We start from the raw sequence: 72089 nt of genomic DNA on the forward strand, positions 1-72089 counted from the left end.
TAAAATCTGACAGATGGATGTGTTCCACTTTGCAGAATTTGGCAAATTAAAATCTGTATACCACACCATTGACACTTATTCAAGTTTTCAGTGGGCAACTGCTTTAAGCTCAGAAAAGGCTGATTCAATAATCACACATCTATTAGAAGTTATGGCCATCATGGGTATACCTGCACAAATAAAAACAGATAATGGTCCAGCTTATGTCTCTAAGAAAATGAAATGGTTTTTTTGCCTATTATAATATTAAACAGGTATACCACACAATCCTACAGGTCAAGTAGTTATAGAAAGATCGAATAAAACTATAAAGGATACGTTAAACAAACAGAAAGGGGTAAAAAATGCCCCCAGAAGTAGATTTCATAATGCTTTATTAACCTTGAATTTTCTTAACACTAATGAGAAAGGGACACGGACATCAGAAAGACATTGGATAATAAAATAGTCTGCTGAATTAAATCAACTGGTTTATTTCAAGATGTGCAGACATAGCAATGGAAGCCAGGAGATGTGCTGTTTTGGGGAAAGGGTTTTGCTTTTGTTTCCGCAGAAGAAGAAAAATTGTGGATGCAATCAAAATTAATAAAGGTTCGGTTTAAAGAGGAGGAACCTCTTGGAAAGGAGAAATAATAGCTCATCCTCAATGATGATTATCATACAGGTTGTAAGAAAACCATATAGGATGGGGGAAATGTTCTGTTCTTATCTCTGCAGAAAAACACTCATTTTCAAAAAATTCAAGGGACCCTGGATATTTAAATACTAACAGATGGAAACAATTTACAACCCAAGGATAAGGTTCAACAAGAAAATCAAATAGGTTCCATAAGTAAAAATATTCAACATATATATATATATATATATATATATATATATATATAGAGAGAGAGAGAGAGAGAGAGAGAGAGAGAGAGAGAGAGAGAGCTGGTTTTGTAGTTGGACTCTGGCTCAGTCCCTCTCTAATTCCAAGCCTGTTGTTTAGAGAAAACCCAGAGTTTCTGTCTCATGTCAAGAGCCATGATATGGGACAACAGAAAAAATTATTTATAAAACTTCTTTGCCTTTCTTCATATCTATTTTTGTCTTTATCATACCTTTCATTGAATATATATGTCTCTCTATATATAATGCTTAAGTTTTCCATAATGAATGATAAATTTCCCTGCAGTAATCTTTGAAGTTTCCAGAAAGAAAATGAGGCCCCACGACAACAACTCCACCTGGTTAACATGACGTCATGATACTGACAGTGTTACTACAAGATCTGTTTGGGTATCAGCTACACAAGATGGTTCTAACTTGGTTAGCTAAAATGGTGCACATCTTTTACAACATTCTGGCCAGACCTCTACAAAATACTCAGAGACTTTTTGCGATTTTACCAGACATAAATCTTGAAATTTAACCATCATTTACTTTCACAGGATCCCCTAGAAAGAATGTCGCCCCCATGACAGCTCAAGCAATTTTAGAGGATGATGTCCCATCTCCCAGCAAAGTTTGCCCTCAGGCTTAGGGACATCATTTAGGGGTTGATTATAATTGGAATACAGTTGAGGGATGGGGGAGAAATTTTATAGGCTCAGGGATTTTTTTAAAAAGAAGGATAATTAGATGATGGGATAATAGATTGGTATTTGTGAGTTATTGTTTTGAGACAATTATATTGGTATAGATTCTTGTATATTGATACAAAGTTAAATTTATTGACTATTGTATGCATGTATGCTTCTACCTTTCTTTAAAACATTGTTTATGTGTTGATATATATTTACCATATTGCAGTGTACATTACTACCTTTGATCAAGATACTTATACATTGTTTACATTTGAAGTTCATTGTCCTCATTTATTGCACAGTTGTTTATTGTCTTAGTGTTTAAGTTAGATAGGTATTGAGAATTATAGACCAATAATCATCTATGTTTGTCATATTTATAATTAGACTAATCAGGTTCTATAGATACATAGAGATTATATTCAGTATAGATAGATAATCTTCAACCTCTTCAAAGAGCTGTACAAAATGGCATTTAATCTAACAGAGTTCTGTGGTAGTGAGACAAAATTGCTCCCGGCTACACCGATCTATTCCCAAGAGAATGTTGAACACCAAACTCACTCCACCTGCAGCTTTTCTTGTTGACAGAACTGGCCTTTGGGCAAAGAAATGCCCATTCCTCAACTACTGACAGAGATACATAGTATCCATAAATGGATAAAACAGGGCTGTCTTATCCTGCCAAGACAGGGTAAGATAGTTTTGAATAGTTTCTTGCCTTTGAAAAATGGTATGTCAGTTACATTAGGCCTTAGCCAAAGTTGGTTGCTTCAACATTGCAAATGAGACTTTGGGTGATTGCCCAGGTAGCCAGTTGTCTCTGTCATTTGTTGCACATTTTGGAAGTTTCTTGATTGTACTTTCTGTTCACTCAAGTAATTTTGTTTTCCTTCTCACATCTTTGATGGAGTTAAAGATTAGATAATTGTAGTTACCTTCCTCATGATTTAGCCAAGCTTAATTTCAATGCAATAGTTAGAGTCCTTAAAATAAAATGTTTAGTAAAACTTTTGTTATGCGTTTCTTGCTTAATATTGTTTATTGTTTGTAATTTTATGTTTTGTATCTGTTCCTATTGTATATAGTTGTATTGGGTTTGCATCGATCTTGTTTAGACAAAAGTAGGAGGTGATGGGGAAACTCTATCAACCAATCACATATAGTTAAGGTGTGGCTACCTGGGGCCCAGGTAGAAAAACTGGGAGGACCCAGGTGCGTGCTCTCTCTGCACGGATCCCTCTGAATGGATAGAAAGTCAGACCTCCCATTCTTGTAGCGTGAGTTTCCAGTTATAACCATTAAAATATAATTGTTATTCTTGAGCTGGCCTGGTTATTTATTGTACCTACCTAATTCGCAACACAAATACAATAACTTAATCAAGAGCAAAAATATAAATATAATAAAATTGATCTTAAATTTATATCAATAAACTAAGATCCATATCAATGTAAAGTATTTCTATAGCATAATACTCCTTTAAAAGAAAACAAATATTTATACACAATATTTGGAATTTTTGGCTTAATTCTTGGTGTGGGACAATTGCATTCTGTCAATTATGTTTTAAATAAACACTGATTGGCTAATATCCATGTAGGAAGTATATGCGGAACAACCAGACAGAAAGTAGAGGCAGGACAATGAGAACAGGAGTATTCTGGGAAGAAGGAAGCTCCCTCTGCAGTCCTGTCCAGACACCGAAGAAGGAGGATGTGACCTGTTCCGTTGAAAAAGGTCCGGAATCATGTGGATAACATAGATAAGAATAATGAGCTATACAAGTTGTAAGAGTTAATAAGAAGCCTGAGCTAATGGGCCAATCAGTTTATCATTAGTATAGACTCTGTGTGATTTTCTTTGAAACCTAATGGTTGCATGAAGTCGGCAGCACAGAAAACTCAACAAGTAGGCCCTCATGTTCCAAATTCTCTTCAAACTCCTCCCTGCTTTTTGTTGAGCTAAGTATTTTGGGTGGTTCATGGATACCTTTGGGGGCATATTGGTCCATCAAATAACATTAGTCTAAAAGAAATCCACAAGTTCCCATATCTATGAAAACAAAAGCAGAAACTCTTTTCAAAGCAACATATCCTTAGACCCAAATTTTCAAATCAAGATACTTTTAAAATACTTTTAGTTTAGCAGCCCCCAGAATCAAATATTTCTCTGTACTTACCTCATTTACAGTAAAAAAATTCAAAGAAAACACAATACTATATATAATCAAGACTGTCTGCATATTTTCCATCTTATTGTGGATTATTTTTCTTTATTCCTTTAATCTATGACACTCTGTACTCTGTCTCTTTAAAGACTTTACTTTTTAAATAACTGCCTATATTCTTTTTCCTCTCTCTCCCAAACCTACATACATCTATTTAACATTGTGACACATTTAGAAGTTTGTTTTATATCTGAATCTGTTTTTATTGTGTACATTTCTGAAATTATTTTCTGATGAGGAGTGCCTTATCTTTTAATGCTAAGTGGACATGGCTAGGACCAACTCTGAGGTCCTGCCTGCTTGTTCTGTCCAGTCCAACATGGCAAAGGTATGTTCACTGCGTCTGAGAGCCATGCACACCACCCCACCTTTAGGATCACAGTCGGTCTATGTCACCATTAAGCAATTTGATATATTCTGCTAACAGACCACATTTGAATGTTCAGTTCAGTCTCCTGGAAAAAAATCAGAGCTGTTCATGCAATTAGCACAAACCAGGAAGTCCTTCCTTAAAGAAACCCAGCAATCTTCATTATCAATGCTGAGACAGAAAGACCTCTCTTAAAGGAGCCTCTGTGGTCCTGATCGCCAACAGCAAACAGATTTTATCCTAAAAAAAAAAAAAAAAAAAAAAAAAAAAAAAAATGCAGCTACTAAGAAGCAGCACTTGATTCTTTTTTTCTGTATATAGAATTTCTTTTTTTTTTTTTTGGTTTTTCGAGGCAGGGTTTCTCTGTAGCTTTGGTGCCTGTCCCAGAACTAGCTCTTGTAGACCAGGCTGGCCTCTTTTAAAGCTCTCTTAGGTTTTATGTGGACGTAGTTGGCTGACATTGGTGTTATTTTGTAGGATGGAGGCTACTTGCTTGGTCCCAGCCACCCAGACCCAAAATAACTATATTAGTTCCAACACTGCTTGACCAATAGCTTAGGCTTCTTATTAACTGACACTTACATATTAAATTAACCCATTTCTACTATTCTATGCATTCCTATAAGGCTCATGGTCTACCAGTAAGTTTTCAGCATCTGTGTCCTTTGGCAGCTACGTGGCATTTTCCTGACTCTGCCTTCTTTTCTCCTCATCTCTGCTTGGAATTCTCTCCTTGCTCTATTCTGAGTTGCCATAGGCCCAAAGGCCCACAGCAGATTTTTTTATTAACCAATGGTAATAAAACGTATTTACAACATACAGAAAGGAATCCTACATCAGTCTGTCTCACTGGAACTAGTTTGAGAATAGGATAACTCAAAATCCCACCTTTATAATTACACACTTCTTCCAACAGGTCCACACATACTCCTACGAAGCCGCAACTCTTAATAGTGCCACTCCTTTGGTTCCATTTTCTTTCAAACCGTCATAAGTACTGTACCAAATCTATCTCAATGAATGAACTCAAATATTTGAAAAATCATAAAATATTTAATTGGAAACATTTTTGTTTCTCTGTATTTCAGATAACAATTAAATCTACTATGGTGTACATCGGAAGTCATAGAAATACAAAAGGCAGTTCTAAAGATAGCCTGAGTTTCTAAAATTATCTTATACAAATTGTTAAATGTTTCTGTTTCTTACAAATGAATTGTTGATGAAACCAACAGCATAAAATTATTATGAATAATTTTCTTCATGTTTTCATTAATTGACAAATTATGATTAGCTTGGATAGCCAGTTTCAGAAAGTCGGATAGCTCAAAGATCTATGGTAGAACCAACAGGACTAACAATGAATAAATAAATAGATAAATAGATAAATAAATAAATAATAAAAGTCAAAGATGATTCCTGATGATATTCTACTATACTCATAGATCAATGCCTAGGCCAAATACCATCAGAGAGGTTTCCTCCATCAGTTGGAGCAAAGGCAGATACAGTAGTTGGAGTTCAGGAAACCCTGAAGAAAAAGTAGTGGAATGATTTTAGCAGTCAAGGGTTTGAGGACACTAGAAGTACCTAGTCCACAGAATCAAGTAAGCAGGTGTTTGATTCACAGAGACTCACAGAGACTGAATCCTGGAGGCTTCATGTGTTTGTGCTAGATGCTCTGCATTCATGCTGTGGATGTTTAGTTTGGAATTTTTGTTGGACTCCTAAAAGTGGGATATCTCTGAATTTTTTTGTCTCCTCTTGTAATTCTCTCTTCCTTCCATGTTACCCCATCCAATCTTTGAAGTTTTGTCTTATTACATCTCTTTATGCTGTGTTAGGCTGATATCCCTGGGAGGTCTGCTCTTTTATAAAGGGAAACAGATAAGCAATGGATCTGGGTAAGACAGGTGGGAGAACAAGAGAGAAGGAGAGGGAGGGGAAGCTGCTGTAGGAATATGAGAAAAGAATTTAAAGAAGAATTAACTCATGTAATTTGAAGTGATTACATTCTGAATTCAGACAAATTGTGAAAAATGTCAAAGATTAATTCTATTTCTCAGTTCTTTAGGATCTATTTATGCATAGTCAGTAAATCAAAATCATGTTTATTTGTCTTCCTAATTGATTTTAACAGCCTAGATAAGTTGTTTGACTGGTTATCCACAAAATCATCAATGTGCAAATATTTGAGTACAGTGTGTTCTATTTGAAATGTTCTTTGCTGCAGAAAAATTAGTAATCCAAGACATTTATTTATCTCTCAATCAGTGGTGCACTCACTTGTAAGTTTGCCATATCAAAAACTACTTTATATACTTAACGCTTGTGATAATGTAAGCCCAATAAACTCATCCAGATAATTACCAGCTTTGTCACACATGTCAGTTCTACAATTATCTTTAATTAACTGAAACTTTGATGCAATTACCAGAAGTAATCAGCAGTAATCATTCTGAACTATTCTCCTTTGACTTTCTACAGCCCAGGCTATTGGAATATTATTTGATTTTAAGCAAGGGGCAATGATATATAAATATGAAGAAATGTTCTTTTAAAATTTAATTTTCAAATAATTTACCAGGATTGCTCTCACTAAAATTTACTGGAATTTATGGTATTTGGCTCTGTGAAATGCAAGGAAGATACAGAAATATATTGACTAACCATCTTGGATTTATGTAAATTAAGATAACTAGCAACAGAAATAGAAAATGCCAAAATCTTTAAAGGAAAGTGCAAAGTTTTAAATGTACGTATGTTTAAATATTACCTTTGTCAGCCAAATTTTGGAGAGTAAATCACAACAAGCTCTATTTAAACTAACCAAGTTAGTTAGAAAAAGAAAGGGAGGAGAGGAGAGGAGGAGGAGGAGGAGGAGGAGGAGGAGAAGGAGGGGAGAGAGAGAGAGAGCGAGAGAGAGAGAGGAAATATTGAAGAGACAGAAAGGAAGAAATAGGCCAGGTGTCGTGGCACACTCTTAAATCCCATAATTTGAGAGGCAGATGTAAGGGGATCTATGTGAGTTCAAAGTCAACCTAGTCGACATGGAAATTCCAGGACATCCAGGACTACATGTTTACATGATTTGCTACAGAGAGCCTGTAAAATGTTCTATAAATTCGGGGCTTTGTTACAATATATACTCTCTTATACTGCTAGATACCAGAAATTGTTAAATGAATGCTCTTGAGCTAAAATCAAGGGGTAGCCATGACTGGTTATTTCTGGGAACATTAGAAGATCATGCTTGTCTTTTCCAAAATTGAAATTATGCTATTATCCTGAAGGAGGAATTATTCAGATTGTCACACCTGGTATACCAGCTATTAGGTAACATATTTATCATTTAATTGTTATGCATCCAGGTACATCATCAAGAATGAAGAAGGGTGAGACTAAAGCATGGATTTTATCAAAATCTGTGCCTGGTAACTTTTACTTCTACTTCATCTACCAAAACAATGTTACACGGACATCTGTAATGAAAATTGATTTGAGGTGATCTGCTGGACCTGCTCTGCCTGCGCCCTACTTCCATTAGTCCCTGGCTCATTGGGGCATCCAGGAGTTCCTGTGTAGGTGCCGAGAAGTTTCATCGGGACGGGTGAGTGTGTGCTATCCTGGGGCGGACTGTCCAGGTAGAGAGCACAAACACCCCTCCCCCAGCTCCTGCTGCAGGGCTTGCTCTCCTACACACCCGCCCCCACCCCCACCCCCAAACCTGCCTTGTCTGCAAGGTCCTTAGCTGTGGAACAGTTTCCTGCCATTTCACTAAGGCTACCAACCCAGAGCAGTGAGTCCCTGACCAGAGGGCAGGCCTCAAGGTCCCCGCCAGGGAAAGCGGGCCCCTGCTGCTGGGGCTGCAGTCTCTGCTGTGATCTGCTGGACCTGCTCTGCCTGCGCCCTACTTCCATTAGTCCCTGGCTCATTGGGGCATCCAGGAGTTCCTGTGTAGGTGCCAAGAAGTTTCATCGGGACGGGTGAGTGTGTACTATCCTGGGGTGGACGGTCCCGGTAGAGAGCACAAACGCCCCTACACTAAGGCTACCCAACCAGAGCAGTGAGTGCCTGCCTAGCGGGCAGGCCTCAGCAACCCCCGAAAGGGAGCGCAGGCACCTCCAGCTTGTACTGCAGTGTCGCCTGTGTTCTACTGGACCCCGCCCGACCCCTTGCATTCGGCCTTCTTTACGCGGGTCATTGGAATACCACGCATCCATGTTTTGGTGTTGAGGAGTTCACCTGGAAGGGAACGGTTCCTGCCCCTACACTGAGGAGATACACCTAGAGAGTTAGTCACAGCAAAGACTGGTCCAAGACATCAGGCCTCTCCTGGCTCCATTTGAAGGAAAAGATGGGCAGGCGCCAATGCAAGAATTCCCCCAACAACTTGAAAGGCAACGTGACATCACCAGGATCCAGGAATCCTGAAATGAGAAGTCTAAACCCTAATACAGAAGAATTAGAAGAATTCGACTCAAAAGTGAATTTTATGAAAATAATAGAGGACCTTAAACAGGAGGTGAAAAACTGCCACAACCAATTAGAGATTACAAACAAAAAGGTAGAGGAAATGAATAAATATCTCAAAGATACCCAAGAAAACCAAGAGAAACAAGAAAAAGTAATCAAACAGGTAAGGGAAACGGTTCAAGACTTGAAGAACGAAGTGGAAGTAATAAAGAAAACACAAACCGAGGGAAGGATGGAGATGGAAAATTTGAATAAACGAACAGGAACTACAGAGACAAGTACCACCAACAGATTACAAGAGATAGAAGAAAGAATCTCAGACACTGAAGATACCATAGAGAAAACAAACACTCTCATCAAAGAAAACAGCATAACCAACAAATTCTCATCACAAAACATTCAGGAAATCTGGGACACAATAAAAAGACCAAACCTAAGAATAATAGGGATAGAAGAAGGAGAAGAAGTACAGCTCAGTGGTCCAGAAAATATATTTAATAAAATTATAGAAGAAAACTTTCCCAACCTTAAGAAAGATATTCCTTTGAAGGTCCAAGAAGCATACAGAACACCAAATCGACTGGATCAAAAAAAAACATCTCCTCGTCATATAATAATCAAAACACAAAACATACAGAATAAAGAAAGAATATTAAGAGCTGCAAAGGAAAAAGGTCAAGTTACCTATAAAGGTAAACCTATCAGACTTACACCTGATTTCTCTATGGAAACCATGAAAGCCAGAAGGTCCTGGATAGATATACTGCAGAAACTACGAGACCATGGATGCAAGCCCAGACTACTATACCCAGCCAAGCTTTCGTTCACTATAAATGGAGAAAACAAAGTTTTCCAGGATAAAAACAAATTTAAACAATACGTAGCCACAAATCCAGCCCTTCAGAAAGTAATTGAAGGAAAATCACAAACCAAGGAGTCCAACAATGCCCACAATAACTCAGACATCTAAAGACCCTTCACCAGCACAACTTGAAGAAGGGAAACACACAAACTCTACTACCAAAGAAAAGAAAGAAAGAAAGGAAAAATGACCGGAGTTAACAACCACTGGTCATTAATATCACTTAATATCAATGGACTCAACTCACCTATAAAGAGGCACAGGCTAAGAGATTGGATACGAAAACAGGATCCAACATTCTGCTGCTTACAAGAAACACACCTCAACCACAAAGACAGACATCTACTCAGAGTAAAGGGCTGGGAAAAGGTTTATCAAGCAAACGGACCTAAGAAACAAGCAGGTGTGGCCATACTAATTTCTATCAAAGTTGACTTCAAACTAAAATCAATCAAAAGAGATGGAGATGGACATTTTTTACTCATAACAGGAACAATTCACCAGGATGAAATCTCAATCCTGAATATATATGCCCCTAATATAAAAGCACCCACTTATGTAAAAGAAACGTTACTAAAACTCAAGGCAGTCATCAAACCACACACACTAATAGTAGGAGATTTCAACACTCCTCTCTCACCAATGGACAGGTCAATCAAACAGAAACCTAACAGAGAAATAAGAGGATTAAGGGAGGTAATGAATCAAATGGACTTAACAGACATCTATAGAACATTCCACCCAAATAGGAAAGAATATACCTTCTTCTCTGCAGCTCATGGAACCTTCTCGAAAATAGACCACATACTCGGTAACAAAGCAAACTTACACAGTTACAAAAAAATATCGGTAACCACCTGTGTCTTATCAGATCACCATGGATTAAAGTTAGAATTCAACAACGATGCTATCCCCAGAAAGCCTACGAACTCATGGAAACTGGACAGTCAACTACTGAACCTCACCTGGATCAAGGAAGAAATAAAGAAAGAAATTAAAGTCTTTCTTGAATTCAATGAAAACGAAGACTCAACATACTCAAACCTATGGGACACTATGAAAGCAGTGCTAAGAGGAAAATTCATAGCATTAAGTGCCCACTTAAAGAAAACGGAGAAAGCACACATTGGAGACTTAATAGCCCACCTGAAAGCTTTAGAAAAAAAAGAAGCAGACTCACCTAGGAGAAGTAGAAGACTGGAAATAATCAAACGGAGGGCTGAAATCAACAAAATAGAAACACAGAAAACAATCCAAAGAATCAATGAAACAAAAAGCTGGTTCATGGAGAAAATCAATAAGATTGATAAACCCCTATCCAAACTAATCAAACGGCGGAGAGAGAATACGCAAATTAACAAAATCAGAAACGAAAAGGGAGACATAACCACAGACTCAGAGGAAATTCAGAGAATCATTAGATCTTACTACAAAAATCTGTATGCCACAAAATTGGAAAATGTTATAGAAATGGACACTTTTTTAGATAAGTACCATATACCAAAGTTAAACCAGGACCAGGTGAACAATCTAAATAGACCTGTTAGTTGCGAAGAATTAGAAGTTGTTATAAAAAACCTCCCCACCAAAAAAAGCCCAGGTCCAGATGGCTTCAATGCAGAATTCTACCAGAACTTCCAAGAAGACCTAATACCTATACTCCTTAATGTATTTCACAATATTGAAACAGAGAAGTCATTGCCAAATTCCTTTTATGAAGCTGAAGTTACTCTGATACCAAAACCACACAAAGACACAACCAAGAAAGAGAACTACAGGCCAATCTCACTCATGAACATCGACGCAAAAATACTCAGTAAAATACTGGCAAACCGAATCCAAGAACACATCAGAAAAATTATCCATTATGATCAAGTAGGCTTCATCCCAGAGATGCAGGGCTGGATCAACATACGAAAATCTATCAATGTAATCCATCATATAAATAAACTGAAAGAAAAAAACCATATGATCATTTCATTAGATGCTGAAAAAGCATTTGACAAAATTCAACATCCCTTTATGATAAAGGTCTTAGAGAGATTAGGAATACAAGGGTCGTTCCTAACTATAATAAAAGCTATTTATAGCAAGCCGTCAGCTAACATCAAATTAAATGGAGAGAAACTCAAAGCTATTCCACTAAAATCAGGAACACGACAAGGTTGTCCACTCTCTCCATACCTCTTTAATATAGTGCTTGAAATTCTAGCAATAGCAATAAGACAACATAAGGGGATCAAAGGGATTCAAATCGGAAAGGAAGAAGTTAAACTTTCATTATTTGCAGACGATATGATAGTGTACATAAGCGACCCCAAAAACTCCAGCAAAGAACTCCTTCAGCTGATAAACACCTTTAGTAGCGTTGCAGGATACAAGATCAATTCCAAAAAATCAGTTGCCCTCCTATACACAAAGGATAAGGAAGCAGAGATGGAAATCAGAGAAGCATCACCCTTCACGATAGCCACAAATAGCATAAAATATCTTGGGGTAACCCTAACCAAGGAAGTAAAGGATCTATTTGACAAGAACTTTAAGTCAATGAAGAAAGAAATTGAGGAGGATACCAGAAAATGGAAGGATCTCCCTTGCTCTTGGATAGGGAGGATCAACATAGTAAAAATGGCAATTCTACCAAGGGCAATTTATAGATTCAATGCAATCCCCATCAAAATCCCATCAAAATTCTTCACAGATCTTGAGAGGACAATAATCAACTTTATATGGAGAAACAAAAAACCCAGGATAGCCAAAACAATCTTATATAATAAAGGATCGTCTGGAGGCATTACCATCCCTGACCTCAAACTCTATTACAGAGCCTCAGTATTGAAAACAGTTTGGTATTGGCATAAAAACAGAGAAGTCGACCAATGGAACCGAGTAGAAGACCCTGATTTTAACCCACAAACTTATGAACACCTAATTTTTGATAAAGGAGCTAAAAGTATTCAATGGAACAAAGAGAGCATCTTCAACAAATGGTGCTGGCAGAACTGGTTGTCAACGTGTAGAAGAATGAAAATAGATCCATATCTATCACCATGCACAAAACTCAAGTCCAAATGGATTAAAGACCTCAATATTAGTCTGAACACACTGAACCTGATAGAAGAAAAAGTTGGAAGTACTCTACAACATATGGGTACAGGAGATCACTTCCTACGTTTATCCCCAGCAGCACAGACATTAAGGGCAACATTGAATAAATGGGACCTCCTGAAACTGAGTAGCTTCTGTAAAGCAAAGGACACTGTCACTAAGACAAAAAGGCAACCCACTGACTGGGAGAAGATCTTCACCAACCCTGCAACAGACAAAGGTCTGATCACCAAAATATATAAAGAACTCAAGAAACTAAACTTTAAAATGCTAATGAACCCAATAAAAAAATGGGGCACTGATCTGAACAGAGAATTCTCAACAGAAGAAATTCAAATGGCCAAAAGACACCTAAGGTCATGCTCAACCTCCTTAGCGATAAGGGAAATGCAAATTAAAACAACTTTGAGATACCATCTTACACCTGTCAGAATGGCTAAAATCAAGAACACCAATGATAGCCTTTGCTGGAGAGGTTGTGGAGAAAGAGGCACACTCATTCATTGCTGGTGGGAATGCAAACTTGTGCAACCACTTTGGAAATCAGTGTGGCGATTTCTCAGGAAATTTGGGATCAACCTACCCCAAGATCCAGTAATACCACTATTGGGAATATACCCAAGAGATGCCACATCAAATGACAAAAGTATCTGTTCAACTGTGTTCATAGCAGCATTGTTTGTAATAGCCAAAACCTGGAAACAACCTAGATGCCCTTCAATGGAGGAATGGATGAAGAAAGTGTGGAATATATACATATTAGAGTACTACTCAGCAGTAAAAAACAATGACTTCTCGAATTTTGCGTGCACATGGATGGAAATAGAAAACACTATCCTGAGTGAGGTATCCCAGACCCAAAAAGAGGAACATGGGATGTACTCACTCATAATCGGTTTCTAGCCATAAAATAAAAGACATTAAGCATATAATGTGTGATCCTATAGAAGCTAAATAAGAAAGTGAACCCAAAGAAAATCATATAGTCATCCGCATGGAGAGGGGGAAGTAGACAAGATTCCAGGGCAAAAACTGGGAACTTGCGGGTGAGGTGGCATGGGGCAAAGGGGAAATGGGATGAGAAATATGAGAAGGGGAGGATGGGAGGAGCTCGGAGGATTGGGATGGTTGGGATATAGGAAGGATGGATACGGGAGCAGCGAAGTATATATCCTATCTAAGGGAGCCATCTTAGGGTTGGCAAGAGACTTGACTCTTGAGGGGTTCGCAGGTGTCCAGGAATATGTCCCCAGCTTGTACCTTGGGCAACTAAGGAGAGGGAACCTGAAATGACCCTATCCTATACTGATGAATATCTTGCATATCACCTTAGAACCTTCATCTGGCGATGCATCGAGGTAGAGACAGAGTCTCAATTTGGAGCAACGGTCTGAGCTCTTAAGGCCCAAATGAGGAGCAGAAGGAGGGAGAACATGAGCAAAAAATCAGGACCACGAGGGATGCACCCACCCACTGTGACAGTGGAACTGATTTATTGGGAGCCCACCAAGGCCAGCTGGTCTGGGACTGAATAAGCATGGGTTGATTCCGGACTCTCTGAGCATGGCGGTCAATGAAGACTGATGAGAAGCCAAGGACAATGGCACTAGGTTTCGATCCTAATACATGAACTGGCTTTGTGGGAGCTTAGCCTGTTTGGACGGTCACCTTTCTGGACGTAGATAGAAGGACCTTGGTCTTCCCGCAGGGCAGGGAATTTGGACTGCTCTTCAGTATCGAGAGGGAGGGGGAATGGAGTGGGGGGAGGAGAAGAGGAGTGGGGATAGGGGGAGGGAAGTGGGGGGAGGGCAATATTTGGGAGGAGGGGAGGGAAATGGGAAATGGGGAGCAGGTGGAAATTTTAATTAAAAAAGAATAAAAATAAATAAATAAGTAAAAAAAAAAAAAAGAAAAAAAGAAAATTGATTTGAAAAGGGCATCCTATTTTATTCCTGTCTTCATTGAAGATGGAATCAAGAAAAAAAAAAAAGGTTCCTGTAATGTGTGTTAACCAAATCTAATTAGAGACTCCAAGTTAATATGCATGTTTGGGTATATGAACATAGAGAATTCATACAACTTTCTTAAATGAAAATGTTTCTTTTATTATTTTCTTAGGTAAATGAATGTGATAAATTATTATCAAATTATACTAAAGTCTTTCTGATGTTTATTCTTTTGAAACAATTGTATCATTCTCAAAGAACATACAACAGAACCCGTAACTACATCAATATCTAATACCTTAATTTCCAGTATTTCAAAATATTTGAGAGAAATCTAAGTGGAGTTCTTCAGAAAAATACTTGAAGTTTCAAAGAATGCATTTTTCTTCACATTTTTTAAAAAAACCTGAGTCTAGAAAAAAAACTGCTTTGGATAAGCAACAAGAGATAAACATATTTGTTGAAAAATCATTATGCAAATTAAAAGATATTTCCTAATTTAGATTATAAATGCTTCTTCTTTATATGTGTTCTTCTCAACTCTGGACATATGCAAGAATAAAAAGAATAAATAGCAATATTTCTCTGGAATTTAGACCCAAAAGTTTGGATACAGGTAATAGTTGATTATAAAACATCTATTTCTAAATATTAGGCTTTGAGATCAATAGATAGATAGATAGATAGATAGAGATTATGCCTTAACAAATATTTGTGTTACATCCTTATGTTAATTCTGAAATTCTAGTTAAAAAAACAAAACATTTGCTTTTCTCAAAATAGCTCAGAATATATTTTGTGAAAAGCAGGTATCTGGTTTTTGCTTTTTACTTCTGATGGTCTTCCTAAATAGTGGTTAAATACAAAGAAATCCTGCAACAATTACAAATTATGAATGACTAATTTTGAAGTGATGAGCTAAATACTTAAAATGCATTGCTTTCATGAGTTTACATTAAAATGTTTTTTTATGAATCCATTGTTAATTGATTATTTTTTAAGTTTTTTAAAACAATTTTTTTTTATTTTACATACCAATCCCAGTCCCCCCCCCATGCTCCACCCACCTTCTCCTTACCCATCCACCATCCACTCCTCAGAGAGGGTGAGGCCTCAACAGAGCTTGTCACATCACATTCAGGCAAGATCCCACCACCCAATGCCCACTCCTCACCACCGCATCCAGGCTGAACAATGTATTCCTCCATAGGGAATGGGCTCCAAAAAGCCAGTTTAAGAATGTGGATAAATCCTGATCCCATTGCAAGTGGCCCTAAAGAACACATTTATTTCCTGAACTTTTAAGTGAAAGGTTATAATTTTATCATGTGTTTTGGGAGCACTGTTTGAATATTAAGTGTGGAATTTTATGCATCATTATAACACCACTCTTCGTTTATTCCTCTGTAATGTAATATATCAATTACATTATATGAAGGAAGACTGCTTATAATAGTTGTCAAATGGCAATTGTCTGATATTAGGTAGAACACGTAGTTATGAATCTTTCTTTTCAGCCCATAAATGAAAGGTGACCTTATATTAATAATCTACAAAATATTTCCTTGCTTTTAAAGAAATAATCTAGCTTCAGAATTCAATTAAAATGCCTAATTTTGTGGCCACACTGGGAATTCTTGCATCTTTTCCACTTGTGACAGTTTTCTAAGACATTGTCAAAAGATGCTAACTATATAAGCTAACCATTAGCTAATGGTCATAAAATGATATTTTAAGACACTTCTTTCATATACATATAATTTTACTATTTTTGATGACAAAAATTGCATACTAACAGGGTTGGTGTTTATTTTAACATAAAGAACATCTTTCCAGAATATTTTTGATGCTATGGGACATAGATATTCAGTATTTTTCAAAACAGATCTATATATTGATCTGATAACTATCAAAACTGGGAAAACTGCTTCACATTAACTCATTGTACAAAATAGAAGAAGTAGGCTCAGAAATATTTCAAAAATTCTGTTTCAAAATTTCACAACAAATTTATTTCATATATTTTATTAAAGATTTTTCAAATTTTAATAAAAAAGCCAAAATTTATTTCATTTGCTTTTATTAAGGTCAGCATCTCAAACAGCAATTTTGAAAGTTAAATATTTTATCACAGTATATTAAAATGGTATACCAGTTTTATACATACACATTTGTTACATCACAAAGCCAACGAACAACTAAGATGGCAGTAGTACATATGTCAATAGGGTAGAATGACTAGTTTATCAGGGGCAGATGGCCATGAGGAAAACAGAAACCTAATTCCCAGGATTTTTTAGAAACCCTGTGACTCAGGGACCTTGATTACAAGTAACTGCAGTCCCTTTGTTTTCTTCCTAAATGGCCATTCTCCACAGACAAAAAGACATCTGCTACCCATAAACTTACATGATTGTGACAGGCACAGACCTCCTACCAACTGGCACACCCTGAGGACCCTGTTTCTATTTAAGACAGGGGAAATCTCCCAAAAGGAAGGAATATGCCCATAAGCCTTCAGAAACCCTTTAAAATCTACTTGCTTCTCTCTAGCTGGGCTTCTGCTCTCTTCTCTTCTCAGGCAGTCCAGCAATTTGTCCCCCAGTAAACTGTTTTTCTACCTGTGCAGTGACCCTCTTTTTAGTTTTGCTGTCCTCCCTCACAACAATGAGGAATGATGATAGGAAAATAAAACTTTTCTTCCTCTAAGTATGCCATACATTTCCTCAGGAATACAAAACTTGGCACTTATATGGACACTGCAGTTTGTATCATACATTAGTTCCTGATCTGAGTCTATGTGTTTCAGTAGCATATGTTGTTGTAATGGCATGCACACTGCAAAGTATGTTTGTGGCACTTTCAGAACCAAAGCTGCAAAGAAATGAAGTAATGCAATACAACATGGGCAAGCACTGCCAGACACGTCCTGAATTTATTGCAAATTTGTCAGTTATACTTGTTTGTTGCATGTTCAGTGACATTTTACCACTGGATTTTTTTTTTTAAAAAATAATATCCACATTTAGTCAGGTGATGTGACATGGAGCTGTGAGTCACAGTTTCAGAGACCATACTCTGTTCTACAATGTCCTTAAAAAAATATTTCTTAGAAAATTATCTTTCAGTACAATTGTTTTTCATATAGTTCTGATCTCAATTTGGTATAATAAATTACACTATATTACATTATTTGATCAAATTATCAATACCCTTAGTACTGAATTGTAACCTCGGGACTATACAGCATTCTGTAGTCTTTAAGCAATTGCCTCCCATTGTTTTGCTGAACTGTGGCTGAATTCTCAAGTCAGATAAGAGACTGCCTGATTTCGTCTCCATGGACTCCCATGCTGGGAATATCTGGTTCACTTAGTGTCCTTCTATTAAATTCACCAATGAAGTAGAAGCTGTAAATATGAAAAACAATAGTGATTGAACAACTACCTCCAGTTCTATTTACAGAGTCAATTAGGCTCTTTAAAAGCTCAATGACTTCTTTCAAGCTACCGATGCAGTAACTCAGTTAATGGTACCCCAGAGATAGGGAAGAGTTCACATAGTTTCCAAAAATGTCCAATTTTATCGTAGGGAGTAGTTTACTCACTATAAAATTCTAACTCAATCAATCTGGGCCAAAGACTCCATTTATAAAGCATTAAGTGACTCTGAAACTCTGGTAGATAATGAAATAGACGTATCTATGCCATACAGATAAATACTAAAACCAAAGGCAACCAAACTAGAAATATAATCATAATGCTAGTGTAGGAAGTGGGTCATAAACGTATTTATATGGGACATAAACATAAACTTGCGTGCTTTTTTGAAATTTATATTGTAGGAGAATTTCATGAGAACAGATTAAAACAATATACTATCATCAGGCTTAAAAATGGAAAGACAATCTTCACTAGAACTTAGAGAAGCTGTTTAAAATACCTTTTCTGCTACATTAAATAAATTAGTAAAAATATCTTAGGAAACATTTTAGAATAAATAATACCATAAGTATAACAAACACTATTATCTCACTTCATGTGTTATTCCTCTGAGTATCTTTTAATTAATAGAGAATTAAAATAATGTTTATAAAAGTATCGATAACACAGACATTCAGTGCATGTAAAATGCACCTCTTCGTCTTAATGTGCTGAATTACACCATAGCAAAAATATTCATTTGGGTATTCTCTGTGGTCATTTTAAAGGATTTATTAAATTTTTATAAATTATATCATGGACAGAAATTTAAACTATTATTTATTAGAAAATTTATTTTCAACTTGCTATGAGCTTATAAGTTCCATTAATTTAATAGGGACTTAGTTGTAATAAAGATAGGAAGGCATATTTCTGAAAGTTCATTTATAATATATCTATGTAATGATCACATTTTTAATTTATTTAAATCGCAAGTGAATATTCTTTCTTCATTTTTTAGTTAAGCATATTTTTGTCACTTGTGTGAACAGATTCTTTTGTTTATACTGATATTACTAATTTTCAACATTTTGCTATTTCTGGTAAATTTCTCTTATAAAATTAAAGGAAATAGGAATATGTTAGTGTTAGATAATAAAACTCTACTGCATTTAAATAAAATGAAAATATCAGAAATTTGAAAATAATGCTGAGTAATTTAGAATTCTCACACAGGTAGCTTGCCAAATAAGGAATAAATTATGAGCACTGCACTAAATTTTTATTATTGCTTACCAAACAACAAACATTTAATATTTAAGCAAAAATAGTGCATCAATAAAACACTTTATCAGAGTGTGATATATATGTCCCATATAGATCTGAACACTTTATAGCTTTTGTTACTTGTGTGTTGACTAGTTGTGTACTCTTCATTAATCACCATCTTCTACAAAAAGAAGCTTCTCTGATGTCAGGGAATACATTCCTTTGAGACTGAAAATTATTGCTCTTTCTAAAGCAACTGGATGAGTAAAACTATGTCTTCTTAAAATACATTTCTCCAAATTCCTCTTTAAATTAAAAAAGTGTTTTAGTGTAAGTGTTTATATGTTTTACTTGCATGCAGGTCCTTGTAACATTTGCATTTGTGGTGCCCATAAGGATCAGAAGAGGGTATCAGATGCACAGAAATGGAACTGAAGATGGTATTGAACCACCCTATGGTTTCTAGGAACTAAATCTGCATCCTCTTCAAGAACAGGAAGTGATTTTACAGCTTATCCATCTTTCCATCCCCACAATTAAATTTTCTAAAGTTGTTTATACTAGAGAATTTCAATGTGTTACTGTCAGACTAACTACCTAGCAATACCAGATGAAAATTATTGTATAATTCACAGACAAATGTAACTATAATGGGGAAAAACAACTATCAAAACACAGAACAAATTTGCATCGCTTTTTAATAGTTAAATAAGACTTGGTTGCCCATAAAAAAAAATGGAAGTCATGTACCTGTATTATTCCACTGAGTCTATGCCGCTGGTGCAGTTTCTTTATATGGATTGTTGGTGAATTCTTTTTGACGATTTTGTGCCTCTTTTTCTTTGTTTAATGGTCTATTGATTCTTTTACTTTGAGCTGGTTAATTAAGGATCCTAATTTGGTAGGTACCTCCTTCGATTGGCTTTCAGTGTATTTGTTTTATAGTATCTGTAAGGGTTGGCTCCTCCAACTCAGCTCAGAGCACACTCAGATACCAAAGATACAGCATGAAGATTTATTACTCTGGATGGGCAAGTTGGGATGGAGGCTGTCTCTGTAATGAACAAAGGCAGACAGAATGCAGCAGCTGTTTGTTCTTTGGTTTTGGGTTTTTATTTTTTTCTGTTTTTTTTTTTTTTTGGAGAAATATGTAAATCTATGCTAGGGGTGAACTTGAAAGTTCTGATTGAATGGACAGGTTAGCCAGTATAGCCAAATAATGAATTTTGATTGTTGGATCTTGGTATTTTGATAGCTGGACCTTGGTGGTCATATTGAGGAATGAGTCAGTGGCCAATTAAGGGAATATGACTTAGGGGCTAGCTTTTGGAATGTAAACTAGGAGTTTAGCAAGGGAGAGGTAAGGGGGAAGGGCAAAACCTGCATACAATGCTTGGGCCTGCTAAAGCGCATTTCAGTACCTTGTTGATTATTTGTTTTGAGACATTTTCATCTAACTATTTTGTTTGTTTGTTGGGTTTGTTGCTTTTTTTGTATGTTTTTATTTTCTTGATTTTTATTTGCTTGTTTTCAGATCTCTAAAGGCATTTGTAATTATGATTTTGCTCACTTTTGGAGCTACAGAGAGATTTTGCTTGCTGTTTTGTCTTGGCTTTCTTTGTTGGTGAATATTTTTATTAATTTTCTTTTGGTCTTTGTCTCTTGATACTCCTCCACAAATGCTTAATTCTGTTTTATTTTGTTTTCTGCTGTTTTGCATGTGATCTAGACAAACCTTTACCTTAGGAATTTTATGAGTACCCAATGATAAAGGCACAAAAAATAAAAGCCACTAGTTTCCTCAGTTTCAAAAGAATAGAAGTATCAAGAGGAATCCCCAAGAATGTGCTATGGCCTCATATGATAACCAAAAGAACACACTCCTATAAAGTCAAAAGGAATTATTTTGTCTCTAAAATGGACACACATGTTAGGGTTTTGTGATTGACCCAGTGTCTTGAGCACCTTCATTTTGTGTAAACCTACAGAATGACCACAAGACTCAGTGGGAAAAGAGAGTTGGTAAAGGCTATGAAAGTGTATTCCCCAAACAGCAAGTAAAACAAACACAAAACATTTATCTTCTACCTAGCATAGATAGGGAAATTTTTAGGTAAAAAATGCCAAACAAAGTTTCCAAAAAAGTAGAAGTATTTGGAGATAAACATGTCATCTGCTACTGAACCTAGTTTTATGTCTGAAAATCCTGACTATCTTATAAGTATTTGGGAAAGTGGGGAGATGGAATTAAAGATAATGTAAACATTTACTACCTTCAAATGGTTTATCTTGAGCTCTTGAGGAAGTCCTGTGCAATAAAACTTTTTAAAATATCACAATTTTCTCTAATTAAAATGTAAATAAACTAATGAAATTAGTATTCATAATAAATAAGAGCTCTAAAAATTACCATGTGGATTAAGTTAAATGAGATACTAAAAATTATTTTAAAAATATTTTTAGAATTTAAGTCAAAATTAAAGATAAATTCTAAAAGAACTCTTTTCTCTTTCTCTGCCTTGATTCTTTATGTCATTCCTATCTTATACTTTTCCTCTTAATTCTCATTTCTATAGTAAATGCCTTCATTATACATGTTTGATTGATAGTGAGACCCCCAGTCCTCTAACGCCCCTATAGCCAAGGAGTCTGGAATGATGGGAAACATCACCCAAGTCCTTGGCATCTATCCTTGTGGTGCCAATGGAGCACCAATGGAGAACACTTCATCTCAAGCCCCCTTCTCTTGGGAGTTGCCTTGGTCCACAACCCACCTCTGGGAAAGCCTCCTAAGCCCTGACCCTCTTCCCAGGGAGGGTCAGGACCATTCCCACAGGCTATTTAGGCTTTCACTGGGAAAAGGTACAGGTGTTCTCCGGGTTTTGTGTGTTCTCTTCCTCTCTGTCTTCCCTCCTGATATGTTCCTGGCCACCAAAGAACGCTGCATTCATTAAATGTGAGCATCTTTGATTTGGTCTAATCTGGTCTAATTTGAGTAAAGACAGCTCAAATATATGCCAGTAGAAGATTGATTAGGTAAATGCTACATACTCAACAATTTAGGTATGTATAATGATTTTAGGCTAATAAAAGTCACAGTTATAAAATAAAGAAAAAATATATTTATATAAGGAACTATTACAAGAAATTATTGATGATAAAAATTCACATTCAGAGAGTTACATATTTTGTTTCATTAAAAAAACTCTCTTTACTTTTTCTTATAAAAATGGTATAATGTATAGCTCAATTTGTAAATCATTTCTTACTTTTTGCCAAATCATACACGAGATCAGTCATCAAAAGTTTTATCATGGAATGAAAGAGGCATGAGATTTTATAGTCAGGAAAGTTCTTTTCAATAAGTCTCCTACTTGTTTGCATTCTCAGCAGCAGTGTTTAAGAGCCATTAATTTTGTACCAATAAGACAATTATTTTTTATGTTTTATATGTTTCTCAATCAAATAGCCATAAATTTATAGTTTATATTTATCTAAATAAGGGTAAGGTTCAATTTGTTGTTACTTCTTATTCTTTTCTAGTAAATGTCCATTAACATATTTTCCTTTACAATTTTTAATATTTTTTTTGTTTTCCATGCTTAAAAACCCGATACTAGTGTGATTACCATACATTATCAGTTTTAATAGACTGATCATGAAAAATGTCGTCTCATTTTAGTTTACCTGATAAATTGGGTTCAATTAAGGATACTGGGATGAGCTAAAGTGAGGCTAAAATTTGAGGGTAAAGATCTGAGGTAAAGATTTGAGGGTAAAGATCAGAGGTAAAGATCTACACAGAACAGGAATCATCTGTCCATATTTCTTTCTTCTTTCTTTTTCTCATGTCTATCAATTCTCCCTTGTTCTTTTTTGCCTTACTGATTACAGACATTTTCAGTCATATACACCCTTAAAACCAGCAATTCCTCAACCCTAGCAGGTTCTAGGGCCAGAATTCTTTTGCCCCATAGAAAACCATATAAGAGTTTTTACACCGACACATGCACACACACACGTTCGTGCATGTCTGGTGAAATCCTTAATGAAGAAAGTCAGGTAAGAAAGGAATTACATCATCAGAAAATTCTAGAGGGGAAGGTTAATGCACTATGATAAATTTTATGTGGTTAATAAAGGGCTAAAAGGTTTATTTTCAGTAATATTATAGATAGGGCACAGATTGTTTATATCAGCATGCCACTTCTTTTCTCCCATCTTTCATGGAAGATATTAGGTATCTAGGCCACCTATGTAAACAGTAAGGGAGAAGCTGTTGGCTATTGATCAGATAGCACATACACCAGACACTGCACTTTCTATGGGCCTAGTTTTAGAGTTAGACTTACTGTTTTAAGGGAAGAGACCCAGGCCTCTGAATTTCAAATAGGGATTAAAAGTAAACAAAACTATTATTTAAAACTTGAACATGTTACATACAGGTACGATCAGAAACGACACATTTGGCTCTTGTTTTGGCTACACTCTTAAATTTAGAAAGTTATCAATATCTCACAAAATGAAATTAGGGCATTATTTAGCTTCATTTGATTATCATTAACATAATTTAAAAATAATTAAAAATAAAAGTGGGTAATCTCTTAATGTCACAAATATGCTGTGGACAAAGATACAAAATGTGATATTGCAAAAGATTAGAACTCTGAGAAGGATCCCAGACTTAAATCTTCTGCACATGTTGAAGCTTTCGTACTAATAAACTTATTGAATCTATAGTTAACTGTAAAAGACATACAAGATGGGGTTTGTTAACATCTCATTATGGAAGAGGGAGGGGACTATGAGACCACTACTTTTCTTTGAATAACTAATGGTAGTTCATGGTTGTTACAAAAGGTGTCATTTTCTTCAATGCTATAGCTACTGTTAAATTGCCCTTATTCCAATAAATTACCTTTCTCCTGTGCTTTGGTAAAAAAAACTCTAAATCCAGTGAATCATTCACAAAAAGAAGATATAAAAATAGGTGAGTGATTTGCAAAATGAAGGGTATAAGTGAAAGGAGTGGGATAAGAGATGGAAATAGTGGTAGAAAATCACTAAAATTATACACATTTATGATACTGTCATTTTTTAAATTAAAAATTCTGAAAATTAAATTACAGGAAAGAAAGGTTAACTCATGTAGTGTGAAATATTTAAGAGCACCCAATTGTCCCTCTTTACATATGGATACCTTTCTATACTTTTTGGTTAGCTACTGGTTGCATTATTAAATGGGAAACTCCACAGATAAGAAAAATCATAGATTTTAAATTGTTTGCCATTCTGAGTAATGACACAGAGTCTTGTATATGTCAACTCTATGATACCCATGATACTAATCATATTTTTGTCCAATGGTCATTTTTGTAAATGCTATCTATTCCTGGATCGGTTAGTAGCCAAGTCACTGATCAGACTGTCTGTTACGTTATTATAGTGCTGGTATCTAATGTTTTTACTATCCAGTGTTTCAAATTTTCCCTTGACATTATAGAATATCAGGATTGATCTGTGGCAAGGTATTATAATCACTACACTATGCTTTCACCTTTTGCTTTTCTCTTTACAATATTTAACACCTCAAAATTAAAAATATTTTACATTCTTAGTAAGTTTAATCAAAATACCTTAAGCTGAATGTTTATAAATGACAGAACAAAATTGCTAATAGTGCCAGTTCTATATAAAAGTTCTATATAAAAGACCAATCCTTAAACAAGCATTTTTTGTTGTTGTTATAAAGAGGTTTCCCTTAGTTTTGTAGACAATGATTTCATGTGGCATTCTTTTTTATTAATTATTTCTACAGCCTGAGCAGTTTCCCCTCCCTTTCTCCTCTCTTCCTTGTCCCTCCTGTAACCTCACTTCTTATCTCTCTCCCATCCACTCTCTCTCTTCAGAAAAGAGAAAGCCTCCCATGAATATCAGCCAGCTATGGGAATAAGTTTCAGTAAAACAAATCACCTCCTCCCCTATTGAGATGGACTGGGATATTCAGGAGTGAAGGGTCTCAAAAGCAAGTAACAGAGTCAGAGACAGTTCCTGCTCCCGATGTTAGAAGTCTCCCAAGAAGACCAAGTTAAACAACAGTGTAGAGAGGCTATATCAATCCCATGCAGGCTCCCTAGTTTTCACTTCAGTATTCATGAGCACCTATGAGCCCAGGTTAATTGATTTTGTGGGTTTTCTTGTGGTGTCCTTGACCCAACTCACTCCCACAATTCTTTCTCTTCCCTCCACAGGATTCCACAAGGTCCTTTTTGTTTTAGCTGTAAGTGTGTGTATTTGTTTCCATCGGTTCCTGGATTAAGCCTCACTGATGTCAACTCGGTTATGCAAGAACCTATGACAGTCAGAATGCCTAACATCAAAAACACGAATGACAACTCATGCTAGAGAAATTGTGGCACCTCACAGTTGTCTTGATTTCCATTTCCCTGATGGCTAATAATATTGAACATTTCTTCAAGTGCTTCTTGTCCAATTAAGATTCCTCTATTGAGAATTCTCTATTTAATCTATACCCTCTTTTAAATTATACCCCCCTTTAAATTAGATTATTTTATTTGTTGATGTCTAGTTTCTTGGGTTTTCTTATATTTTGGGAAAAAAGCCCTCTTGTCAGTAGTGGGGTTGGTGAAGAACTTTTCCCATTCTTTAGGCTGCTGTTGTGTTCATTGACTGTGTCTTTTACCATCGAGAAGCTTTTTGATTTTATGAGGCACCATTTATTAATGAGTAATCTTAGTTCCTGCTCAATTGAGGGTCTCTTTAGGTAGTTATTTCATGTGGCAATACATTTAGAACTATATCCTAGCTTCTCTTTTATCAGGTTCAGTGTACCTGGTTTTATGTTGAAGTCTTTGATCCATTTGGAGTTGAGTTTTGTTCAGGGTGATAGATATTGATCTATGTGCATTCTTCTTCATGTATTGGTACATGGTACATTCATTTTCATTATATTCTAGGGAGACGTCAATATCTTTGCACCACTTTCATTATGTCCCATAAGTTTAGATTTGTTGTACATTCATTTTCATTATATTCTAGAAAGACCTCTATATCTTTCTTATTTCTTCCTTGACACAATATTCATCCAGTAAAGAGTTGTTCACTTTCCATGACTGGTCTATTAGTTATTTCTATTGCTGTTGAAATCCAGCATTAATCCATGGTGGTCTGATAATACACATGTGGTTATTTGAAAAGTTTTTACACCCTGATAAGCCTCTCCACCAATGCAGTAATCCAAATCAGACCAAATCAAATTAAATTAGACAAAGCCCAGGTTTAATGGATGCCAGCACTCCTGGGTGGCTTTCCAGGCCCCCAGGGATGGAGAAAGGAAGAAAGACTGGGGAAACCACATACTCATTCTCTGGTGGACAGTTTAAATAGCCTATGGGAGTGGTCTTGTCTCTCTCTGGGGAGGGGTTATCATTTTGTGAGCTGTCTCAGAGGTGGAGTCTGGACTGTGGTAACTACCAGGGAAGGGGTCTTGCGGTGGAACTTTCTACTCAAACATTTCAGACTCCTTGAATATATGGATGCCAGGGCTAGGCTGAAGCCTTAACCCAAACATTTCTTTGTTTATAGGGGTGCCAAGAGACTAGGATGATGTTTCCAACCAAATATCCTAGACTCTTTGAGTATAGGGGGTGACAGAAAAATTCTGGCTACTTCCTCTGGGCATGGAGAAACTTAAGAGAGGGGAGAGTTGGGAGTTGGTGGGCCCACGTTCAGCAGGAAATGTTGCTGAAGAAGCATCCCACTAACTTAGCCATCTGTTTCTTGACGGAGATGAGATGGCAGGTGGCTAGGAAAAAATAGATTGTTACGATTCGCTCTATGAATAGTGCTAGCCATGGGAAGGGTTATTAATTGCCAAAACAAATGGGAAAGAGAAGTTCCTTGGCTGTACATCAGTGGCACAGGTGAATAAGTGAGACACAAGAGCAGATATGTCCTTTAAAACTATATTTTAGTTGATAGGTTACCATTGAGCCAGAAGAGGTGGAACCAATTGTGAATGAAGTTTAAGGAGCTGGTGCAGGTATTGGTGTTGTCTAGAATGCCCTCTGTAAGTTACTCTTGGTCTAGGCACCATGATTGACCTGTAAAATATGCTTGAAAATGAGTGGGGGTTAAAATAGGCTCTGGAGACTGATAGCTTTTACCAGACCTGATTTTTGATACAGCAGAACTTTTTTTTTTCTCCCCAGGAACCTGCATGTATCTGTAAGACAACGAGAACAGATTTACATCTTGGTGTCATAGAAAAAGGCTATAGTTTTAGGTTAAAAGGAATGAACATTTTAGAAGACAAAGGGAATTGGGAACTCTGGATCTCTGAAGATACATCTGAAACCTGTTAATACTGAACTATGAAGCCTGTGAAAGAGGTACACCTGTTTGTATTTTTAGCAGGAAACAACAAATGAAGTGAGTAAAGAGCTACCAGTACCCTAGGTTATTAAATGTCATTAGACAGATTTGGGAGGGATAAATGAGCAGACACTAGACAGCTTTTTTAGTTATGCAGGCAACCCCAAGTCTTTTTTTTTTTTTTTTGGTTTTTCGAGACAGGGTTTCTCTGTGGCTTTGGAGCCTGTCCTGGAACTAGCTCTGTAGACCAGGCTGGTCTCGAACTCACAGAGATCCACCTGCCTCTTCCTCCCAAGTGCTGGGATTAAAGGCGTGCGCCACCACCGCCCGGCAACCCCAAGTCTTTTTGTGGTATTTGGCAAGCACCAGTTTAAGAAGCAGTACTTGCCTTTAGCTGATGAGTCCAGGAGGCCTAAAGATTTTCTTGAGGGGGGAGGATTTAGTCTACCTGTCTTGGCAAGATGAGATGATCGATCCCATGTATAATGTCTAGGAAGCTGATGATGTAGAAAACTGCATTTGCTGTGTGGTTAGCATTGCCATACCAAAAGGCAAGTCTCCAGGTGGAAGATCTTATGTAACCATGCATCTTCTTGGAGGAGTTATAGTATTCTGTAGGAGCTGGAAAGTCTCTGTCATAAGAAGCTCTTTTGTTAAATGCCCTACTCTCGGATCTGTAAAGGCACTTGAGAACTAGGGTATCATTACCTGTTTGGTATACCCAAATTAGACATAAGTTAAATTTAGGCATACCGTTTTCCCAATCAGTTACAGCTTACCAATGCTAGTAGAGGCAAGAATATTAGAAGGAATATTTTAGTTAAGTCTAAGAATATTGTAGGTGGAATATCACCTTGGTAGGTCTAGTACACCTGGGTACTCTTACCAAAGATGGCACTGAGGTCAAAATGGCAGCTACTCAAGTGTTTGCATTTTTCCAGAGCTGTTGTAAACTAGAGATACAGGTTTTACAGATTTTAAAACATGCATGTATACATGCACAGACATAATGCAAGCATGTTGTGGCCACATTATTTTTACATATAAATAAATAGACAGATACTCAAAACTTTTTTAGAAACTTGTGGTCAACTTAAAAATCCTGATGTAGGCTGATGAAGTGCAGGAAGCACACAGGTCTTCCCATTAAGGATTAGATTGGCAGATGTTGTTGGGAAGAACAGAAACATAATGATGGAACACCTATGCAGTTTTAGAGTGGAAGAACAGGGGGTAATGGATCCATTGTAGAGAATCCCAGCATGACCAGATTAATGCCAGGAATGAAGACAAACAATAAACAGCTAGAGAAAGAGGGAGGAGGGTTGAGGAGAGGGAATGGGTAATATGTGAAACAATCCCACACCAGTTTGGATTTAAAGGGGCATTTATTTTAGGGGTAAAACTTACAAAACACCAACAGTCAGGAAAGTAGTTTTGTCGCTGGAGCAAGAGCCGGAACCAAGATCCAGAACCAAGAGCCAGAACCAAGAGAGCAAGCCAAGGCCTGCCGATCTCTTTTAAAGAGAAATACACGCCCTAATGGGCTGGTATTTCAGCAGCTATTGGCTGAAGGAGTAGAAGGTGCTCCCGCAGCAAATGGAAGCAAGGACATAGCACCTAGAAACCATGAGCATATGGGGGGCTTGTTCATTTTACACTGGCAAAAATTTTAGGTGTTAAGAGATGTAAGGTGTCAGATAGCCCTAATTTTAAAAGATTATTTTTTGTAAGATACATCCCAAGGGCACTAGAGGATGTGGCTTCGAATTGTAGGTGCCCATCTAGCAAATTTATGATGAGACTTGGGACTCAAAGCCAAGCAAAATATATCCATTGTGATAGACTCTCAAGTCAAAAACAGAGATGTGTGGGCAATTCCTTGGAAGAATATCTCCTACTGAAGAAACCCCATGGGGCCAAGGCAGGCCCGTGTTTTTCCACCCAGAGCATGGCAGGTTCTTGTCTGGGCTGGTTGTGGTAACTGTCATAACTTCAACAGATAGTCCAATAAATGTATGAAGCCCTGGACCCTAGGGGCAATGATTTGGAAAGGGGAACATACACAGATGAAGCTGATTTTAGCCTGGCAGAGAGCAGGTGCTGCTGAGAAGGGTGCCTTCTTACCATCTCTGGACCAGTGGACAAAACAGCCCCCTCAGTGAGACCTGCATATGAAAATTTTTTATGTCTCAATAAACCTCTCTGCCAACACAATAATCCAAATCAGATCATATCAAACTGAATTAGAAAAAAACCCAGGTTTAACAGATTCCAGCACTCTCGGGCATTCTAGGCCCCCAGAGAGGAGATGGGGAAGAAAGACCAGAAAAATAATGGAGAAAGGAAAGGAATACTGGAAAGACCATGGAGAAGGGAAAGGAAGATCAGGAAGAACACATGTTTGTTCTCTGGGGGGCAGTTTAAATAGACTGTGGGAGTGGTCTTGACCCTCTCTGGAAAGGGGTTCCTGTTGGGAGCAGTGAACCCCCAGATCCTGAACTTCTTGTAAACAACTTGTTTTCTTCTGCTCTGAGACAGCCTGCTACTCTGAGCATGAGACCTTCAGGAGTTCCTGATGGTAGAAGAGTGGTTTCTGGTGGGTTTGGCTGGGGTGTGGATATCAGTTAAGGGTCCCTATATAAGCAGCTCAGGTACACAATAAATAGGGCATTCTTGGGGCATTCCTGTTTCAAGGATGACCTGTGTCTCTGTCTGTGTGTCTTTGTGTATTTAAATCTCCAGGCCTTTGCCTGTCTTATGAATGGTTCCTGTCATGCAGGCACGGCAGGTCCCCATTTGGCAGGCTTTTTCAGAGGTTGAGTCTGGCCTGCCACAACTCCCAGGGGAGGGGGCTAGGGGTGGAACTTTCCACTCAAGCAGTTATTTCCAATTTTTTGTATCTGTTTAGACTTGCTTTGTTATAAAATGTATGGTTAATTTTGGATAATGTTTGTAAAGTGCTAAAAAGACAGTATATGCATTTGTATTTGAGTGAAATGTTAGATAGACATCTATTAGGTACACTGAATTTATAACATCTGCAAGCTGCATTATTTCTCTGTTTAATTTTTGTCTGAATGTTCTCTAATTGTTGAGAGTGGGGTATTAAAATCTCTCACAATTAGTGGGTGATAGGTGTTATGTAAATTAATCTTTAGTAATGTTTCATTTACAAATGTAGCTACCCTTGAGTTTGGGGCATAGGTGTTAAGAATTGCAATGTCTACTTGGTGTATTTTCCCTTTGATAAAATGTCCTTCTCCCTCTCTTTTGATTAATTTTCTTTTGAAGTCTATTTTGTTAGATATTAGTATAGCTACACATGGTTGTTTCTTAGGTCAATTTGCTTGGAAAATTGATGGGGACTCTGGTTGTAGGATTTCCTAGAGCAGGAAATCTCTTTCCAACTCTTTACTATGGGGCAATTTCTGTCTTTGGTGTTGATCTATGTTTCTTTAATGCAGCATAATAGTGGACCTTGTTTTTGTATCTGTACTTGATGTTTCATGTGTCAACATGAGACTAGCAAGAGTCATCAGAGGAAGGAGCCTCAGCTGAGGAAATATCTCCTTGAAATATAGCTGTAAGGCATTTTTTCTCATTTATTTATAAGTGTGGGAGGGCTCAGGCCATGGTTGGATGTGCCATTCTTGGGCTGGTCTTGATTTCTATAAGAAAGTTGGCTGAGCAAGCCAGTGGAAGCAAGCCAGTAAGCAGAAATTTTCTAGGGCCTCTTCGTCAGCTCATGCCTCTGGGATGTTGGCCTGTTGAGTTCCTGTCCAGACTTCCTTCAGTGATGAACAGCAATGAACCCTTTCCTCCGTAACTTGCCTTTTGGTCATGATGCTTCAGCACAGCAATAGATACCCAAACTAATACATTATCCATACTGTTAGACTGTCTTTTTATTGGGAAATTGAGTCCACAGATATTGAGAGATAATAATTAGCAAAGATTGGTAATTCCTGTTACTATGTTATTGGTGGTTCTGGTGGTAATTTGTATGTGTATTTGCATTACCTGGACTTTTTTGATGTGAGATTATTTATTTCTTGTACATTTGTGGGTGTTGTTCAACTCTGAGGATTGGAGTTTTCCTCCTAGTACCTTCTGTAAGACTGAATTTGTGGGTAGATGTTGTTTGAAATTGCCTTTGTCATGAAATAACTTGTTTTCTTCATCTATGGTAATTAAAGTTTTGCTGATTAAATAGTCTGGGCTCACATCCATGCTCTCTTAGAGTCTTCAAGACATCTGTCCTGGCATTTATCCCTTTTAGAGTCTCCACTGAAAAGTTGGGTGTATAGCTAATAGGTCTACCTTTATATATGTTACTTGGGCTTTTTCCCTTACAGCTTTTAATACTCTTTCTTTGTTTTGTATGTTTAGTGTTTTGATTAGTATGTGGCATGGGAACTTTTTTCTGTTTGGTGTTTAGTAAGCTTTGTGTACCTTTAAAGGAATATCCTTCTTTAGGTTTGGAAATTTTTTTGTCGTTTTCTCTTTATTTTTTTTAAACAGGGGTTTCCTATGGAGCCCCAGCTGTCCTGAAACTCACTCTGTAGACCATGCTGACTGGCCTCAAACTCATAGATATTCATCTGTCTCCGCCTCCTGAGTACTGGGATTAAATGTATGTGCCATCACTGCTTGTCAGAAATTTTTCTAATATGGTTTTGTTTAATATGATTTCTTGGTTCTTGATCTAGTATTCTTCTCTTTCTTCTATTCCTATTATTCTTAGGTTTGATCTTTTCATAGCTTCTCAAATTTCCTGGATGAATTGTGTTCAGAGTTTTTTTTTTTTTTTTTTTTTTTTTTTGATTTGACATTTTCTTTGACCAGTGAATCTACATCTTCTATGATATCTTCAATGAGTGAGAGTCTCTCTTCTGTCTCTTAAATTCTGCTATTAATGCTTGCATCTGCAGTTTCTGTTTGCTTACCCAGATTTTCCATTTTTAGAATTCATCCAGTTTGTGTTTTCTTTACTGCTTCTATATCAGTTTTAAGACCCGAATAATTTCTTTTGCCTGTTTGTATTTTACTTCGCTTCTCGGCATTCTTTAAAGGATTTATTGATTTCCTCCAAATTTTGGTTGTCTTTCCTTGACTTATGTGAGACATTTTTACATTTCCTCTGTAAGGACCTCTATAATCTTTATAACATTATTTTAAAGGTCATTTTATTGTACTTCAACTGCCCTGAACTTTATGCTATCATAGCATACCTTGGCTCCGGTTGTTCCATGTTTCCCTTACTGTTGTTGACTGTATTCCTATACTGACATTTAGGCTTCTGGGTTTGGAATGATGAAAGATCTATGTGTTTATTCCTGAGTTTGCCTTTGTTGGATGGGCATTTTGTTCTTTTGTTTCTGTTTTCTCTTTGGTCTTTTGGTCTAAGTGGCTAGGGATTCTGGTGACTAATAAGTCTTCAAGTCAATCAGGGTGTCCCTGCTGAGATTTTTTTTTGGTATGCAAGTCCTCTGGGATTTTGGATGCCCACTTTTAGTTTGTGGTTCCATGTATCTGTGTGACCCTTGGGGTTCTGAGTACTAACTGGGTCTCTGGGATTCCTAGTACAACATTGCCTCCAGGAAAACAAAAGGTTTATGACAAAGCTGTTGGCTAGGATATAGAACTCAGAGGATGGGCTAGAGTTGGGTGCTGCTGGGACAGCATTAGGTAGTGTTAACTGGCAATGGACAGTATGTTCCTTTGGATATTTAGAACAAGTTAGGTATCTGGTAAAGCAGAATTATTCTGGCAACAATGTAGTCCAGAATATATAGTCCGGTGCAAGGGGTTCTTTCTAGGGTTGTTGGTGGGCTTTAAAGATTGTTAAAGGATGGTTGTCTTACCCAGAGTTCCTAGAACCAGCCTGACATCTTGTAAAGTGCCCAGAATTATGGGTTAGAATATGGAGTCCAGGGAGGAGGTACATGGTACATTCTTTATATCACTCCACCATAAGGAACTACTTTAGGACATATAAATTAACAAAAGGTGGCATGACAAACCACTTTTTAAATTCTGTTTTGCTGTATTTCATGTGTATATGTCTCTACGTTTAAGTTTTTGCTGAGTTCAGTTTTGGGGGACAAGTTCTCCCAATATTGCTACAATTTCCTGGAATAGTCATGTAACCCAGATTAGTTTTACAAGCACCACTATGTTTAAGGGTTTGAATGATGTCTGTGAATCACCATACCCAGTACAATCCAGTTTTGTAAGGATACCAATTTCATTTATGAAGATAAAGCCCAAATGATTTGTTCAACTCTCTATGATATCATTTATCTCACTCTTTTTTTCCATTTATCTTCTGACATTTTTAGCTTTTAGGTTAGCAGATAAAATTAATACTGGACTTCATTATGATAACTTCAAATACTCCATATTGTTTCACAGGAAGTGGCACTACTCAGAGCTGTATTCTTAATGGGGTAGGTGTGGCTTTGTTGTAGGAATTGTGTCTCATTAACGTGGATCCAGATGTAGAACACTCAGCTACCTCTCAAGAAAAATATCTGCCTACATGCTTCCATATTTCCCACCATGATATGTTGGTAATAGACAAAGCTTCTCAACTGTAAGCCACCCCAAATAAATGTTTTCCTTTATAGGCACTGTCATGATCATGGTGTTTCTTCACAACAATAGAAATTCTAAGTAATATAGAATTTAGTACAAGGAGTAGGGTATTGCTGTGATAGGCCTAACCACGCTTTTGTTTGGAGGAATGTAGACTTTTGGACTTTCGGTTTAGAAAGCATTGGAATGATTTAAGTGCTGATTAATGGACCATACTAGTAGCAACATAGAAGAAAACAGTGGTGCTTAGGGTGATCTGAAGTGTGGTAGTTTGGCTTGTATCTCTCAGAACAGAAGAATATTAGTATGTGGCCTTGAGACTGTTTTTGTGATATTTTGGTGAAGACTGGTTGTTTTTGGCCTTGTCTGAAACTCTTTCTGATGTTAAATTGAAGAGTTTTGTATTAATAACTTTAGCATAGGAAATTGCAAAGCAGCCTAGTATTGACTCTGTTGTGTGGTTATTATTGTTAATTTTTTGAAGATTTATAATGAAAAGATAAAATTTGAGCAAGGTAAAACTCAAAATGTACAGTTCAAAAAGAAAACAAAATGGGCACGAAGAATTTAAATGGAACTAAATCCTATGTTCAAAAGACAAACAGATTAAGAAAAGCTTGGTGATAAAAGGAGTAAAGGAAATGATGACATCAGGGAAAGATCCCATCCAGCTGAGCTTCCAAGTTAAGAAAAGGAATTAAAGAAAAGCTAAGAAATGTGTGTGGGGGTATATGCCTTTAATCCCAGCATTCCAGAGGTTGGGGTAGGTGGATCTTTGAGTTTGAGGTTTGTCTGGTCTACAAAGAATGGTCCAGGAGAGCCAAGCATAGGTAGTAAAGGAAATAATCTAAATCAGAAAACTAATAAAGATGTAATTGAATGAGGGGTCCATACTTCAGTCCCGGCTAACAGCAGTACTTAGCAGTTTTGGACATATTGTTCTGGTTTTAAAAGCTAAGATAGGAGAAAAGGGTTATAAAATCTCCCTGTACATCTAAGGAAAGACATTGAGGCCAGTCATGTTTCAGAGCTGTCCCTGCATGGAGCCCCAGAGAGGCTTTTGTATAAAACTGTGAAGATGAATTGCCTTGGAGATACCATAATGTTGAAGATGACAGAGCCATGGGACACCTGCCAAAGAGAGACACTAACAAGGAGTAGACAGAGCCAAAGAGAGAGAGAGAGATGTGTTGCAGTTGGTAAATATGAAAGGAGTTGGAGATCTGAAGAACACCTTTACATCAGGCATGGAGATGAAGAGTTTGGAGAGTGCCCAGGTGGTTTTCAGTCTTAGTTTGGCCCAGTATTTCTTCACTATGCTCCATTTTACAATAAGAATGTATATCATGTGCCATTGTACGTTGGAAGTATGCTATCTGCTTTATCATTTCGATTTTGCAGTATATTACTGTTAAGAGATTGATTACATCTCATGGGAGAAATTAAACTTTAGTCTTTTAAACAAGTTTGAGACTGTTATAGACTAAAGAGACTTTTGAAATTGAACTAAATGCATTTTTACATTATGATAGGAACACAAGTCTATGGGGACAAGGGATTAGAAGGTGGTACTTTGAAAGAAAATAGCCCCTTTTGACTCATAGGGAGTGACAATATTAGGAGGTATAGTCTTGCAGGAATAGATATGGCTTTGTTGGAGGAAGTATGTCTCATTGTCATTTCTTGTAGACTAAAGATCTAGATATAGAACTCTAAGTTACCTCTCCAGCACCTCCCTGCATGCTGCCATGATTCCTGCCATGACAATAATGGGAAAAACTGTAGTGGCATTTTAACTGTATTTTAATAAATAAAGAATGCCTGAATTTCTAAGAGTAAAATATTCCCACTACAAGATCAGCCTTGCAGACCAGGTTATGCTAACACATATCTTTAATCCCAGTAGCTGCAATGACACACACCTTTAATCTCAGTAGCCACAATGACGTGCACCTTTAATGTCAGTAGCCATATTAGTTGCCATAGAAACTGGGCAGTGCAAGCCTTTAATGATGGCAGTGGACACCTTTTAATCCTATCCCTAGAGTGGATTATAAAATGGGAGAAAACAGCTCTCAGCACACATGCTTCTGAAATTCCAGGAGGCAGATTGTCATTTCAGACTGAGGTCGAGGTAAGAGCCAGTGGCTGGATGTTTTGCTTTTCGGACCTACAGGTTAAACCCCAATTTCTGACCTTGGGTTTTTATTAATTATGCTTCAGTAAACCTCTGAACTGTATGTGATCCCCATTTAAATGTTTTCCATTATAAGATTTGCCATGGTTATGGTATCTCTTCACAGCAATAGGAACCCTAACTAAGAAAACATATATTGCTATGCTATTATCCTATTTTGTCCTCTCCCCAGTTACCCTCAGCATTAGCACTGGTTTGCCTTATGTAGCTCCCCTTCCTCCTCCAAGATAGCCTCTAAAGTAGAGTTTCTTGTGACATGCATTCTGATATATTCTCTATTTCACACAACCCTTAAGATATCTTCATCCCCCCTAATGAGCCCCATTATAGATTTATGAACTATATATAGAGATATGCACAATAATAATCAATAAACATATACTCATATACATATATATATATAAATAAATATGAAGATTAAATGAAGATTCCTGATAGAGAGAACATAGTCTGTTGTAGCAGCGTAAATGAAGGCAGACAGAAATTATAATAAATAAATTATAATAAAATAAAATATAATAAAATATAATATTAATTAGGAAAAACTTACAGAACCTGCGGTTCCAGCGGAGAACAGGAAAGCAGAAGGGAAGGCGGGGAGTATGCCCGCAATCTTTATAAGTAAAAAATATCCTCAGGGGACCCCACCCTACAAGCAAGATGATTGGCTGGGTCTCCCCTACATCTCCCCTTTTTGTTTAAATAAGACAGAGCCAAACCAAATACAACTATATACACTAGGAACAAATAATAAATATACTAAACATTATATTTCAAAGAGTCTAAATAATGTTGAGAGTAACTACAATTATCTAATCTTCAACTCTGTCAAAGATCTGAGAAGGGAATTAATATTACTTAACAAACGAGAGATATCCAAAATGTGCAACAATTGACAGAGACAACTGACTACCTGGGCAATTACCCAAGGTCTCGTTTGCAATGTTGAGTCAACCAACTTTGGCTAAGGCCTAACGTAACTGAAATACCATTATTAAAGGCAAGGAACTTTCTTAGAACTATCCTACCCTGTCTTGGCAAGATAAGACAATCCTGTTTCATCCACTTATGGATATTCTGTATCTTGGTCAGTAGTTGAGGTATGTCGTGCTCGCCTCAACCAGCAAGGAAGATGCAACACCGGAGCTCTTCTTGCAAGCAGTTTATTCAGGACCTTATTTACAGCTTCTCTTTCTTTCCCTTTCTCTCTCTCTCTCCCGGGCAAACCCCTCCCAGCCCTTAAAAGGCACGGACTGCCAACCCCGGATTGCCATGTGGGCACTGTCCATAGGTCCATGCATATGCAAGCAACTGACGATCATTGCATGATAATAACATAAGTCAGGCCTTAACCATATAAGGAGTTGATTATTACAGAGAGCACTCACTTTAGGGATCATGGAGGGCGAAAGCCAGCACCATCAGGTGCGGCTCCACGCAGCTCTCTACATATCGCTATCAGGTGCGGCTCCATGCAGCTCTCTACATATCGCCATCAGGTGCGGCTCCACACAGCTCTCTACAGAGGTATGGGCTTTTTTTAACCCAAAGGCTTGATCTGCCAAGAAGACAAACTCCCAGTGGAGTGTCTTTGGTGCTCAACGTTCTCTCGGGAGTAGAGTGGTGTTGCCAGGAGTGATTGTGTCTTATTGGCACAGAATTCTAGGTTAGATTAAAGGCCATTTTCTACAGCTCTTCGAAGAGGCTGAAGATTATACTATCTATACTAAATATAATCTCTATATATCTAAAAAAACCTGATTATCCTAAAAATAAATATGACAAACATATAATTCTCAATACCTATCTAACTTGAAGACTAAGAGAATAAACAACTGTGCAATATATGAAGACAATGATCTCCAACTGTAAACAATGTCATTACATATCAAATGTAAACGATGTTATTATAAAAATAATACCAGAGGTAGAAATGTACATTGTAATATGGTAAATGTATCAATACAATATAGACAAAGTTATAAGCATACTCTTATATAATAATTAGAGGTAGCAGCACTCACATTCAATATTCAATATATCAATATACAAGAATCAGCACCAATACAATTTTTTTTTAAACAGTAATTCACAAGGTGATTGCTGGGTCTCCCCTACAGTCTGTGTTTGTCTTTCTCCCTCAGGATTAATTAATTAAATATGAAGATTTCCTTCTTATCTATTTTCTTGCAAATGTCATAATTTCATTTTTTCTCATGGGTGCATAAATTTCATTGTATATATGTCCTCCATTTCTTCATTCACTTATTTGTTGATACACATCTTTTCTGGTTCCATTTCTTTGCTGTTTCTGGACAAGTCTGTGATAAATATGTATGTGTGAGTATCTCCATAGCATGTTATACCCCAAATTGACAAAGTTGGTCACATAATAATTCTTTTTTTTTCTGAGGGAGGTCCCATATCATAATGCTCTTGCATTGTGTATTTAAGCTTTAACATTTAACTCAGCTTTATTTATTTATTTATTTTTTTGGTTTTTTGAGACAGGGTTTCTCTGTGGCTTTGGTGCCTGTCCTGGAACTAGCTCTTGTAGACCAGGCTGGCCTCGAACTTACAGAGATCCGCCTGCCTCTGCCTCCCAAGTGCTGGGATTAAAGGTGTGCGCCACCACCGCCCTGCTTTCTAGTGATTTCAGTTGCTTAGGGACCCGTTTTTATTTCAACGTGATCTTTCCTTATTATATCTAACTAGAATTGTATGTGTAAGATTGCTGAAACAATTGTACTATGAAGATTAGTTTACCATATTGGGTGCCACTTTGTAATAAGAGGAGTGACCCCTTGTTTGTCCCAACCACCCCACTAGCTTACATCACAAACAACCACACAGAAATTGTATTAATTAAATGACTGCCTGGCCCATTAGCTCTAGCCTCTTATTGTCTAAGTTTCACATTTTGATTAACCCATCTCCCTTAATGTGTATCACCCCTTGACTGTGGCTTACTGGCATGAGTCTAACCAGTGTCCATTTTGGGCAGGAGAAGCATGGCATCTGCTACACTGCCCTTCTTCCCAGCATGCAATTCTGTCTTCCCACCTATTTAAGTTCTGCCCTATCAAAAGGCCAAGGCATTTCTTTATTTAACCAATGAAAACAACATATAGGCAGAAGAACCTCCTACACCATAACGTAATCAGGTCATTGAGATTTACTGTTTTCAGACAATATTACTGTAGGTTTCTCTAGATCTTCTCATTAGAGGTTTTACAATGTAAGACAATAAGAAATGCATTATAAATTTTGCATGTGGCTAGCTTTCTTGTACAGCTCTGCTCTACAATGTTATGCACATTCCAATGGGTTCTGTATCACAGTCTGAACATGTAAAGCAGCATGATCATGGCCTTCCAGACTGCAAATCTGAGTTAAATAACCTTTTCTTCCTGTCAATTCTAAGTAAAAGAAAATAAATTGATTAATGCATTGTAGAATACTGCTCAACTCAATTGTGAACACTATTTACAATGAGCTAACAAAACTGTTCAGTTTTCTCTGTAGTGTTTAGTAAACTTGTATGTTACTAACACATATCCATCACAAAGAAAATGATAGTACAGTAGTGGCAAAGTAAAGTAGTATCTGTGATTATACATCATAAGAGGTCTTGGCAAATAATAAAATCTCCCTACCTCTGTTGTTTTTTGTGGTTTCCATAACAAATGATCACAATCTTAGTGACTGAAAACAATGCAGAGCTTTAGTTTTAGTTTTCTAAACCTCACTAAGTATCTTTTATTCATAAGTATCCAGTGTCAGGCCAGTTAAGCAGTACAATATTGTAGTCTCAGCATTCAAGACAAAGAGTTTGGAAGATCACAAGCTCATAGCCAGCCTGGCCTACATGAAAAATTCCTAGTAAAAAACATATTGCAAAAAAGAATCTAGGGCCAGGTGCTCTATTTTAATGACAAAAAATGAGTATATTTTTGAACTGAGTTTTTGATTCGTTATTGTATTTTAGTTTTGTTTATTTTGACACTAGATTTATATATGTTAATTTTAATATTTCCTTCCATAATACAGGTTGTACTTTTAAAGTTTCTGAATGTAATTCTATGGAGCATATATATTTTATGTAGTAAAATGGTGTTTTGAAAAATCAATTGCATTAGAATGAGGATTTAGAGCATTATTAGAATTCCTTCTTACTATATGGGTGAACATGAGTTCTTAAGTCAGAACTTCCCATAGTATCAGACAAATGTTAAGAAGGTTTATTTTCCTTCCAAGAGTTATATGTGAGACCTTATTTATACCTAACAAAATCTTTCATACTTTATCCTAACAGCTATGCATTCTATGTGTAGTTTTCAGAGAGTACTTAACATGGCTAATAGACTTGTTAGTGATTTGATTTATCATCTTAAAATGTGAGTTAAAAAACCAGAATTCAAAGCTTTAATATAAAGATCAATGATAATAACAGAAAGTAATCTGTGCTGAGATATAGTAACATAAAGCAGAGATATATATTTGTGAAACAGCTTTTTATCACTTTTAAGGTAACTTGATCAAATTGGAGTCATTTATTTCAAGGTCATTTCCTAAATTCCAAAGACTATATTGACTATATCATACCTCTGAAACTAACTTTTATGACACATGCTATCTTTGATGACTGTACCCTTATATCTTATTTACCCACACAGGAAACATACAAGACACACACACACACACACACACACAATTATCTGGTGTTATATCTGGTGTTATCTAAAAATAATCATCTACAGGAGAAATGTCTTCTTGTGTGTTTTTTGCAGGCCCTTTTACAAGAAAATAATCAATGAAATAAACAAAACAATGTGTTATTGTATTTTCATTGCAGCTTGTTATCAGAAATTCTTTACCTTATAAAAGCCAGAGAAATCAATATGATTTACTTACTTTATGAAGCATGACATTGAAGATAGTTTCAGCAATGCTGCACTGCCTTGTTCACTGAAGAATGATACAAAGTAAAAAATAATCAAATCTCAGCGCTTTCTAGTGATTTCAATTGCTCAAAAACGTCTTGTTTGTTAGTTAAATTTTATTGATTTATTGTCTCTAAATAGAAATTTTTATGAATATTTACGAAGATACATATAATTTGACTATTGAAAGGATTCTATTTGAGGCAATAGAATATATGTAACACACACACAAAAAAAAAACAATGTAAAAGGCATCAGATATGAGGAGAGAATAAAAGAAGACTTAAAAAGAAATAATTGAAAGGAAATATGCCATATAATCTTAGTACCTCTGTCAGTCTAAGCACAAATGATTACACAGAAAATTGTTACTGTCTTAGTTACTAAGTTCCTATTGCTGTGAAGAAAAACCATGGCAATGATAATTCTTATAAAGTAAAACATTTGATTGGGGTGGCTTAACATTTCAGAGCCTTAGTCCATTATCATCACAGTGAGATATCGCAGAATCCAGCCACAAATGGTGCTTGAGAACTAGCTGAGAGTTCTACATTTTGTTCCACAGACAACAGGAAGGGAACTGTAACTAAGCATAGTTTGAACATAAGAAACCTCAAAGTCCACCATCACAGGATCTCAGTTTCTTCAACAAGGGCATACCTACTCCAACAAAACCACACTTCCTAAAAGTGTCAATCTCTATGGGGGCCATTTTCTTTCAAACCACCATAGTTACCTATAGGTATTTTTATGTAGTAAAAATGGTTTAAAAATATCATTGTAAACAAATAATGAGGATTTAGATTATTGTTAGAATTCTTGACTACTATGTATGTGGACATCAGTTAAATACTCAGAACTTCCCAGTTTAGTGGCCAAATATGAAGTTAGTAAGTTTAATTTTTTTTTGTAAGAGTTCTGACCATAACACATTCAGGTAAGAATGACACACATCCCATCAAACAAGCTCTTTTATCTTCTAAAACTCCGCCTCAGTCAATTGTGTATCTAGACAGAGGAAGTTGACATAACATCAACAGCTTTTAAACTTAATAACTGTTATGTCAAGTGAACAAAGATATAGAATACTTGTGTGGAATTTTTATTTTCAAAAGAAGGTAAGAATAAAACTTAGGGCTTTTCATACTTTCAGCAAGTCATCTACCAACGTGTTATATATCCGACAATGACAGTTTCAGAAAAAAAATATTATTTGTGGCTGAATAAATGGCTTAGTATATAATAATGCTTCCCATAGAATTATGCAGACCTGAGTTCAGATCCTAGCATTCAATTAAATGCCAGACATGGGCACATATACATGTAACCCTATAAAATAGTTTGGAAACAAGAGGATTGTTAGGGTTTGTTGAAAACTGAGCAAGCTGCAGATTTAGTGAGTATCCTCTTCTCAACAGAATGAGGTACAATAGTAATAAAGAATAACATCAGATGTTCTTCTCTGGATTCTACAAGAGCATATGCTTCCGTACACAAAAATGCATACAAATGCATTTAATACATATACATATACCACATGTACATAGATATATACATTTATATACAAAAATAAACACAAAATATTAACATAATACTTAGAAACATTACCCAAAATTTACCTTACATAAAAGATCACAATCATAATTTTTTTTAGTTTTTTTTCTATTATGTGGTGACACATTGCTGTTATCAGCTGTAAACGCTTCCTCAGATTCTAATTTTCTCACACTAAAATTAATTCTAAATTTTAGTGGTAAAAGCTCTTGTAATATAGAAAATTTGAGATGTCTGAGAGCAACTGAACCTTTGTCAGATCTGTGGTGCTTAGATTGAGCAGCTGTGGTTCTTAACTCAATGGACACCAAAACCAACCCAAGTAAGGAGTTCTGGAATTCATGAATTCAGAGAATGAGAGTCAATGACCACAGTTGAAAAGATTTAGAAAGAAATATTTAAAATAAGGAGGGAAAGAAAACAAACATCCATCAAAGCAAGAAGGGTCCCACAGAACAGAATACCATTAGGCTCATTGTCTTGGAGTTAATAAGACTTTAGTGAATGGAGGAAAGCAAGAAGGCATGTGTTTAGATCAATCTTGTTTTCATTCCAGGTGTTAGGTCCCTGTGAATTTGATAGTGTCCTCCAAATGATTACCAGGGAATGATAACATTTTAGAAGAAAATATAATAATCCCTTATTTCATACCCTCTTACTGGCATCTCTAGCCTCTGGCAGTGGCAAAAGCAGAGACTCTTTTGGTTTAGATACTTCTGGCATCTCTCTCATATAGGAAGAACAAAGAAAATTACATTCACAAGGACATTTCTAACTTTTAGACAAGAAAGAAACTGATAACTTTGTTTTTATTTTGTTTCATTTTGCATTTTACATTATTCTGTTTGTGTATTTTCTACCTCCTGTTTGCATTATGCTGACACATTTCAATATCAAAACCCTAATTATATCTATATATATATTTAAAGACCAAGATAAAATAAAGGATATTAGAGTAATATATGTACAACTGAGTTTATAACATTGGTGATGAGTAAGATCTTACTTAGTATATCTTTAGTTTTTTTTTAATTAAAAGAGGAGAAACAGCAATGAAAACTCTTCCTATATAAAGAGGTCTCTACTTTCTCTGCCACTAGTGTGGTAGTTTATGGGCTACAGTCATGCTTGGTCATAGTCTGCCTGCTTTACACAGAAAAAAGTTATTAACTTCCTATTTTTCATCTATCTTTTCCCTAAGTGTGTTTTTTAATAATTTGTGATTTTACACCAACATTTTTGGCTTATTGCTTTTTTCCAAAAGGTTACCTTCCTGACGTGAAGCCTCTTGTTAGCTCTGTGTTTCATGCAAGTTTAAAATGGCATGTTCTTTTTTTGTCTTTCTGTCCTCTTTTCTCTTACTCCAGAAAGCTGTTTAACTTAGTAGCTTGCCTGCCATATGGCTTTTCTTTTTTAAGTTAGCATGAATTTTATTTCTTTACTAGTTTTAGAAAAGATGATCCCTCCACTCAGTGTAAAGAAGAGTTGTGTCCATGGGTCCATCAGTTTACCACCTCTATTCAAATAAACAGTAACTGTTCAACTCTTCATTAGACCAAACAGGTGCCTTAGGCAGGCAAGGTAGAACAAAAGTAACACTTCCTTACATAATTAAATGGATGTATCACAAAGAAAATTAATAAACCTTTTCATAGTTTAAGTAATATTTGCAGCAGAAACAAATGTAATACATCCTTGCCTAGTTAAAGTAATATTCCAGAACACTTTGGGAACACTCTGTTTCAACTATTATCAATGGCTTCTGTAGTAGTTTGCCATTTAATTGTGAATATTTGCCCTGTGGTAGTAAATGCCTTTGATCTTTCATTTTTTTTCAAGGTCCAAAGTCTTTATTGGATTTAGTGGATAAAAGATGATTTATCCACTCAGTGGAATGAAGAGTTATATCCAGGGATCCTTCAGTATTGCTGGTTTATCTCTATCTACTCATAACTAAAATCATGGCTACACAATGGTAGTCAATCAATTTTTTAGCTTAAATCCCGACTGTTCTGTTTCTCAGCACTTTCCCTTGAATCACTTCCATGAATGATGTTCCTGCCAACTGCAATGCAGAAACCCACTTGAATGCTTTCTGGTTTAGGATCAGCAGGTATGCTCTTTCCTAGCATCACTCAACCTGTCTTCACCACATTGAGCCCTTCCCAGACGATGACCACCACAGGCCATTACTTCATGTACTTAACCAGCCCTAGGAAGAAAGGATGTTCTTTCAGGTCAATGGAGTATTGCTTCAGGTGATTTTCAGACACCTGAAGGAACTTAATGTTTACCAGATGGAACCCTTTTTGAATAAAGCCCTTGATAAGCTCTCCCACCAGACCCTGCTGCACACCATCTAGCTTGATTAAAATAAAGGCATGCTTAAAGTTGGTCTGAAAGCTGGTGGGTTCAGGGTTTGTGATGAGTTGACCAGAGTGACCACTTCTGATCATCTGTGATCTTAAAATTTGGGCTGCTGAGGTAAGAAAATTGTGAGCCAGAGGCCAGCCTAGGCTACTGCAACTTCATCTCAAAATAAGTAAATAATTTAAATAATTAATTTAGTGATTATAATGATTTGAATAATAATTTCCCCCACAGGTTCACATAGTCAAACTTTTAGTCACCAGTGAGTGTTATTATTTGAAAGGATTAGAACAATTAAGAAGTGTGGTCTTATTAGAGTAAGTATGTCACTGCAATTGGGCTTTGAGGTTTCAACGACCCATGACAAGCCCAGAGTCTCTCTCTCTTTTTGCCTACAGATTCAGATGTAGCTCTCAGCTACTGATCAAGTGCCTGTCTGCATGTCACCATGCTCCTCGCCATGATGATGATGGATTAAACCTCTAACTCTATAGGAAAGTTCTAAATTCTTCCATTGAAGGGCATCTAGGTTGTTTCCAGGTTTTGGCTATTACAAACAATGCTGCTATGAACATAGTTGAGCATATACTTTTGCTGTATGATAGGGCATCTCTTGGGTATATTCCCAAGAGTGGTATTGCTGGGTCCAGGGGTAGGCTGACCCCGAATTTCCTGAGAAATCGCCACACTGATTTCCAAAGTGGTTGCACAAGTTTGCATTCCCACCAGCAGTGGATGAGTGTACCCCTTTCTCCACAACCTCTCCAGCAAAGACTATCATTGGTGTTTTTGATTTTAGCCATTCTGACAGGTGTAAGATGGTATATTAAAGTTGTCTTGATTTGCATTTCCCTGATCGCTAAGGAAGTTGAGCATGAAGAAAGTAGAGTACTACTCAGAAATAAAAAAAAAACAATGACTTCTTGAATTTTGCATGCAAATGGACAGAAATAGAAAATACTATGCTGAGTGAGGTAAGCCAGATCCCAAAAGAGGAACATGGGATGTACTCACTCATATTTGGTTTCTAGCCATAAATAAAGGACATTGAGCCTATAATTCATGATCCTTGAGAAGCTAAATAAGAAGGTGAACCCAAATAAAAACATATAGGCATCCTCCTGAATATTAACCTTCATCAGACAATGAAAAGAGACAGAGACAGAGACCCACATTGGAGCACCGAACTGAAATCTCAAGGTCCAAATCAGGAGCAGAAGGAGAGAGAGCACGAGCAAGGAACTCCGGACCACGAGGCAATGGGGATGTTCTATCGGGAACTCACCAAGGCCAGCTGGTCTGGGTATGAAAGAGCATGGGATAAAACTGGACTCGTTGAACATAGCGAACAATGAGGACTACTGAGAACTCAAGAACAACGGCAATGGGTTTTTGATCCTACTGCACGTACTGGCTTTGTGGGAGCCTAGGCAGCTTGGATGCTCACCTTACTTGACCTGGATGGAGGTGGGTGGTCCTTGGACTTCCCACAGGGCAGGGAACCCTGATTGCTCTTAGGGCTGACGAGGGAGGGGGACTTGATTGGGGGAGGGGGAGGGAAATGGGAGGCTGTGGCGGGGAGGAGGCAGAAATCTTTAATAAATAAATAAATTAATTAATTAAAAAAAAGTCCTGAATTAAATGTTTTGTCTTACAATACTTTCCTTAGTCATGGTGTATCTTCACAGCAATAGAAGCTCTAAGAGAGCCTACTTCTCTCAAAACCCTTCAGTAAAAATTGAAAATATATATCACACAGTTAGTATAGGATCTATTCCTAATGAATAACTGGTAACAATATTATTATAAGTCATGGCAACATTATTTGACTACATCTTTGTTTCAGAGTACAATTTAAGGTTATCATTGGTAGGATGATGTTATGTTTACCTAAAAATTATAAGAGATAATTTATGCTAGAGCTAAATATGAATGACTATTGCCTGGAAACACAGACAAAAGATACCCAAATTCTATGTTTCAATATGGAAGTAGTTTCATGAAGTTGTTTTTATTATAGTAACAGAATCATTAAAGTCCTAAATGAAGACACTTTCATATATATTGGTGGAAATATCAGAAAGGAAGGTTACAACAAAACAGAGGAATCCTAAATATAGGTTTCAGGTGCTATCTGAGGATATCATTGGCTTTTAGGTTGGTGGAAGATAGTAGTCTGCAAATTTAATAAATTCCAAAGAAGTTTTATCTATTAGTCAAAAGACATTGCATCTCACACAGAGAGAAGCAAGTAAGTCTATTTAGGGAGGTCCAAAAGCAGTTGAACATATAATTAGGTTTTTGATCTGCAATGTTCCAACATTTCCACATCACCAAGGTTCTAACCCATTTATCAACCATTGCGGACACTTCATTATTTCTGCAATTGTCAATCACAAAACCTAAAAAATATTTCCACATGTCATGCAAATATATTATGACATATAATACACAATTAAAATGGAATTTTAAAATGAAAATTTTAAATAAATATTTTGGTAGATTTTGTGTTTCAACTGTAGGTAGAGATTTATTTTCTTCTACTTACTCAAAAAAGTTAGGAAAGTTTGTTAAAAAGTTATGGAGTTATACATTAAGAGAATCAGTACTAAGTAAATGATGATTATGAAAAATGTAGAGGGATAAGAAGAGATATAAAAGACAGAATGCATGGAAATGGATTACTTAATGTGCAGTAACCATAATAGTGAGTATCACAGCTTATAGAAATAAGGAAGCACAATGAATTTCTTCTAATTAGTGTTTCATAATTACTATTTGCTAATATATATAGTTTTACTGGTTCCTATGATTTATGTAGTACTTAAGAACAGACATCACAAGCCATAAGAAAATGCATAGGATGTATCTTCAAGACACTAAAACTAAGAATCTTGAGGAACTGTATCCAAACCCCAGAACCTCAATGGTAGAAGAAAATAAAATGACACAAGTTGTGTTTTCATCTCTCCATGTGCCATAATGCATGTACACACACACACAGATAAATGTGATAAAAACTTTTAAATGAAAAATTATTATAATGATAATTGTATATACCATGTACACACAAGACTTACTTTGCTGTTGTTTAGATTAATATTTCGTATTTATATAAAATATCTTGATGTTTACTTATTGCACATTTCTAACTATCCCTCTATTAACATTATTTTCAAGATGTGTTTTACAGTTTCCAATAAATTTAGATGTCCATTACTACAACAAACCAGTAACTTATATAGTGCTTGAGAAAATAAAAAGTTAAACTATAGAAAAGTTAAACATGAACGATGAGGAATCTAGTCATAATTTCAAAACTAATGCAAGCCATTTCACTATTTAGCTTTCATCCACTAGGCCTCTATTGACTGCTTATTCAAGAAAAAAATAATGATTTCTATGGTGATTATTTTATTTTTCTCTTGCCTGAGACAAAATCTGTAGGAAAGTTTTGTAGGATAAATTTACTTAGTGTAGCTATGTTAGAAGATCGTTATTTGCAAAAATTTCTTTCTTCCTACTGTCAAGCAGAGTTACATAATGTTTAAGCTAATCCTGATTTTTGAAAGGATCCCTTATTTTCAGTATAGACTAATTATTAGCCTGAAAGACCCCCCGAAGGATGTCTTTCTTCTGGAGAGACCCCCTACCCAAGGATCAGTCGAGACCACTCGTGCGGATGCAAACAGCAAGAGGATTTTTTATTCTGTCATGACAGGGTTCTTCAGGTTCGGGATATGAAGGACATCCACAGCTGTTACAGCCCATCTTTTAAAGCAAAATGCCACAGAGACGGGGGGGGGACCTGTAGGTTGTTTTTTAACTTATTGGATTGGCTTATTCAAAAAGGCTATTACCAATAATTAGCTGGAGAGTGATTGCCAGATCAGATGAGGTAAAGGGAAACTTCTGAAGGTCACTTTGCCCCTTCCCAGGGACTAAGTCAAAACATCAGTAACTGAGTCAACACCTAAGGGTTATCATGCCCCTATTCAGGGAGATGGAAAGTTTCCAACATCTCAGTACGTGCATGAATAGCTGTTATGTCCTTGGTTCCCAGGAGAGGTGGGGAAGTACTTAGAGTCATCAGAAATGGCTTTAGATTTTTCTTAAAGTTTTACATTTTCTTAGGGTTGAGGGGGCTTACAAATGCATTTAGAGTCTTTCAGCCATTCTTAAGTTACATCTTCTGTAGTAGTGATGGCAGAATAAACTTAGTCATTAGATGTGTTATAATAAATATCAAATAAGTAAAACTGAAATGTGACATAGAGAAACCCACATGTCTTATTCCATAAATTAAAATAAAGAATTTTGTAAATAGTTTACTTTTATCATAATTAAGAATAAAATTGCATATAAATCAAAGTGACAAACTCAACATAAAATCTGTACAGAGAAAAATAAACAGCAAATTATTCATAATGCTTGTTTTCGGGGCTCAGGTTCACAGTCAGTCAAGAATAAGATGAAAGGCTACAATTCTAGCTGGAATAAGCTAACTTCTGTGGATATATTTACATTCTAAATGCCGACTAAACAATTTATCCTGAGGCAGTTTTGTTCATTTGCTCATTATAAAATGAATATGAATGATGTGCAATGAAAATTTTGTTTTATCAGCTGTGTGAAAATGATAGCTGTGTGATGTGACATAATGAACTTTTTAAACTTAAAGTGAAGAGTTGAAAGAGCATATAAAGTATGTAATTACAACATACAGAAATACAAAAAGCTAAAATATTTTTATCACATATATTACACAAAATAAAGGATTTTCCTAATAAAAGCGAAATTTACTCTCTTCAAGGAAGGATAAGAGGGCTATTTTTTAGTAGCTTGCTAATTTTTCATTAGTTTTCTTTGCATTACTTTATGCAAGACAATTAAAACAGTAGAAAGGTATATTTTTTAAATGGTAATTTTATCTGGTGATAATTGATATACAAATATATTTTCTCATAGGACAAAACTAGTACCACTAAATACAGGTGACAATGTTGAGGTTGGGCAGTATATGGGGCCAGTGCAAGGGCGACCAGGACTAACTCTAGTGCATGAACTGACATTGTGGAGCCCATTGTCTATGGAGAGATACATTGCTCAACACAGAATGGAGGGCCTTGGTAATGCCTCAACAAGTTGAAGGGACAGATTTAGTTGACTTCCCAGGGGAGGCCTTACCATCTCTGTGAGGAGATGGGAGGTAAGATCATAGGAAAGAGGCAGAAAGAGAGGAGAAAATGGTAGGGGAACTGAGATTGGTATATAAAAAGTATATATGTAAATATGTAGAATTAAAAATCAAATATATTTACTGAAAGTGTGGAAAGTAGAGAGAGATAGATGTTCAATTGCTTCTTGTGTCCAGTCACATATGTATTGAATAGTTGAATAATTTTCACTACTCATTAAGATTATATTGATTGAATACCAATTATGTGCCAGTAAACTGCCTCAGTCTTAGGAACATAGGGAAGAAAATATACAAAATGCACTGCCTGTGGTGTAAGTCTTTCCTCTTATATGGAGTTGACAACAAAATAAAAATGAAATATTCAAGGGACTATTAGTGTGAAAAATAACTGCAGAGACTAGACAGATGGTTCAGTTGGTAAAGTACCTGTCATGGAAAAATTTGATACCTAGTATCTATTCAAAATTTATGAATATAGCTTCTGGTAGGTTGTGCCTTCCCCTGCATTCACCTTCCCACCCATGAGCATATGGGAAGCACTCATTAGATTCCAGGGATTGCCTTAGCTCAGTAGTTCTCAACCTTCCCAGTGCTGTGCCACTTTAATACAATTTCTCATGTTGTGATAATCCCTAAACCATAAAATTATTTTATCAATACTTTAAAACTGTAATGTTTCTACTTTTATGAACCCTAACATAAATATCTGTGTTCTCTGATGGTCTTAGACCCCTGCAAAAGGGCCATTTGATTGTCAAAGGGTGTTAATCCGCAGGTTGAGAGTCAGTCTTAGATCCTGTTCTATTGTTGTGAAGGGACACTATGACCAATGAAGCATAGAACAAAGCATTTAATTGAATGTTTGATTACAGCTTCATAGAGTGAGTCCATGAACATCATGGTGGAGAGTTAGGTAGCAGGCAGGTATGGCACCAGGTGGTATTGGAAGGAAGTAGCCAGTGTTGGAGAAGAGCAAAATGTATTGTATACATGAAAGAAATTTTAAAAGAATAAATAAAACATATATGTTTTTGTTTTAACTGGGAAGAATGCCAGGTGTCGATAATCCCAGTAGCACTGTCGAGGCAGAGATAAGGAGAAGTTTACTGGACAGAATTCTAGCCAGATTTCTGAGCTCCAAGTTCAATATAATATCAGATTTAAAAATGTGAAGAACAAGTGAGAAAGATGTTCAGTATTGTCTTTTGGCCTTCACAAAACGTGCACACATATGAGCATTCATGCTTACACACTTAAAGAATACAAATTCACAATTTAATTTCATTCCCCCTCTCCCTTTTTTGAGACAGGGTCTCAATGTAGCCCCTGGTTGGTCTGTAACTTTCTATGTACTCTAGGCTATCTTTAAAATTGCAGTGGTGCCACTGCCTCTACCACCATGCCTGGTTCACCTTTTTCTTTAATTTTTAGAAAAGATATTTACTAATTAATCAATTGAAAGGCTCTACAGCAAAGCCATATACATACAAGTGATAGTATACAGACTGAACATATTATATTTATATATTTAGGAGTGCATGTGTAAGTGTGGCTTTTGTATGTGTGTGTATATGTTTGTGTATGTGTGTATATTTAACAGCAATTAAAGAAAAAGAGGACTAAGGTCATCAATTGGTGAAAGGATTAGGGAAGTAGTTGTATAAAAGAAGTAATGGAAAGAGAAAAGGGAAAGGATAAAATAAAATATAATTGTAAGCAGAAGTTTCTCTCTCAACTAGTCCTGCAGCTATTTAGTCTCAAAGAAACACACAGAGGCTTATAATACTTATCAACTGTTTGGCCTATTAAGTCAGGCTTATTATTAACTAGCTCTTAAATTTAATCCACAATTCTTATCTATATGTAGCCACATGACTTTCTACTTTTTCTCAGTGAGGCATTCTCATCTTGCTTCCTCTGTGCCTGGCTGGTAACTACATTGCTCCTTTTCTCTTCCCAGAATGATCTTATACTGGTTACCCCACCTATATTTCCTGCCTGGCTACTGGATAATCAGCATTTTATTTAAACAATACAAGTGGCAAATAATTACAGAGTACAAAAGCATTGTACCACAGTATATAATTATATTTTAATTATAAAAATTAAAATTGACTAATTTATTTTTATATTTTGTTTGAGTATTTTTTCTGTTGATATCTTTGTGTACCACATGTTTGCCTGATAGAGGCAACATATCTGTAACTTGAGGGCCTGCTTGCTGGGGTTTCTGTCCTGCCCAGTTCCCACAGCCCATTAATCCCAAAGAAAATCACACAGACATCTACATAAGTTATAAAACTGATTGGCCCATTAGCTCAGGCTTTGTATTAGCTCCTATAACTTATATTAGCCCAATATTCTAGTATATGTTAGCCACATGGCTCAGTACCTTTTTCAGCAGGGCAGGTCACATCCTGCTTCTTTGGGGTCTGGACAGAACTGTGGAGAAAGCTTCCTTCTTCCCTGAATATTCCTGTTCTCATTGCCCTGCCTCTACTTCCTCTCTTGTTGTCCCACCTATATTTTCTGCCTGGCTGTTGGCCAATCAACCTTTATTTAAAATATAATTGACAGAATACAGAATTTTCCCACACCACATATCTCTTAGGATTGGAGTTACAAATGTTTTTGAGCCATCAAGTGGGTGTTCAGAGAAGAACCTGATTTCAATGAAAGATCAGAAAACATTTTCAATCAATGAGCTATTTCTCCAGCCTCATTTACTTTAAAAAAGGTGAAATGCATATCTTGTTTTTAGAGTGCTGTAATGTTAAAGTCATAGTTGTAAACTGAATTATCAATCAAAACTTGAGAAAATCATAATAACCTGTAGAAATTTTATGAGAGGTTTCTGATTGGAGATGTGAAATAACAAGTGTGTTTTTGTTACTAGTTAGTGATAATTTTAAGTTCAAGGATTATAATTTTCCATGTCGGGTTAAAGTTTACTGTGTTAGAGAAAGCTAAAAAAATGCATAAATATAATCATATAAGTACTTACTAAATTGCACTTAGAAGACACATAACAATGAAAGACACACATCACAACCTTCTTGTGTCATAAGAGTCCTCAGTCTGAGAACTATATAAATTGTACTAAAATTCAAATACACAGGCAGCTTTCTGAAGATATTAGAGAGAAACCAAGGAAGTCAGAATTTTACAGGTCTCAAAGAAAAATATATGGAAAATTTAAGGAAATAAACCCTATATATCTCATTTTTTTGCCTAAGATGATGCTGGCTCCAAAGCGCCATAAGATTAAGCAAAGGAATCACACATAGCCACTTTAGAGTAACAAATTTGCATGTTCTTACAAGTCACATTCCTTCATAATGCTATAACCTTGAAGTTCATCTATGGAAAAACAAAACCTATTACCCAGTGATATTAGGGGCATTGCCAGATTAAATGACAATAGAATAAACAAATAGCAACAGTTAGAAATACAATGTTCATTAAAGTATCCATGAGGATTATGCGAAGTTCTAATATATTTCTGGAAAACTAGAAAGTCATGCATATGTTTTGTGTTTTATGTCCAGGGCTATGCAGAACAAAGAAAATTGTAAAATAAATACTATAATCTTACTTTTAGGTGACCTTGTTGTTTAGAAAAAGAGAAAAGTAAAGTCTATATTATCTAGTACCTGGATGAATGTTGAAATCATGATCAAACTTCATAGGATCATTTTAGTAAATACAAGAAGATATTGATTCCAGATGTTTATGGATATATTTTATTATCTCTAAGTTATGATTTAGCCAAAAACGATGTCATTTATTATTGATGACAAAAGTATAAGATTTAAATAGTTTATAAAATATCCTGAATAAAAATGAACAGTTAAGAGCAACAGCACCACTAAAGCTACTAGCAGTTTCCCCATATCATTCAGCTAATACTATTTAAAATATCAAATCTTGAGCAATATGAGATATACAAATAAGAAAGAATAGTTTGCATATAGAATTGTTAGCAGTTCAGCTTAAAACTGGGTGCTTTTATCTCCTGAGATTATGGTACAAAGAAGAGGACCTAAATGCCAATTGCATTGTAAAGGAGACCACTATACTTGGCCAAAAGCAGAAGCACTGGGGAAATGTCTGAGTGGTTAAAAGCACTTATTCTTACATACGTCCTGGTTTTGGTTCCAAACATCTACATTATGGCTCATATCTGTAACTCAAGTTCCACAGACTCCATCACCTTCTTCTAACCTCCATGGGCACCAGAAACTCATGTGGTCCACAAATACACATGCAAGATAAATAAATAAATCTAAAACACACTTTTAAAATGAGTGAGATAAATGAGAAATGAATTATCAAGTCAATTTCTCAGTTCTTGGAGATAATGAGGGTTATGGATATTTATGTACTATCTCTATCTATGTATCTATCATCTATTTCTACATCTAATTAATTAAATTATAAAACAATGTACTAATAAAAGTACTTCATATTTTTTCTGTCCATATTCAAAAATTTTCCCAGGAATTCAGGCACCCTGTTTTCATTGGTTTTGTATTTTGATTTTGTCCCCAGTTATCACCATGGTCATTTTCTAGTGTCATACTCACTAAATAAGAAGTTTTACTTTGGGTTCACCTTCTTATTTAGTTTCTCTAGAATCACGAATTATAGTCTCAATGTACTTTATTTATGGCTAGAAACCAAGTATGAGTGAGTACATCCCATGTTCCTCTTTTTGGGACTGGCTTAACTCGCTCAGGATAGTGTATTCTATTTCCATCCATTTGCCTGCAAAATTCAGGAAGTCATTGTTTTTTACTGCTGAGTAGTGCTCTAATATGTATATATTCCATACTTTCTTCATCCATTCTTCCATTGAAGGGCATCTAGGTTGTTTCCAGGTTCTGGCTATTACAAACAATGCTGCTATGAACATAGTTGAGCATATACTTTTGTTGTATGTTAGGGCATCTCTTGGATATATTCCCAATAGTGGTATTGCTGAGTCGAGAGGTAGGTTGAACTCGACTTTCCTGAGAAACCGCCACACTGCTTTCCAAAGTGGTTGCACAAGTTTGCATTCCCACCAGCAATGGATGAGTGTGCCCCTTTCTCCACAACCTCTCTAGCAGAGGCTATCATTGGTGTTTTTGATTTTAGCCATTCTGACAGGTGTAAGATGGTATCTTAATGTTGTCTTGATTTGCATTTCCCTGATTGCTAAGGAAGTTGAGCACGATCTTAAGTGTCTTTTGGCCATTTGAACTTCTGTTGAAAAGTCTTTGTTCAGCTCAGTGGCCCATTTTATAATTGGATTGACATATAAGCATCCTCCTGAATATTAACCTTCATCAGGCGATGAAAGAAGACAGAGACAGAGACCAACATTGGAGCACTGTTCTGATGTCTCACAATCCAAAGGAGGAGCAGAAGGAGAGAGAGCATGAGCAAGGAACTCAGGACCGCGAGGGGTGCACCCACACACTGAGGCAATGGGGATGTTCTATCGGGAACTCACCAAGGCCAGCTGGCCAGGGTCTGAAAAAGTATGGGACAAAACCGGACTCGCTGAACATAGCGGACAATGAGGACTACTGAGAACTGAAGAACAATGGCAATGGGTTTTGGATCCTATTGCATGTAATGGCTTTGTGGGAGCCTAGGTAGTTTGGATGCTCACCTTAATAGACCTGGATGGAGGTGGGTGGTCCTTGGACCTCCCACAGGGCAGGGAAACCTGATTGCTCTTTGGGCTGAGGAGGGAGGAAGACTTGATTGGGGGAGGGGGGAATGGGAGGTGGTGGCGGGGAAGAGGCAGAAATCTTTAATAATTAAATAAATTAACTAATTATTAAAGAAACAAATGAGTGAATAAATAAATGATATTTATTTACTTTCGAAAAAAAGAAGTTTTATAGGACTTAACCAACAAAAACTAGAGCTGTATCTTGGTAATTTTGCCCTCTGGTGTTCAGGGTATGGTGTGGAAAGCGCTCCTGTATATGTGTTGCTTTTATTGGTTACTGAATAAAGAAGCTGGCATGGCATGTGATAGAGCAGGGTAGAGCTAAATGAGGGGAAACTAAACTGAATGCTAGGAGAAAGAAGGCAGAATTGCAAGACGCCATTTAGCTACCAGAGGGGAAAGACATGAGCTGCCAGCTGAACCTTGCTGGTAGGTCACAAACCCCATGGTAAAATATAATATAACAGAAATGGGTTAATTCTAGATGTAAGAGCTAGTTAGCAATATGCTTAAGCTATAGACCAAACAATATTGTAAATAATATAGTTTCTAAGTGGTTATTTTTAGTCAGGATGGACAGGCAAAGAACAATATGCCTCCTACAACAAGACTGCACCTTTGTGATTATGCTTCCTTGAAGATTCTGTTAAGTTCTTTCCAATTTCTCAGAAACTAACACAATGGATTTCCTTACTTACAAGTAATGCACCCAAAGTGTGTACAACAGGTTTCATTTAAATATTACTTTTATTGTGGTTTCAACCTTCTTTTAGTAAAGGTTTGAAAAGGATTACAGGAACAATTACCCTAATGGAAGGTTACTGTCCAGATCAGCAGAGGAAAACAAGGGTCTGTGTTAACCCCATAATTTTGCAACACACTTCTTAAATATTCATAAAATTTCTAAAAACTCATAGCATGAAACCCACTCTAATGCTACACACCCTTTTGAAAGAGCCCATCCAAATTCTTCTCGGAGTGCCTGATTTGGTTCCCTAAATAAATTTGTTAAAACTGTGTATCATTCAGATTAATTATTTTGAGATTCCAAGAATCAATTTGGAAGAATTTTTACATAGACACAGAGTAAAAATGAGATATATTATATAATATGCTGATGCCAAGTACTTATAATTTCAGTCCATGAGTTATATTTAAATAATGATAACTTAATATTTCTTATTTGAAGATTGTTCTAATATCTGAAGTTGATATCTAAAGAATTTAAAGGGATATAAAATACAATATCACCAAAATTTAATATAAAATCAAATACTATCTCAAAGAAAACTGAGTAACAAAATTTTACCAATATCATAGCAAAAGATTTTGCAGGATGGTAATGGTGTAGAATAAAGTATAGACAAAATATATGAGATACATGAGTAAAAATGTCCACATATTTCATTACTATATACAATGAATGTATGCCAATAAAACTTTTCACTGCTTTATACTTCCAATAATTTTGAAAAAGTACAGTTCAAATGATCTGTTCCAGGCTTTTTGTTTGGGGAAACTAACCATCTCCCAAATCATAACACAGAGACTATTAGTTATGAAATGCTGGACCTAGCTTAGGCATGTATCTGGCTAGCACTTTTAACTTAAATTAAGCTGTTTCTTTTTATATACCTTTTGCCTTGTAGCGTCTGCCTCGGACCAGCAAAGAATACGCAACACTGGACTCTTCTTTCAGCAGTTTATTCAGGAACCTTGAACAATTCTTCGAATAATGGGGAAAGCCAACCCATAGCTAAAGTAGCCCCTGGTCAGCCAGCCCCAGCAAGCTACGTGGGAAAATCAGATAGGTCTAGGTACACAAAAGCAAGCCACATTCTCAGCCTAGGCCATATATGGGATGGTATGTGACTGAGACCACCTTCTCAGTCTTAGCCATATATGGGAATAGTACGTGACTTAGAGCACATTCCCAAGAGGGGGTGATGGGCAGAAACCAGCACCACCCTCATGGCACTGCACAATGCAGCTCTCTACATTGCCTCAGGGCTTATTATCTTTTTTACCTCTGTATATCTTATTTTCACTGCTTTTCTATGCCTGACTGGTTGGCATCTGCCTGGATCCTTGACCTGGGCTTGCCTCTTTTCTTATTTCCTTGAGTCTAGGTTTCTCCACCTTTTTAGTCTCAAATTATTCTGTCTGACTGCTAGACCTGCCTGTTCTTTTTCTGCCTAGATATTGCCCATTCAACATTTTATTAGAACAATGAGGTGCCTTAGGCAGTCAAGGTGAATCAAAATCAACACATATTTTCAGAATTAAACAAATGTAGCACAAACAAAAATAACACACCTTTATATAGTTAATGTAATATTTCACAGCATAAACAGATGTACCACATCTTTGCCCAGGTAAAATAATTCTCCATAATGATCCATAGTAAGTACATGTACTCAATAACTATATTAGACATGAAATTTTATCAGAGAAATGCTATAATTGATAAGTTATCATGTACTCTCAGAACTAAACTGAGTTATTTTATATATTCACATACATTGTGTGTGTTATTTAGCAGAATAATAAAATAAGAGTTAAAATGATTGTATCTAATCTTTTTTCAAGCAATTTATTAAACTATGCAAAGTCAATTACACTTAAAGAAGTTATAATTAAAGTCTAATTAGTTATTTAATTTATTATCTTACAATTGCAGTAAAATCACTTTGAAATGATTTTGTTAAATTGTGTTTAATGAAAATGTCAGCTTGAGAATATTTGAAAAAATACCAAAATTGAGTATATATATGGAGATATGTTAGAGCAGAAATACATTCACACAATAATTGTTTGAAAATTATTTAATGAATTCTCAGTTTTCATGATGTAACTTTTAGAAAAGATAAATATTTCTGAGCAATGTTGTTATATTTAATTACTTTAAACAAATGAAAAATCACAGGAAAACAAAGGTTAAAAGCTTTTACTTCACTATACTTTTATATGTATTTGTCAACCTGATTGAAAGATACATGGAAGGTAAGAGGTATTCAATGTACAAGAGTATATGTAAAATATATGTACTGAGTTTTCACAGTGGTAAGTGTTTTCCCTTTGATAGCATAAAAAATCCAGAACTAACAGTTCTCTATGGAATTTTGCTCAACTTCAATGCAATTTTATATGTATTTTCCTTTCAGAGTTGAATTTTTCAAGAAGTGGTTTACCTATATCCACATTTCCTTTTCTTAAAGCATTAGTCATATTAGAATGAATTACATTAGAAGCACAAAAGCTTTATTACAATTTTAAAGCCATTATATCCCTACATATTGACAGAAATTTCCTGGGAAGAAGAAAAATATATTTTATAATTATTTGTTATTGAATATTCTTCTTGTGTCTGTGGGAGAGTCATTTTTGACTATTATCAAAGAACTCATGTAGTTTATTCTGTTATTATTAATGCTCTGAAAGTATATTATCAACCCATCATCAAGGTTTTCTCTATGAAATATTACCTTGGTGTTGTAGGAGACTACTATTTTGTTCCCAGAAGCACAGACTCAAAATAATCATACAGAAATTATACTATTTGCCATATGTTTGACCAATAGCTTAAGCATACTTTTGACTAACTTATATCTTAAATTAACCTATCTCCATTAATCTGTGTATGCCATGGGGCTGTGACTTACTAGATAAAGTCCTGGTATCTGTCCCCGGCATGGCTACATGGCTTCTCCTGACTCTGCCTCCTTTTTCCCAGCATTCAGTTTTGTTTTCTCTACCTAGCTCTGTTCTGCCATTGTGCAGTCCCAAGACAGTTTCTTTATTCATTAACCAATAAAAGTAATACATATACAGAAGGACTTCCCATATCATCTCCGCTTTTCTGTCTAAATAAAAAGGAAGATTCAAAGTGTAACATAGTAAAATTACATATAACAAAATAGGTATCAAGCAATAATTACAGTTATAATATTTATATCTACTTAATCTTTTATCATAACTAAGGAAAACTATAATTTTAACTACACATTCTTCGACTCCATCAAATAATCCTGAAGGATATAATATTACCTAAGTAAACAGTAAGTGCATTGTAAACAACTTCAAAAGCTCTAGAATTAACAGAGACATCTCTGTAGGAGGGTTACTTAGCAGCTGCTTAGCCCTGAAACAGTCATACAGAAACCATATTAATTAAATCACTGATTGGCCCATTTGCTCTAGCTTCTTATCTGATAAGTCTTACATATCAATTTAACCCATCTCCACTAATCTGTGTATTTCCACGTGGCTGTATCTTACCAGGTAAAGTTTCCAGCATCTATCTCCAGTGACTCCATGGCTTCTCTCTGACTCCACCTCCTTTCTCCCAGCATTCCATTTAGATTTCCCCACCTAGTTCCATTCTCCTACAGTTCTGCTATATTCCCAAAGCAATTCCTTTATTAGCCAATGATATTCCCAGCATACAGAGCGGAATCCCACATAAACCCCCTTTTTTGCTTAAATAAAAATGAAGGTTTTAGCTTTAACACAGTAAAATTAATATAATAAAACAGGTATTGAGCAATAATTACAGTAACAATATTTATATCTACTTTATCTTTTATCATGATTAAAGAAAACTATATCTATTCTTCAACTCCATCAAAGACTCCAGGAGGATATAAAATTACTTAAGTAAAAAGGAAGTGCATTGTAAGCAACTTCCAAAATTCTAGAATTGACAGAGACATCTCACTGCTCGGATGGTCACCCAAAGTTCTTCTGTACCATTGGTGCATCCATCATCACATCTCACTATCTGAATATTTACCCAAAGTTCTTCTGTACCATTTGGTCATCCATCTTCAGCCTACAGGTACATAGTATCCAGCAGAATTTTCTATGAAGCAGGAAATTTCAAAGACAGTTTCACCTGTATTGGCAGTTTGTCAGTCACTTTTTTCTCTATCCTGCAGAATATCTGGTAGACACTTTCATGAAACAAGAAACCTGAATATGGTCTCAGCTTTAGGCAAGTTCAGCAGTCATTTCTCTGTGGATCCTGCATGTCCAGTTCATATAGCATAACATCAAGCAGTCCAGGAAATAGCAGTTTCTTGCCCAATTGGCTAACAAACTCCATAAGGAGCTTCTTCAATGCCCACATTCCTCTTGAAGTAATTGGTGCTGCCAGGAGCAGATGTGTCTCATTGCCATGAAAAGTCCTAAGATTTTAAAACATTTTAAATGCCACATTCTGAAGGTCTCTGAAAGATTTGAAGAACACCTGTCTAACTGAATATATATATATATATATATATATATATATACATATAGAAAACCTAACTAACATGATTAGAAGTTTGACTATTATATATGACTCCCGATTAAAGTATATTTCTTAATTATACATTACATTTCAAAATGAGCTGCACAAACACAATACCTTAATCAGGAGCAGAAATATACATATAACAAAATTGATCTTATATTTGCATTAATAAACCAAGATTCATACCTATGCTAATCTCTATATCATATCCCTCTTTACATGTAACCAAACATTTATAAGCAATATTTAGGAATTTGGGTATAGTTCTCTTTAAACTGCTTCCTGTTTTTTGTTAGCCAAAGTAATTTTGGGCGGTGTTCATGGCGAACTTTTGGGGGATCTTGGTCCATCAATCACATTAGTATGGATGAATTCCACAGGTTTTCATCCTCTGTAGAAACAAAAGAGGAACCTCTTTTCCAAATCAACATATCCTTAGGCCCAAATTTTGAAATTAAGACACCTTTAGAATATATGTGTTGGTTTAGCTTAGCATCCCATACAATGAAATGTCACTCTGTACCTAGCTCCTTCACAGTCAAAAACTTTAAAGGAAACACAATAACTAATATAATCCATACTCTCTGTGTATATTCCATCTTTATGTGGCTTAATTATCTTTACTCCTTTTAATCTATGTCTGTCTGTACTCTGTCTCTTTAAAAACTTTAACTTTAAAAAACCAAACAAACATTTGCTTCGTTTTATAACTGTCTATATTTTTTCTCTATCTCTCCCAAGCTTATGTACATTTATCAAAAACTGTGACCCATTTAGTGGTCTTTTTCATCTGAATTTGTCTTTATTGTGTATCTGTAAGCCTTTTCTGACCAAGACTGCTTCTTAAAATGCTAAATGTTTCTTAAAAGCTTAAACAGCAGCATTGCTAGGGCAAAAAGTGCCCTGCCTGATCGCTCTGCTCAGTCCAGAATGGCAGAGCTGTTCATTGCCCCTGAAAGCCATGTACATAGCTCCATTTTTAGGCACACAGGGGGTCTATGTTGCCATTAAGCAAGTTGTAGCTCACAGAACCCATTTAAATACTCTGTAGCCTCATCTCCCAAAAGAGTTAGAGTTCATGCTGGATGTACAGCTTAGGAAGCTGCTATTTCAAATCCATGTGATTTTTTGTCTGCTACTGCTGAGTCAGGAAACCTACTCTTAATAGAATCATGCATCTGCTTGCTTCTAGCAAAGAGAGCACACCCAAGAAAATGTTTAAGGATTTTTTTTTTGGCTAGAATTACTTTTGAAGCTTTCTCAAGATTTATGTGGATTTAGTTGACCACATTGGAACACCAAATTGTTGTAAAAGACTGCTAGTTTGTTCCCAGCTGCCAGAACCCAAAATAACCATACAGAAAATATATTTTATTCAATACTGTAGAATACCAATAGCTTTGGTGTATTTCTGGCTAACTCATATCTTAAATTAACTTATCTCCATTAATCTGTGCATTGCCATGAGGCTGTGGCTTACTGGACAAACTTCCAGCATCTGTCTATGGTGCAGCTACATGTTTTCTCCTAGCTCTGCCACCTTTCTCCCAGCATTCAGTTTAGTTTTTTCTGACTAGCTCTGTTCTGCCATGTGCAGGCCCAAGACAGTTTCTTTATTCATTTACCAATAAAAGCAATACATATACAGAAGGACTTTCCACATCACATTGGTATTAACCTACTGTTTATATTCTATGTAATATAATCATTGTGTTAGGTGCTGACCATTTATTCACCATTCTAGCTTCTAGTTGTAAAATAACAAATCAGTAGAATATGTTTTTCTTATTACTTATTTATATAGACTTAAATAATTCATAAAGTGCTATTATGTAGTTATTTCCTAGCATAGATTCTAAGGATAGGCTTGCAAAAATTTTATCCTGCCACTGACATCATATACAAATTGTGCAATTTGTGAACTTAATTGGTCATTGTTCTTATATTCCTCAGGTCCTCCAAAGACAACATGGTCTTTACAAAACTTATGATAACAGCTAAGATGGTACAATTTTTACCTGCATAATGGAAGTTCCCACCCTCTTTCTCACACATGTTAGGAGGCAATAAAAGATGGGCAATTATTGGTTATTATTACACATATAGTTACCAACTCAACTCCCCTTCATGTAACTATGTACTGTTTCCCTTAACATGGAATAGCCAGACTTGTAATATTTAACATTCATTAACAGAATAATTTTGTTCCTGACTTCACATCACTCTTTTTTATTTCTCCATGAGCTGAGATATAAATACTACTAACAAAAAGATATTTGAGATACAGTCTCAATGTGAAGTTCTGGTTATCCTAGAACTACTATATTGTTCAGGCTGAGTTTGCACCCACGGAGATCCACATGACCTCTGCCCACCAAGTGCAGTGATTAAAGATATGCCATTATGCTCAGATAAAATTAATAATTTTTAAAAGATTATTTTTATTTTTAATCACATGTGGGTATGCATACTTGAGTATAAGTTTCCACAGAGGTTAGAGTTATCAGAACCGTGGAGTGGGAACTATAGTTTTGTTGTGAATCACATGATATAAGTGCTGAGAATTGAACTCAGGTCCTCTGGAAAAGCAATGTGTAGTGTTAACTTCTGTACTATCATTCTAACACTCAAAATCATGCTTTTGAGACACAATTTTAGTATGACTCAGAACTCTTGAACAGATAGTCTTTCTGTCTCACCCTAGCAAGTATTTGGAAATGTAGATATTCACCACTAAGTTGAGAAAGAATTGCAACCTTTCTCTTGTTAATCACAAGTGTAGGCATAATGTCCTGTATATTTCGACTTTGGGTAGGTGGCATATGGGTCACTGCTTAAATCTTATTAATTGAATGAACAAATAGTACATAGAAATTCATGAACAATAAAAATAAAATCAATGTTTTGCAAAAGCATAAAGATTTTTTTGTCAAATTAATGTATGCCTTAAATAAGTTTTATTAACAATGTTGCACAGAGAATCTATGCATCAATAATATCTAGAATTTGAAGTATAACTTTTTCTGCAGAATTTAACTTTACTTAAGATTAAAAAATAACAGATGACTCTCCAATAGTCTCTAAAATTATCATTATTGATTTACTCAATACATTCCCTGTGAAATTAATTTAACAAGCAGAAAAATCAAATCATCAATACCAGGCACTTACAATTGATCCATAGTCATCCTTGTTAGTTCAACAAAACTCTTTGAGCAGATGTGTGAATGAACAATCAATTTGAATTCTGCTTTAGATACGGGAAGCTACATATTTGAAATTTCTTCCAGAAAGAAAGGAAAGAAAGTCCCTTGTTTGTAGTCATCACTCAAAGCACAGGCTATATTCTCTGGAAAGAGATTAATGCTCATACACATAAGACTGACACATACACCTCCACCATGGTTAATGGAAATAGCAAATCTATTGTGAATCCAAAGAGTCCACCAAACTTTTATTTGGAATCAAAGTGAAGGTCAGAGTAAAGTTAGAGAAAATCATATTAGATAAAAGAACTAATCTGAAATTTTGTTCCTTGATTTATATTCCCCACACAAACATATATATTGCTGATTAAAATATCATAAATATTTGAATGTTTTGCCTATGCGAAACATTTATTTTTACAATTCTCACAATAGTGCAAAGCATGTAATTTATACTTACAGGCAGGTAGAATACATACTTACTCTATGTATCCTAATGTACATTGCCTAGAATGAGGGAATAATTTAGCTATGAAATTCAACACTGACCCTGGCCCTTATTCTTAGCAAAGTTTTAAGATGAAAAATAACTAGAGGTAGAAAGATAACTCAGTAATTAAGAAGTTAGGGGGACTTGTCCTAGTCGATTACCTGGGTTTAGTTCTTAGCACCAACATGACAGCTCCTAGCTATTTCTATCTGTAACTCCAGGGATTCCAATGCCTCTTTGGGAACCATGCACACATAGTGCACAGAAATACCTACAAGCAAAAGACACATACATATAATACTATAAATTAGGGAAGCATATTATTTATTGTTCTAACTTAAGTAAATTACATTTTAAAATTTAGGATATTTTTTTTTCCTTTGTCCTCATTTTTCTTATCTTTTTTTTTATTTTTTTTTGTGAAGGTTCACTTTTTCTTTTCTTTTTCTTTTTTTTTCTTTTTTTATTAATTAATTTATTTAATTATTAAAGATTTCTGCCTCTTCCCCGCCACCACCTCCCATTCCCTCCCCCTCCCCCAATCAAGTCTTCCTTCCTCCTCAGCCCAAAGAACAAGCAGGTTTCTCTGCCCTGTGTGTGGGAGGTCCAAGGACCACCCACCTCCATCCAGGTCTATTAAGGTGAGCATCCAAACTACCTGGGCTCCCACAAAGCCATTACGTGCAATAGGATCAAGAACCCATTGCCATTGTTCTTCAGTTCTCAGTAGTCCTCATTGTCCATTATGTTCAGCGAGACCGGTTTTGTCCCATGCTTTTTCAGTCCCCGGCCAGCTGGCCTTGGTGAGTTCCCGATAGAACATCCCCATTGCCTCAGTGTGTGGGTGCACCCCTCGCAGTCCTGAGTTCCTTGCTCGTGCTCACTCTCCTTCTGCTCCTCCTTTGGATCGTGAGACTTCATTCATTTTATCTGAAATCCATGGATTTGAATCAGAGCTATTTTTTCTTATGTTAGACTACATTTTACTTAAGGGAAAAGAAAACATGGAGGGAAGTTACTAGTCTAAGTTTATCTCTTTCATGCTCAATGGAAGATAAATTTACTTATAGAATGACTAGAAATAATTCTTCAAATGAGCCCCACCTGCTGTTTACTAAATTGTCTAGTGTCTATATACAATAAGGCATTTCTCCCAATAGCTGGAATAGATCTATTTTAAGCAACATAGAAAACTTTTAGAAGATAATTTCATACACTTATTAATTTTTGGTTTTTATTAATATTATTAATGTTTTAAGAAAATTCTCTTGCATTATAGTGCTGTGGTCAATGGTATGCATTACCCCATGGAGCTGTTCCACATTATTTCCAGAAGATATTAAAGATATAAATGAATATTTCCCCCCATACATGACAGAAAATATCAAAGTAAGACAAGACAATATAAAACAATCCAAAAAATATGGAGTCCATTTTGTGTATGCCAACATAATCCTGGCTACAGGGCCTGCCCTGTACTGTATTTGATGCCCAAATATATTCAAAGAATGCAAATTCAATGAGATTCTTTGTATATGGAAGGTAATAGCAAAATTTAACGAAATATTAAAGTATTGAAACAAATAGATAGAGGCTGGTTTGTTGAATGTGTTGTTAGATTGAGGAAGGATGAATACATAAATTATTCAATTAAGAAAGAAATGAGGTAGAGGGTACAGGAAGACAGCTGACACCTTGCTCTGGCTTCTGTGTGTATGTTTACATCCACAGTCTCATGTACATGCACCACACACCACTCACATTTTAAAAAAAAGAGAAACACAAAAGTGTGCAGAGAAGAAATAAAGTAGTTGGCAGCAGAGAAGGGACAAAAAGGAGGACAGAGAGGAGTAACAATGAGACAAAGCATAATGGTACAAGTATAAAGATGCTTGAATAAAATCTATTACTTTGTCCAAAAGAGAAAAAGAAAGATGTGAATCAATTTCCAGTAAATAATGATGCTTAATGAACAGTAATTTATTAACTGTCTCGATAGACCATGAATATTTCATTGAAATGAATTTTATAGACTTTTAAAGAGAACCTTGTTTTATAAATTCTGCTGTCATGTTGAGTTGAAGCATCACTGCAGTGTACCAATATTCACAGTTAGCTATGCTTTACAACTTTCTTGGTGCAGCCTGTAGATAGTTCAGTAGGATAGCTTGGAAAACTCTTGAAGAAGCAAAATAAGATGGAAACAAACTTGGTATGAAAATTTAGGAAAAAAATTATCATCTGGTTTAAACATTTTTTATGTGTTGTGGGCATTTAAGGTTTGATAACCAGATCTCACATTTTCCACTTCCATATTGCTAAGCTATTGAAGAAAACTGACATACAAGTTTCTTTGAAGTGATGAGTAAGTGCATAGAGGTTCAAACAATGGAGTACTCAGGCATATATGAAACATTTCTCTGTTCAGAGTAGATCCTATTAAGCAGTTATTATAGCTATTAATCAAGGAACTAATATTATTATTTATGTTAGTATTATTTATAGTTGTGTTAAATCTACTTAGTATTAATACTGAACCAAACACTGGGTTATAGTCAGGCAGTGGTGACACACACCTTTAATCCCAGCACTTGCGAGTCAGAGGCAGATGGATCTCTGTGAGTCTGAGGTCAGCTTGGTCTACAAGAACTTGTACCATGACAGCCTCCAAAGCTACAGCAAAAGCTTGTCTCAAAAAACAACAAACAAGGAGCTGGAGAGATGGCTCAGTGGTTAAGAGCACTGTCTGTTCTTCCAGAGGTTCTGAGTTCAATTCCCAGCAACCACATGATGGCTCACAACCATCTGTAATGAGATCTAGCGCCCTCTTCTGGCGTGCGGGCATACATGGAGGCAGAATGTTGTATACATAATAAATAAATCTTTAAAAAAAAAACAACAACAAACAAACAAAAACCCAAAAAATAAATACTGGGTTATTTTGTAAGAATGATGATATTTAATTTGTCAAGACCTTGTGTCATGGTTATTATCAGACCATATGTTTAGAAAGACACTGAGTTTTCCATGTATAATTTTTAAATAATAGGTCCTAGAAGGATAACTTAGTGTTTAAGAATACTTCTTGGTGTTCCCAGTAAGTTAAGGACCAATTTAGTTCCCAGCATACACATCTGGTGGTCCACAACTATCTGCCCCTCCTGCTCTAGTGTATACTACTTTCTCTTCTGTTCTTTGTGGGCTCTTGAATACATGTGGTGAGCACAGACACAGACTTTCATATGAACATACTAACACTATATATAAATAGATAAATAAACAAATAAATAAAAATAAATCTTTAGAATTTTACAACCAGTAAGTATTAAAGCATTTTCACACCAAAGCTTTTTACTAAGCAGTAAGACTAGAGCAGTAGTTCTCAATGTTTCTAATATTGATAATTTAATACAGTTCCTTTTGTGTGGTGACCCACAATCATAAAATTCTTTTAATTGATATTCTTAACTGTAATTTTTTACAGTTATGAATTGTAATGCAATTATGGGATGTACAAAATATCATATATGTGGCCCCAAAAAAGGTTGAGACCCACAGGTTGATAATTACTAGATTAGAGACATGTCTGTTTGCATAACTAATAAGTCTTAGTGCATATCTTAGGGAGTATAGTAATTTCACTTCTAAATGACCACTTAACAAAAGCAGATCTAGAGATTTTAAAATAATTCAATAGAAGTTGCAAAACCAAAACAGGAACCATATTGTTGTTTACGAGCCACATTGTTATTATGTCTCCATTTCTTACAAGAATAATTATGTTTCATAAGCCTAGTGTATCCTGAAAACTTGTTTTTCAACCTATGCTAAACTTGTAACCTCATGATGTATACCCATCCCTTTTGCTTTGCTAAATTCATGAGCACCTATGATGACTCTGCTTCCACATGCAGTTATCTACAACCAGAGATAGTCTGGAGCCCTGAGTCCTGCACTCTTCTATTGAGGTACTACAGACTAATCTACCCTACTAGGGCTTGAGTCTTAAATTTCCCCACTCTTCTGTTTAGGTGCTATTATCTCAACAGCGATTTTTTTTTTATCAACTACAACCCTTCCCATAAAAGGAACCTCAAAAGCCAGTAAAGGGTTGCTATCTGAAACCTCAGTTTAGGGGAAAATGGTTGTCTGGCCAGTCCCTTGTATCTTGCTTTAATCATATAGTCATGGAAAATGTTTCTCCTCAAGTCAAAATTATAAAAAATTAACAAAATTATAAAAAATAACATATGAAATGCACTTAGTGCTATATTTTTAGTATTCTATTGCCAACAGTTCCTCACTTGTCCAGGGCTATTCTCTAGATATTTTATACATTGTGGTAAAGCTAAAAATATTTACTACAGAATTCAAAGCATGTGATATTTTGTGCTATGATTTTAAAAGTGACTGAGATATAGTAAATGGTGATATTAAATGATTTTTAATCTCTCCTCTATTGTTAACAATTAATTGTAGCATTTCAACTAAATAACAAGTCTTTAAAAAGAACAAATACAAACCTCCAATACTAAATCTAGATAGGAACACACACATTCAAACAGATAAACATAACATACTCTACAGTCAGAGTTAAAGATAAAAACCAGGATTTAAGGTGAGATTTAAAGAGACAGAGGTGGTAGTGGAATACAGTTTGCATAACAAAGGGATCGAGAAAGGGTGAGGTACTCATGCTTAAGGTATCAAGTGTTGTGCTTTTTGATCTTCAAAAGTAAAAATAGAAATGGAGTGTATGCATCGTCTTCCTCTCCAAAGGTTTTTATTAATAGTGAAAGACAGAATATCTTCAAAGCATAGGTCTGTATGTTGTTATTGACATAAAATAATGTTAAAAATAATGTCCATTATTTAATTCCCATATTGTTCTTTAATTCAAAATCTGTGGAATAGAACAAGAGCCACTTAAACCTTTCTTTCAAATACATAAACTCTCAGGACTTTAATATAATCCTGTGAGACAGTCAGGATAAAATTTTAGGTATCTAGAAGAGAACTTTTAAGCTTATTGTTAGCATTTTCTGAATGTAGATTTCTAGAATACCATTCACTCTGACACATGTGCATTTATTTAGGTGATTTAGAACTGTACAGATAAACATATCCAAGGTCAGCAAACTAATAAGCATTTGTCAGATATGACAGAAAAGCTATTTTTACAGTTATTAAAAAATAAAAACACAATTTACATTGCAGTTTGCTTCACACTGCCATTTTTGATAGAGTGTTGAAGGAAGAAGTCAAGACAAATGTGTGTTGAATCCAAAAATGTGTCAAAGTATAGAGACAAAAAGGGATAGAATTAAATACAAAAGTGTAGATCATTTACTGCATGAGCGAGAATCATGTCAGTAAAGAAACAGGAAAAGACAGATTCTAAACTTTGCCAGGTATAGTCCTCTCGTAGAGATAGAGACATTCTTTTTTTTTCTATTTCTTCTAAAATTAATCTAAAAAGGGCATTTTTTCTTGTGCATTGGCATACATGTATCAAATTTTTTCATTAATATAACTTTTCCCTTGTTGCATATCAATGCTCAAATCAAAGCAAGACTCTGCCACTAAAGTGAATTCACTAGCAAATAGGACATAAACAATGTGTACTTAAAAACACATTTGATTACAATATTTATTTGTTGGAGTATAAAACAATGATTTGGAGATATTAATAATGACAAATATTAAAATCAGTATATTAAATTGGTATGCTGAAGTAGTTCAATTTATACTAGTATACTAACATTTCAACAATGAATATTGATGGATTTGTACATATCTCATACAGTATTCAATTAATCAGCTTCAACTAAGTAGTTGTTCCACTAGTTATGTTTAGGTAATTTTGAGTCCTTCCTCAGTGTTGATAATTTTTGTTTTTCACTAAGAGAGAAATTTAGACTCAGATAAATTGACATTTCTAAAAAAAAAATGTGCTGGGCAGTTGATGGCACATGAATTTGTGATTTTCTATAGTTCAGAATTAGGAAGCCTAGTTACCACAGATATATCTCATAATATAATAATGTTTAATACATGTAATTTAACTGACAAAAAAGACAAGAATCACATCATGTTTATCTTCACTTACATGAACTATTTCATTCAAATACTATTTCATTGATGAACTTCATTGGTAAATTCATGTTTTTCTTAGGACTGACTAGAACTGAGAAGGATAATTACAAGCATTTTATAATTTCAAATTTCATTAATAAATTTGTCAATATTAGCATCTTTCAAAAATATTTCATACAACCATTAATGTATATTTGTAAGCTGACTTTTTTTTACATACTTATAAAAATAATCATAAGAAACAGAGGGAATTTAACATTTTTATATAAAATATTTTCAAGAAGTTTATCTTTCTGTCCATATCTCTCATAGATTCATAGAGAATTCCTGTATTTATCACAGCAGCATAGTTGTTTGACATTACCAGGATACAGAACATGAACATTGTATTTCATATTTAGTAGGTGAATGAATTAGTTAATTTTTAAAGTCAATATTATTTTATTGTACCATGTATATTATTTACTTTATATGCTTCTTTTTCCTAACTAACCATATGCTTACTGTTTTGCAATCGTCACCACTCTGGATAGACACAATTGAATTAATAGAATGATTATTTATTTAGAGGGGAAAACTTACAGATCACCGTCCCAGACAACAGCCCTCTACACAATCAGGAAAGGAGCCTAGTCTCCAGAAGCAGAGCCAGAAGCCAGAGAGAGCAGAGGGAAGTGGCCCCTTTATTAAAGGGAGAGAAACCACACCCCAATGGGCTGGTATCTCAGCAGCTATTGGCTGAAGGAGGGGAAGGAGCTCCCGCAACACCTCCCCCT

This window comes from Chionomys nivalis, chromosome X (assembly GCF_950005125.1).
Source record: "Chionomys nivalis chromosome X, mChiNiv1.1, whole genome shotgun sequence".
Lineage (NCBI taxonomy): Eukaryota > Metazoa > Chordata > Mammalia > Rodentia > Cricetidae > Chionomys > Chionomys nivalis.